Here is a 72,089-nt window from a genome sequence, read left to right as displayed (position 1 = left end):
AATCAATATATAGAATTTTTAAAAAGATAACTGAAATCACTCGGACTAAATGCAAAGACAGCCTGTTACATGTATATTATAATTTGCGGAATGTGTTTTTCCCCTTTCGTTGTTAGTCTCACTCCCTCCCTTTGGGGGGATGGTGGTGGTGGTGGTGTTCATTTGTACTAATGAAGTATCACCTATAAGGTGTCAGTATATTCTGGTAGATTATTGCAATATACACCAGTGGCGGATTTAGAGGGAGCGCAGGCGGAGAAATAAATGACAAAATCTTTTAATTTTTTTAATTACTTTATTGGGAGAACTTAATATTTTCAACAAAAAAAACCTTATTTTATTAATTTCACCTTATTAAAATGATAGAAAATACATGTAGTACAAATGACTAAATAGGAGAAATATTTCAAGCCCCATAAAATTTGTAAAACCCAGGAGTTTCCGGGGGCTTCGCCCCCTGGGCCCCAACCAGGGCTTCGCCATGGACCCACTGCCTCATAAAGGGGCGCCCCGTAACCACAATTCCTGGATCCGCCCCTGTACATGTAGATATGAGGAGATACTGTCTGCATAAGTTGATTAGCTCATCAAACGCACCTCCTGCGATGTGAAAGTGAAAATAGCTGCAATCCTCGCAGGCGGAATTATGGTAAGGTTCAATTTCAGCAACTATTTGCGATAATGTGCTCCACGAAGATTTCCTTAAAGATTACAATTATTCTGAATGAACCCTGTGCTTCCTAATCCCCGTAATGTAGTTCTTGTTCATCAGTGGCGGATCGAGAGGGTTGTAGTCACTCCACTTTACTTCCATAGTTTTAAACAAAACTGGTCATTTTACCAGTTTGCGATATTCACCCATCTTTGGGGCCGGGGCGGAATAGGCACAAACTTGGGTCGCAATCCGCTCATCCTTTAAACAATTCCTGGATACGCCCTTGCCCACAGGCACCTTAAATATGGATATTACTAACCCCCCCCCCCCCCCCACCTTTTTTCATTTTTTTTTTTTTTGGTGGGAATAATTTCTCTGAAATGTATGAATTCGTAGTCTATTTCATCCCTCTTTCGATTTATGTAATCGTTTCACACTTTTTTGTAAGCTTTAGAGATTGGCCTTCTACCGGTATAGAGATTGGCCTTCTACCGGTATAATAAAATTCATTTTATTATATACCAGTAGAAGGCCAATCTCTAAATACATGTATCCATACTTCCGGTGCCCTTGCCCGTGGAGAACAATACGTAAAGTGCACTTGTAAATATATTACCATTTTGTCTGTAATGATATTTACGGGTGTATTCAATACCACCTTCTAATAAAAACACGGGGGTGGGTGGGGGGGGGGGGTGGTATCGTATAGACTCATTATTATCATTACAGACAAAATTACCGGTTCCTGTGATTAATATTGATTTATGTTCACAAAATAAAAATTAAATCAAAATCGGAACCAGGAAAGCTTAATTGATTCCCAACTACATGGAAATGGACATAAGATTTTAATAGTGATATTGTTTAGCTACAGTTCATAATGCATAAGATATAATTGCAAAAGTCTATCTGTTAGTTGGATAATATCTTGTATACAATATAAGAATTTCATAAGTTAACATCAGGGACCTATATACTAACTAGTATATAGGTCCCTGTTAACATCAACACTGTTCCAAGTATCTGATTTAAATCATTACTTCTTTTTACTGGCTAACAATTTATATTTCTATTAATTTGTCTTGAAAATGAAAAATCCATCGTACCACTGGACCTGTTCATAAAATGAAATTGATCCAACTTCGCCCCAAAATCACAGATTAAGCAGTGGCGGATCTAGACCTCACTGTGTGTGTGTGTGTGTGTGTGTGTGTGTGTGTGTGTGTGTGTGTGTGGAGGGGGGGGGCTTTTTTGGTCAAGCAGAGGAGATATGGTTTTGGTATTAAATGTTAATGAAAATTGAAACATCCATACTTCTTCATTATACTAGCCCGAATATTTAGAAGTAATTGTCAAAGTGCACAAATGATCTTACAAAGATTTGGCCTAAAAGCAAAATATGCTTGACCTGGACCATTTAAATTGGCTTTAAAAGTGTTTCAGGTGTTTCCCCCCAAAAAGTCACTAAAATGATTTTAAAAGATTTGAGATGACCTTATAGAAATTAACAAATTTTGCACTAATCAAAATTTATAATCCATAGTTTTGAAATGTTTGAGTGGAGTATGAATGGTTGGTATGAGTGATTATATATCAATTGTACATCTTACCTTTAAAAGTATATATTATGATGCACTTAATTTCTATTTGTACAAATAAATTAAAAAAAATTAAGCCTAAAAAAAAATAATTTAAAAAAATTATTATAATCCGAGTATTAATGTGCATTAAATTATACTTTGTTGTACAATATGAAAAAGGTACAAATTAAACAAATATTAGAAAGAGATTACATATCTTAATGGTAGTATAAGTTAACCACATTCACTAACTGCAAAATTGTAGCTCTCTGAGAAAATATTGGGACAGATCTGTACCAATTAATATTTTCTCAGAGAGCTACAGTTCTGCAGCTATGCATTCACATGATTATGAATTTCACAATATTTCATATGAATTTAAACGTAAAAATTAAAATGTATCCTTTGCCTTTGTATTGGGTGATGTATATTGCAACATAATTTTCAATGTTCATGCTGAGAATTGCTTTGCCATTATTTTCCAAATATCACCATATAAGCCTACAATATTACATATTATGTATCAAATGAATTATTTATAATATTGACTGAACTAGCATAATATGTTGATCATGATATGAAATGCTTATAAAAGTATTAGATGGCAAATTACAACCTCACAAAGTCATTCACCCAGTAATTGTAGATAAGGAACAATGAGAAACAAAGCCAGGGGCTTGCTGAGCTGTAAAGAACATCCCATGTGTATTATACACAAAGGGATTAGTTGGGGTAAAAGTCACAAGACAAAACCTGGGTACAGATATAAAAAAAATGAACAAAATGACCATGCAAGGACAAAGTCAATATTAGAAGTTTATTAAAGCATAATAACAAAATGTCACAGGACATAATACTGATTTTTATATAAATTCAGGGGGGAAATCTGTTCCTTTTGTAAAGTTTACAAAAATCCATGTGTAAAATATATGTTATATTTTTTATGAGATTGTTTTTCAATTTTAAACTATAGATTTTGATAATTATTATTAAATGCTTATTCCTTTTATCATATCTATTGCAAAATATGAATTAAAATAGGATTTTCTTTTACTGATATAGAATACTAATAGGCTTTGTAATCATTGGGTTTACAAATTGCTACACAAGATCTGACATTTTTCACATAGCTTCTGCGTGCATGCATGTCATTTGATTCCATATCAACATATCAATTAATAAGCAAGATTCAAAATGTGAAATTACTTTGGAAAAAAAAAAAACAAAAAAAAAAAACACAACAAAAAACTTGATGACTGATAATCTATAATATGCATGATAGTTCAAATTTTCTTATGAATATATATGTATATCAAATGATATGTCAGAACAATCAATTTGCTATTATTGTACGTACATGTATATGCTTTCATAATTTTGCTGTTGTGTGATAATGAAATATTGTCAAATTAAAAAAAAATGTGAAATTACAATTTAGTGTCCTTAGGTTTGTAATCAAGAATGAAGGAGTAAATGATAACCCAGTGGTGGATCCAGAGGGGGTGGTGGTTTAGGAAATTTTGCTAAAATAAAGTAAAAATAACACATTTTGAGGGTGGACCCCCCCCCCCCTCCCTTGATAATCCGAAATTAATGGTAAAATTCCCCTCTCTCAAAAATTCCTGGATCCATCCCTGTAAGCATTAGACAATCATTAATTTGTCATTCCATTATTCATAATTTCTTCATTGGACACATGGAGGCCAACTCTCACATGTGTGTATATAGACATAATTCCAATTATTTTGAAAATAAAGAGGTCAAAGTACCAAATTGAATTCAATATAAAATATATAAAGAATATCTTATCATGGATATAAAGATTAAAACATTTCAATCATGTTAATTAATAGATTTTTAGGTCAATTGATTCTCTCAATTGATTCTATTGCTAGTGGTCAGCTTCTGTTGTGACAGTAAACAAAACATCAAGCTTGTAAATATCATGATTCCTAAAGTAGAAATTCTGACTCCAGGAGGAACGAAACTTGATATATAGTGTTTATGTGTAAAACATTTAAATTTAGATAACATCTTCCTTAATGCTATTGATGCTTTTAGGTAAAGAAGGAACAGGTAATTGTAAATTTCATGACCTCGATCAGTGATAATAATAATAAAATTTATATACATGCAGCCTTATAACAGTTTATTACTCTAAGGTGCTTTACACAATCTGATTAAAATAAGATCTTTGATCCGCTCCGTTATTGTTATGTCGTTTCAATAAGATCTTTGATCCGCTCCGTTATTGTTATGGAGCGGATCAAAGATCTTATTTATAACAATAACGGAGCGGAACAAAGATCTTATTTTAATCAGATTGTGCTTTACAAGGGCAAGAAGAGGAATGCAACAATAAAATAGAATTAAATGACATTATGACAACTTATACATGTATCTGTAAATTAAATTATCAAAATAAAACACTATGATTAAGATCAATAGCTAAAAGTTGGTTGGTTTTTGGGGTGGTTTTTTTTTTGGTATTTGATAATTAAAAACACAGTTTATATATACATGTTAGAATCTAAAGGTTTTGATACTAGCTTTAAAATAGATGGAACCAAAATGGTCATAGTAATCACAATATATATGTCTTTATGATTTAAAAGAATCCTTCTTTAATTTTGTTGACACTAGAATATTATAAATGATGGATGCATTGTCAAGAAAAACAGAAAGAGATGTACAAAAATTGTGACGTTTGCAACTCCAGGGTTCTGATTCAAGGTCAGATCCAAATAGTGTTAAAAGTGTATATCAAGTTTATAATTGTAAAATGTTTCATCAGTATAGACGCTTTTGGGGGAATGAATTACACCTTATATTATACTTCTACTGAATATTAGAATTTAGCATATAAATGCATGCCTAGAGCAAGAAAAGTTACTGTATTATATAGATTTCATTCATATTGAGGTTAGTAATACTTTTAACTAAATAACTCAGGTGACTGGTAAGGTCAGTGTCTTGTTGATATTTTTGATGTGTGTATGCATGTACGTGTATGTGTGCGTGTGTGTGTGAAATACAAAAATAATCCATAAAGATTTGTTTCAGAGTTTTGAGTAGTGATCAGTTTTAGCAATCATCAACAGCTAGGGTATGAATCTGTACACTCATCTTTGTTAATTTCTAAAAAGACTTAAATTGCATTTCAAAAGTAGTCAAGTGTTATGTGAAGGAGATATGAGGAATATATGTTCCTGCTAAATGTGTGTGATCATACATTTGGGGTGTCAATGGATGGAAAATCATCTGAAGATCGAAGTTTTGAAGAAATTGAAATACTTTTTTGAATATTAATCAATCTTATTTTCATTCTAAAATCATGTACTCAAAGGAATTTTCTTTCAATTACATATGTAAGTGCATTGAATTGAATTATTTTTCTATTTCTGACTTGCATTTAAAACAGTTATGTTTGTCATTTTGTTTCTCAAAGTAGAAAATATTTTCATGTAGATTTTTCTTCCAAGATTATTATTCCTTAGGTTTCAATTTAGAACATTCAAGTAAAAGAAAATAACTCTAAAAAAGGAGGTCTCCATGTGAATTGAGAGAAAGAAATGGAAATTATAAATTCTGTGGTGACATTAAATTTCATTTCATAATTTTGCCAGCTATAATAAGGTATGATATGAGATTCAGGGTGGTACATTTATGTGCATACATGTACCTTGTATCTCCAATTGAAAATTGATTGCTTTAAATCAATTTCAACATTATGAATATCCTACAAAAGTAAAACATAATGATTTAAAGTTAAAAAAAACCCACATTGTTTCACTCCTGAAACCTTGACCTCACATGGATATATATTGGTATTTAGTGTTGGTAGGTTTTGGTTCTTTTTGGGTGGATTTTGGATAATGTAGTGAATTTCAGTTAGTTGTAGCACAGTAACATGGAGTGAGCTTGCTTGCTTCCTGATATCTAGTCAATCACTTTTTAAGACATACATATTTTTCAAACTCGCATTGCACATATTTGTTTACATTTTTGGTAGGAGTGTTTTATATGCTCACTATATATGTCATCTTCATATATAGATGTGTAATTGTTTGCAAAAAGAGGAGACATCTAAATTCCTAATAAAAATGATAATTACATTTAAATCATAATTATGCACTTCATATACTTTTTACATGCAAAATCATTTCATATAATTATATGGTTTTTGTACTTTCTGTCCATATCTGTAAGTCTGTCTGTCACAAAGTCTTAAATTGTGCATTAAAATGCTTCTCCTCCTGTATGGATTATCTGATAAACTTGAAACTTTGTACAATGCTTCATTGCCATTTGCAGATGTGCACATTGTTGGGAGAGGATTTATTGTTATCCTAAAAGTTATAGTGGTTCGATCCAAGAGGGATGCGGGTGTAAAATAGCTTGTGACCATTTCTCCTAGTTGCAAACATATTGGAGAGTCTTGAATTTTTTTTTTTACAATACTTCATTATCATTTAATGATGTCTAGATTTCTCTGACCCAGGTATCTAATATTTTCCTAAAATCTACAGTGGATCAAAAACAAGTATTTTAAGTGTTGTTTTTTTTTTTACCCTTTATTGAATAATCTTTGTAAAATTGCATGTGCAAAAGTAAAGATGCATTGAAAATTCAATTACAAAATTAAACATTTCACTGGTTTGTTAAGGTACTCACTACACTAAAGCTTTATGACACTATGTTACAAGATGACGATTTAAATGTTTTGGGAAAGTATTTGTATTGATCGATTTATTCGTCTATAACACCATAGCTAAGTGGTTAATTAATAAAGCATTGGGCAAGAGAGAGAGAGAGAGAGAGAGAGAGAGAGAGAGAGAGAGAGAGCATTGGGCTGGTGAACTACAGATCTTGAGCTCAAATCCACCAGTCTTTTGTTCATGTGTTGAAATAATATTTTTGAAAATCATGTTTTTATCCAAATTTGCATTTTTTGCTGTTTTTGGCATACACACTTATTGTATATCATCAGATCTTTTTTTAAAATATTAAATCAATTTGTACTGATTTGAGAAACTATTTCCCGGTGTAGTGAGCCACCTTAAATGTAAACATAAAAAGACTCCAGTCTTTGTTTACATGACACAGAATGAAGGCTAAAATTTTATTCCTGCATCCAGAAGGTTAAAATTTTGGCTGTGAACACAGATTCAGTTATACTTTTCATGTTTAACATTTAAAAAAATGAAAACAAAATTTAAAAAAATAAAACAAAAACGTAAACGTCCTGCTTGAGAATTTTTCACTTGTATGGAGACGTCACCATTGCCAGTGAAGGGCTGCAACATTTAGGTCTATGCTCGGTGCTTATGCCCCTTTGAGCAGGGGTGGATTAATATTGTGTCACACATTTAGGTAATGTCATATAACTGTAAACAATGTCTCTAGAGGATTTGGGTGTTGCTCAACCGGAAATTTAATAAATTAATGCATAAGATTGGGTCATACTTCTTTTTGGACTAGAACATCCAGGACTGAACTTTCTTAGGGTCGAGATGTCTGTTAACCGTTTATTCGTATTTACCTGTCAAAGTCTTTTTGACGCTTAAGGTATAGGAGAAAGTACTTTGACTTCAGAATGAATGTGATTGTCAGAGGGAGAATGATGGACCGAAGCATGCATTTTGTAAAATGATTCTTGTGTTGTTAAATCTTCGAGAATCTTGTTGGAGATGTCTGATTCGGTTCACGAAACAACTTAGCATCATCTAGCAGTAGCAGATTTCACCGTAAGCACTTAATTAACACTAATTTTAATATATTGTAAACAAATTGTAACTGTAAGCTAGGCTATTCCAAAATTCCACAACATATCAGAGGAACCGGTAATTTAGCCTATACATAATGATAAGAGTAGGGGTATATACCACACACCCCTAATAAAAGCACTGGGATTACTGAATCAGAATGACAATTGGGGTGGGGACGATAAAAGCAGAATTTTCGAATTATTTTGAAGCGAAGTTTTGAGTAAGAAATGGTGCCATTCCTTTGGGGTTATTTTTTTCATTGGGGATGGTACCATAGGGCCTACTATTATTATTACAGACAAAAATACCGGTTCCTGTGAATATTCACACCTGACGACCTGTAAAGGGTTGTAAATAGTGAATGTGAACAGCTGCATGTAAATAAGTTAGTGTTCTAACTGCATAATTTAATACCGTTCAATTTTATTCTAATATTTTTGTGATAGGGTTATATGTATACAATTAAAATTGCATGGGAAAGAGTTTAGTAATGCAGAGCTCTAATATAATTTAATTTCTCATGTTGTTTAGACATTTATCCATTAACACATGTATAGGCCAATCCGAAAACATGAGTTATCTTTCCTTGATCCGGGACGTAGTGCGCTTGCGTAACAGTAGTTTAAGACTTCCGGGTAGTATATTCGCGAAGCGTCATTATCAACAGTGCAGAAGGCCGCAAAGATATTGCCGTATAATTTTACAGTAATCACGCCAACAAATATTTTAACATTAATAAAAAAATCCCAATGCATAGGTTTACTTCATACACGTGAAAATAACCAACTTTGCATGTAAAAATAATAGAAAATTAATGTTGTAAGTAGAGGAGGACCCCCCCCCCCCTCCCCCGATAGAATGTTCTATCGTTAAAGTGAAGGGCCTTTCCCGAGACGCAGTTAGATTATTCTAACTACCCCCCCCCCCCATTTTCCAAGATTGTACGTGTTTTATGACTGAAATTAGTATATATCATACATTGCATACATTTCCTCAGAATCTTTAGCCCGTGTTTTAATACAGTCAAATTTATAATAAAACATCAGAAGTTACTTGTTCAATATCAATGTAGTACATTCAGCGATAAAAGTTCTGCCACGATGTACGTCTAGGTATGTCGGACTGACACCTCTGGATTCTGAAAATGTCCATCTCTTCGATTGGCGAGTAAAATTTATCCCAGCCTGTACTTGTAAGTGAGAGGCCACTGACAGATTTCCAGCTGTCTGCCCACAAATTTTATACAGTTACAAATACAAGTATAACCATAAAGAAATTCGTCGTCACAAACCTTCTACACATGCAATGTTTTGAAAATAAAATAACTTATAATTAAACGCCCTGAGTGTGTACCTGTCAATACTGCCATTTTGGGTAAAATATTTGGAGTTTTACTCAAATTATTCAGTAAATTTGTGGCGAAAAGGGGGGTCTAAATCTGTCATTGCAATTTCTGTTATGACACGATACGTGCCTATACATAATCAAGTACATTTCAAGGGGACTAAAACGAATAAAAGAGGGAAGATACAGAGACGTCAAAAGCATTCTATTGGGGGGTTAAACTTATCTTTCCCCAGAGAGTACATTTGAGAATATGGCACACACACCCCCCTCCCGGGATCACACAGATCTATGAAAAATAATTTATATCAATCAAGCAATATTGAACAAAATTAATTTTAAAAAAAATAATAAAAAACCTATTTTTCTGCATTTTAAACATATCAGTTGATATTAACAATTCCAGCTTATGCTGCTGTGTACAAATGATTTGCACACAGAATGAACACGTCCATGTACTTTGGAGAAAGTTACCCAAACATTGCAGTCTGGTTTATTTTTGAAAGAGTCGATTGGTAGTGGTGGAATAATTTTAGCCCTGATAAAACAATGAGAGCGTTGATTTCCTAATTTAATTGATTTTTTTTACTATCTTGGAAAGGGGGGGGGGGGGTGTTATGCAAGATCTTTGCACGTGTCGATCCTTGTAAAAACCCGAGCTTTGAGTTGATGAGATGCCATCATCTCTTGAGAATCAGAAGTTCTGTTCTGATTTCATACAAAATAATTATGTCAGTCTTTATTGGAGACATAAGTAAACAAATGAATGTCTGCGTGATTTCCAATTTAATTTTTAAACCAACCCCCGAAAAATCACACCCGACTCGATCAAGAAATTCGTTTTTGTTTCCATTAACATTTTCTTACTCTCTCGTACAAATGATTTCAACTGTTTTCGAGTTTGAACAGCACCCATACTAATATAACTTATAATATATGCGAAGTATGAGTGTGTTACTACCCGGAAGTTATCATATTCACACTAAATGTAAGAATACAAAGAGAGATAACTCACGTTTTCGGAAAGGCCTATAGGTCTACATAATTTAGGAGTGTAATTACTAGATATAAAGTTAATGTCATTCCTTAGCTTGCAAGTACATTCTTAAGAATCATGACAAACAACACTCTTTAAGATACAATTTTCTGCTTTATTACTATATTCATGGGATAAAAGTCCCCATCCTGTGTTTTATTTGGGATATTTATTCCCATTCATGCTCAAATAGGATATTCACTGCCATTTCATGTTCATTATGGGACATTTTCTCCTATGGGACATTGTATCCCATTTTGAATTTAAAAATGGGAGTTAAAATCCTATGGGAGAAATTATATTTTTTCTCCCATGGGATTTTTGGTGGGAGTGAAAATCCCCCAAGTGGGATTAAAAATCCCTCCAAAATCCCATGGGATTTTTTGATTTCAGGTGAAATATCTTAAAAACTACAATAGTTACAAGTGTAAATGTTGGTGCATGTCTTGTGGACATAAAATCCCTTTTTTTTTTGTAAAGGGTTTATTTGTATCCTTAATAAAAGGGTTGGCGAAACTCCGGACTTTTGTCGTGTCCAGAGTTAAATGTCGCACTGTTTGAGGCAAATTTTAAGGGTTTTGGGGAAAAAATTAAGTTTTCCCAATAACGTAATTCAAGAAATCAAAAGATTTTGTCATTTATTTCTCCGGGAGTGGAAGAAATGAATGCTGCTTTTATCGTTTAGTACATTTTTCTAAACAAGATACCACGATTTAACTTAAATTTGATAATTTTAGAGGGGCAGCCACGGTTGCGCCCCTGTTTAATTCGCCACTAGACATCCGTTTTAAGGTCATCTCGGGAGAACACGTGACATTCAAACCTGATGCGAAGTGTTTGACGAAGGTACTGTCACTACCTGTATTAACGAGTTTGTCTGTCGCGGCCGGGATTCGAATCCCGACCTTCCGCATGCAGGGCGAACGCTCTAACCTCTAGACCACCGCGGCATATTATTGAAAACTGGGCCTATCTGACCCAAACCAATCCACAAAGGAAACCTTATTTTGTGAAGACTTGTTTCTTGCCTAATCCTTTGTACAACTCGTAAGTTTGTTTGTACAGACACCAAGTATAAAAAATTATGAACTACATGCTAGCTTATTGTTAATATGATGATAATATTTTGGTCTATTGGAACTGGAGATGACTTAAAACCAATTTGCTCTATTTTTATGCCCCCGAGATCGAAGATCAGGGGGCATATTGTTTTTGTCCTGTCTGTCATTCTGTAAATCTGTAATTCTGTCATTCTGTCTGAAACTTTAACCTTGCTAATAACTTTTGAACAGTAAGTGATAAAGCTTTGATATTTCACATGAGTATTCTTTGTGACAAGACCTCTCCATGGGTACCAACATATTTGACCCCGTGACCTTGGAGTTTGACATACTTTTTGAAAACTTTAACCTTGCTAATAACTTTTGAACAATAAGTGATAGAGCTTTGATATTTCACATGAGTATTCCTTGTGACAAGACCTTTCCGTGGGTACCAATAGTTTTGACCATGTGACATTGACCTTGGAGTATGACCTACTTTTTGAAAACTTTAACCTTGCTAATAACTTTTGAACAGTAAGTGATATAGCTTTGATATTTAACATGAGTGTTCCATGTGAGACCTTTCCATGGGTACCAACATTTTTGACCCTGTGACCTTGACCTTGGAGTTTGGCCTACTTTTTGAAAACTTTAGCCTTGCTAATAACTTTTGAACAATAAGTGATAGAGCTTTGATATTTCACATGAGTGTTCCTTGTGACAAGACCTTTCCGTTGGTATGAAACCTTTTGACCTTGACATTTAACTTACTTTTATTTTATTTTTTACATTGGTCATAGGATTTCTTTTGACAAGATCTTTCTACTGGTACCAAGATATTGCCCTTGTGACCTTGGCCATCTTTGGAATTGGCCATTATCGGGGGCATTTGTGTTTCACAAACACATCTTGTTTATTACATTTTAAAAAACGTATTAAATTAATGCTGAGAAGTAAAACCAGCTTTCATTACGATAGGTGACTGTAATTTTAGCAATTTCGGATATTTGAGCAGTTATTTATGAAATATTATCAAGTCTGACCATGCATGTGTACACATTGAATTGTTAAAATAAATTTATCAAAGTAAATGTTTTCGCTGATAAATTTTGCTTACGCTGTAAATTGCGGCGAGTCGATGACGCACATTTTTTACCATTCTAATTCAGCGAAATATGTTATAACAGCTCTGACAGCATGCATCTTTACGCGAATGTTCGAGATTTGCTACAACGTGTTGGAAAAAGTCTGCGATGGTAAATTGTTTACATCCTTTCTTATGTGAATGAAAGAATTTTAAGTGAGTTTATTATACATTGGGTATGCATTGATTATGTTGGTATGCTAGGATCCGCCCTCGTAGATTTCTCAATGCAAGACAGTACAGGAGTGGATCCAATAATGCGCCTTAAAGTAAGAATTACTGTTCTTTCAGGACGGTTATCTTGAGGGCTGTACACTGTATTTTGTAGTAAATATGTTCGGAGCACGTTTGGGGCAATGTATTTATTTCGCCGGAAATGTCGCGTTATCCTATGTGAGCATCGTGTTGTTTTCCTCATTTTAGATTAAGCTATTGGAATTATTCAACCACCTCCTAATGTTGCCTCTTTGTTAATACTTAATAATTATGATAAAAGGCGGTTTCATTTCACAGAGCGCAGATTTTGGATCTGACCGTCATTTACTACTATAATAAATATTCATATGTGGTGATGTTTTATTACTTCAATTTCTCAATCCCGCAGGGATCCGGGTTAGAATTATAGATCCTCAGTAGCCCCTTGCTTGTCGTAAGAGGCGACTAAATGGGGCGGTCCTTCGGATGAGACCGCAGAAACCGAGGTCCCGTGTCACAGCAGGTGTGGCACGATAAAGATCCCTCCCTGTTCAAAGGCCATACGTACCGAGCATAGGCCTAATTTTTGCAGCGCTGAACCGGCAATGGTGACGTCTCCATGTGAGTGAAATATTATCGAGAGGAACGTTAAGGTAGCTCCATCCTCATGTGACTTATCAATATTAATGGTTAAAAGTGGGAAAACTTTATCAATTTCCACTCAAAATAGTTTAATTTAATTAATAACCAAAGCTGACATCCACAGTCGATAAAATCACATCTACAGAACACGTACTTTATGAATATCAACACGAAAGTATTAACATCAGTAATGGTATCTGTAAACAATGCTATTTAACGGTTGAAAGAATTATTAACTTTAAATTAAAGGCAGAAAAGGAAGTGGAACAATTACAAGATGAAATATCTTGATCCAGATTTATATTGGTTTGGACAAAATACCAATTAGCCACACCATTCCCACCATCAAAACCAAAAACTGGGAAGAAATTACGAATACCACCAGAAAAAGCTGAGAGAAAAACATTTCAATCAAAGTTACAACTGTAAATATTCCACCATTACATATACCAACAACAATACCCAAATCTGAAAAGAATGAGTAAGCCTGTAAGATCTCTGCCATTTCCAACTGATGAGGATATTAAAGATAAGAGGGATTGTTTACATGAAGGAGAAGTTGAAGTAAGTTTAAATTTGGAAAGGTATTCTCTGTGGGGTATTGCCATATTGGTATTTTAATGATGTTTCTAATTTACATGTTAATAAGATTGCATGTTGATATCAATGATTGGGACTGTTCTGTTCTGTCATCTACATCTATATGTTATACATGTAAGCAATGATGTACATGCATGTTGGCACATACGATGTACATGTTATAAAATTAATGAGTTTAACTAATTCAGTTATCCCTAGATCAGTTGTAAATATTTAAATAGTTTTTCAAAATAAACATTGTTATCAGAATGCAATTGTTTTCTTTTTTCATATTATAAAATTGACCGTATGTTTTCTTCTCAGATGCAAATTGCACAGTGACTGCACTAGTTTTATCACTTTTCAGTGAACATAAAATGTGTCATGCATCAGCAGGTCATTATAGTATTTGTGGTTTTAAAATTTTCATCAATTATGTTGAATGAATTTGTAAAACTCGCCAATACATGTAGCAGGTACAACCTGAGTCGTCTCTATCCGTTGTACCTGATCTTCTATTAGCACTATGTATGGATTTCTCTTGCAAATCAAAATTTACTTGAAACACATCATGGATGGCTACGAATTTTGCATTTTGATAATTGGTATGATATCTTTATGTATATGAACATTTTCACAAAGGTGTCTTAATACAATCCCATTAACACACCTTTGTGAAAATGTTCATATACATAAAGCTATCATACCAATTAGGTTAATGTCTGTTTATTGTTTTAACAATGTAAGAAATATGACATCATTTTGATTGCAAAATTGTCAACTACAAGTGAAAATGCTGTAGATTATTCACAATGGACCATGGAAAACTTCTACTATTGTGATGTTGAATTCTCAAAGACATAATATGGGGATGTACAAACGTTTAAAGGGAAAGGCAACCCTAACCACATAGTTGCTTTTATGAATAAAGCATCACTTACTGATATCGTAATTGACAGTCATTAACTACAAAAATCCTTGCTTAACAATTAAATCCATATTAATCTATCATGTATTTTGAATTACCCGCCGCTAAGAGAGTGGCCATTGGAGTTTAATTTATGACGTTACACCGTCTATTCCGGTTTATTTCATCAGCAGCACTGTAAACATGACAAGTCACGAACAGTTAAGTTTGGAGCCGTATAGATTTGAGCCTGTTCTTTCGCAAGAAGAAATTGAGAAAAGAAGACGTTCAGTCGAGTCGCAGACCAGGCAGACGGTACACGTTCGTCATACAAATGTCTCGAACCTCAACTTGACATTACGCAAATAATGGATCCACAGTTTACGTTGTCTTTTCTTTTCAAATGACTTGGTTAAATCGGGAATTTCGAAAAATAACCTTTTTTCACAGTATAATTAACTGCTTGCCAGGAAGGCATCAACCTATTTATTCGTAAGATCTACCACATGCACATATTTGATGATCTCGCAGTTGCTTGGGTTCACCCCCCCCCCTTCCTTCCGAATAAGCTACATGAGTTGATTTAATTAATTGTTTGTTGAAAATATTTCTAATGCATGTCAACAACGTCTTGCATACCCATAAAGTCCAAAATAATTCAAAAACGCCCTTTTAAAAAATACCCTAGGCCATTGGTTATTATAAGTTCTGTTATTATAACCAGTGAGGGTTTGTTTTTTAAAAGGACCTTGTTTTACTTTATGGGTATGCAAGACGTTGTTGACATGTATTAGAAATATTTTTAAGGAAAAAATAATTAAATCAACTCATGTAGCTTATTCGAGGGGGGGGGGGGGGGGGGGGGGGGGGGGGCTGAACCCAAGCACCTGTGGATGATCTTAGAATCTCATCAAAACCGGAACAGACGGTGTGACGTCAAAATTATTGATTTTTGCGGTCTTGAATACAAAAGAGTTACACATCATGGCAGCCTCTATAGATCGCAGGAATTTCAATTTTTGACGTTTTGAAATTAGTACTGAAGTATATCTAGGCCGTATATCAACAGAATTGTATGACAAATCTTTATCATATGAGTAATCCTATCATTTATCATGTAAAAATCTTTTGGGTTGTCTTTCCCTTTAACTATAGGAATATCTACGGGCTGAACCTATTCTAAATTCTATATAAGGATAGGAGAGGTAGGGTTACAAAATTCGATGTAGTTTCGGATTTAACCTTATTTGGTATTTTTTCCTATTCATTATTTTAAACATTACTTGACTAATGGTTGATTGATTGATTGTATCTTGCTCGAGAATTTTTCACTCGTATGGAGACGTCACCAAGACTGGTGAAGGGCTTCAAATTTAGGCCTATGCTCGGCGCTTACGGCCATTGAGCAGTGGGGTTTCTTTACCGTGCCACATCTACTGTTACACGGGACATCTGTTTTTAAGGTCATCTCCGAGGACCCGTGACATTCACACCTGATGCCGAGCGTTTGGTGATGGAACTGTCACTACCTATTTGAACGACTTAGGTCTGTCGCGGCCGGGATTCGAACCCCAGCCTTCCGCATGCGGGGCAAACGTTCTAACCTTTGACAAATGGTAAAAAGGAAATAAGATGCGAAGTATTAGGAGCAAATTTATTTGTTGTCAGAAAATGTATGTCTGATATTGTGTGAGACACGCCATATTTTGGGTAGATTTGGGACAGGGACAAATCATATCTGTATTTTGAATTTCTTATTGATGTAGAATCTTTAATTATGTAAAATGAAATTATGTAGGTGTATACAAACAATATTTCTGGTATCAATAAAAATTTGATATGGGTCTTTAGGACCCCCCCCCCCCTCATTATATTATGTAAAGTCTTTTATCAGTGTATGCACTTTTGAGGGCAGTGAAGTTTTTAAGAACACACCTTGCTTTATACTCTTGTTGAACATTAGAATTTATCTCGGATATTCAGAACAGGAATCTTTCTTTCTTCAAGATTTCATAGCCCCTAGGAGTAGTGATACTTTTTCACTAGTACTCGGGTGACCGATAAGGTCTGTGGGCCTCTTGTTTTCTTTCATTCCCGTTAGGCGACTAAATGAGGCGGTCCTTCGGATGAGACCGCAGAAACCGAGGTTCCGTGTCACAGCAGGTGTGGCTACAGCCCAGTGGCTAGGTACTTCGTTACTAGCTTGAAAATTCGGATGTATATATTTAATTGCTGTTTTGAAATTTAGAAATTCATTTCAAAATTAAGGATTATCTCCCTCACGCATAGCTCTTATCCTTCGACGTATTTGACTCCACTTTTTTGGCACACTGTTTTTCCCTATAATAGCTCTAAAACTTCATCGTTATTTCGGATTTCAAACATTTCGGTTGAGCATCACTGAAGAGACATTATTTGTCGAAATGCGCATCTGGTGCATCAAAATTTGTACCGTATAAGTTTTACACGATAAAGACCACTCCCTGCTCAAAGGTCGTAAGCGCCGAGGATAGGCCTTTTTTGCAGCCCTTTACCGGCAATGCTGACGTCTCCATATGTAAATTTCGAGCGAGACGTTAAACAATATACAATCAATCAATTTTCCTTTCAAGGTCAATTTGAAGCCGCAATCTTTAGACCAAGTCATCAAAAACAGAGCCATATAAATTCGTTCTTTAAATCATGTTTTCACTTAATACTGAGGTCTAAGTTATATATATATATATATATATAGAGAGAGAGAGAGAGAGAGATAGAGAGAGAGAGAGAGAGAGAGAGAGAGATTATATTTTCTCAATTAAATTTGCAAATGAATTTCATGACCCGTGTATATTGCTTCAAATTAAGTTGTGCGCTTAATCAGCAAAACTTCATTTTCCAGTAATATTTCAAAAACTTATTGAAATATCTTGCTTAACAAACGAACTAATTTGTAACAAATATATAATGAATCCCATCTCAAATACAATGTTGTACTTCAGTTCCTGTACATTATCTTAGTAAAGGTGTAAATCTAGCGATTGATATTTTGAAGAAAAAAATCGGGGAAAATCAATTAAAAGCTTAATGAGTAGCCATAAGGTATAAATTCGATCCAAGCTTTTTCTAATTAGTAAAAATGAAAAACAAAATAATTATCTAATCTATATATTAACAAAGCGTATAATATAAAACGAAAAACAGCCTAAATTGCTCTTATTTCAGAATGAGAGAAGACGTGCTGAAAGATCACAAAACAATATGAAGAGGAACAGAGGAAGTAAGGAACCTTGAGCACTGCCACAACAAGTAAGTCATTCTTTTTCATATCGTGTCGTTTTCAACGTTTGCTATACCCAATAGAAATACAAATGTACAATTGGAAAATGTTATTGCGGGGTTTGAATTCTTACATGTAGATATCAAAAATCGAAATTAGGCTAGGAAAATGATTATGTTGGAGTTAGCAACGTGTCGCGACAGGTGTTGGCATGCTAAAGAACTCTCACTGCTACGGCCCTGAGCGCTAAGGATAGGTCTAAATTCGTGGTACTGCACCTAAAATGTACAGCTGGTGACGGCTCCATATGAGTGAAAATTTTTAGACGGGACGTAAACAGTCAATCAATCAGCTTGCGACGCCAAAGTACTTTAAAAGGGGTGGCGAAGAATTATTTGACTCATCCCGTTTAGATTCGGGTTAGAATACATTGTAGGTCATTTACGACAAGCAATGTGTACTGAGGACTTATTCTAATCCGAATTTCCACGGGAATTTATTTGAATGAAAAACGTACAATATTTCCAAGTTTGTGTTTTACTTATCGGGCAAGTATTTCAGGTCCGGATCCAAAATCCTTCAAAGAAATTTTAGTTTGCAAAACACACGAGAAGATTATGTTGAAATATCATTGCATGCTGACAATTACAGAGCAGTGCTGAGGCTGATTGGTAAGAAGAGATTGCCAAGAAATATTCCAATAATGAGAAAACAAGAGCTTCTAGACACAGAAAACTATCTTTAAAAATAACCTCATTTGATTGACTACACCTCAAGAAACCTATCTTGAACCAATCGTCAGATTCCCTCTAAAATAACAACATTTCTTGTCCATCATCAAATCTACTGTGTATTTGCTTTCATCCTACATGTTCCCGGTGACGATCTAAGTAAACCAAAAATATCAGATATTTATACCCCCCGCAAACGAAGTTGGGGGGGGGGGGGTATACTGGAATCACTCTGTCCGTCCGTTTGTCCGTAGACGCAATTTGTTCGAAGTTTATTTCTAATACCGCTGGACATATTTCATTCAAACTTTATGCACATCTTCTATATATTATGTAGTTGTGCATCTCCTATTTTCATTGAAATATTTTAACAGTTATAGAAGTTACGCACATTGTCTTTTCATTTTGGGGGTTGCGCACTTTGTCCAGAGTTTAATTCTAATACCGTTGAACAGATTTGATTCAAACTTTATTCTCATCTTATATATATAATGTAGTTGTGCATCTTCTATTTTCATTGAAATATTTTAACAGTTATGGAAGTTACGGACATTTTCTGGTTTGGTTGTACTTGTAGTAATAGACACAATTTGTCCAGAATTTATTTCTAATGACAAACTAAAGTTGGCATAACATAATGATCTTTAACAAAGTGAATATAAACTAAAGACTAGAAGAGTTGACCAGGGATTTGCAATCATACAGCCTAAAATGTGCCAAATAGTATTCATTGTTTATATTAAGCATATTTTTAATATTCCATGTACTGCTGTACTGTAGAATATACATTTCTGCATTCACGTTGATTGCCCTGTAGATAATGTGAAAATATCCAATGTGCTTGCATTAAATATTTCCCATCATTTTATATGACCCGCGGGGGTATTAGTCCCATTAGGACAGTTCTAGTTAAGTTTAACAGAATGTTAATAGATTAGGTTTAATATTGCTTTCGCATACTGGTTCGTAATAAAGCGTATGTAAGTGGTTTGTAATAGTGTGTGTAAGTGGTGTGTAATACATTATCTGTAAGTGGTTTGTAATAAAGCGTGTGTAAGTGGTTTGTAATAAATTATCTGTAAGTGGTTTGTAATAAAGCGTGTGTAAGTGGTTTGTAATAGCGTGTGTAAGTGGCTTGTAATAAATTATCCGTAAGTGGTTTGTAATAAATTGTGTGCAATTGGTTTGTAATAGCGCATGTAAGTGGTTTGTAATAAAGTGTGTGTAAGTGGTTTGTAATAGCGTGTGTAAGTGGTTTGTAATAAAACGCGTGTAAGTGGTTTGTAATAGCGTGTGTAAGTGGTTTGTAATAAAACACATGTAAGTGGTTTAATTGTTAGGCTATACTTGGATTTTATATACTTTACAGATTGTAAAATGAAGTTGTTTGATTTGATTTCGAGCCTCGTGTACAGCCACACAGTGATCGTTGTGATTCACGCTGGTCGTAAGTATACACAAAAAGTTTACCACCTTAGCCCAAAAGACATCTTTCTTGATCAACGCTTACGTGTGATCTCTTTCTTTATAAGTCTGTTCAAAGAACAACCACATTCGGAGCCAGGGAAAATGTGAACACAATACACCGGTATAAGATCTCAATCATGCGCAGAAGAGTTGCACTGTAAATACAATGAAGGTGGTTATCATATGAGGTAGATATATGTCTCTTTGGTGCAGAAAGAATACAAAAAGCTACAATTCTGTATCCAGGCCAAAGTAAGACTGTTGAGTTCTTGATAGAAGTATACAGGACAATTCTTTCTAAATCTGTAAAAATAATCACAAGAGAACTTTTTTTTCAAAGTACTGTAATAATCCCGTGATTAAGGATTTCTATTTATAAGCGAGTAGAAAACCCTCTGGAGTTATTGATATGTATAACATATCAATAAATAATTAATTGTACTGTTTTCATAATTACCCGAAAATGAAAATCTCGTAAAAATCTTTTAAATAGAATATACTGATATAATAAAGTTCAAATAGGTCCTATAACTTCTGGAATATTACTAAAATACCAAAGTATTGTTTTTAACTATGGTTTCAAACATTTTTTCAATGAAATTTTTAATTTCTACTGATTCTTGCGTTTTATCTCTCCGCATCTGGTATCTGTTTAATAGACCGTTCTTGGCACACTGATTTTGACTATGGATAACTCCGTTTACCTGATCAAGATATAGGGTTCATGGCGGGTGTGAACGGTCGACAGGGGATGCTTACTCCTCTTAGGCACCTGATCCCACCTCTGGTATATCCAGGAGTCCATGTTTGCCCAACTCTTTAATTTGTAATGCTTATAGGAGTTATAAGATTTATCACTAATCGTTATTTTCGCCTTTGACAGTTTCTTTGTTGTTGTTGGGTTGTTGTTTTTTATTCAAAGTGTAAATAACAATCTATACAATTCGTTTCTTTTTTGTAATATTGTCATAGAAAATAATCTAAAATTGATAAACAAAAATGAAATAATATGTCCTTTAAAGGGAAAATCGTCACATGGAAAAATATCAATCTCTATCATTGCCATAGCATCCCCTATCTTGCGATGACAATTCCCATTATTGCTAGTTTGTTGGTAAAGGAACGTGAAAGTAAAAAAAAAAAAAGGGAATACTGATCCATGTGTTTGCACGCTACCTATTGCTGCATACTGCACCGATCTCTATCAGTGTTAAATGAAAATTCGTGAAAAGGAATCGTCGTATGCATTGAGGGTAAATGAACGGTGTATCAGCCGAGATTTTTCCAGTGCATGGCTGTGACCACAAACGTCCGACAAGACATCCGGTATTGTCTAAATAGCCAAAATTAATGACCTTGCATGGTACATTATAAATTTTCAAATGGATGTATTTAAGGAGGAAACAGCTACATGACATTAGTGAAATAATTCTTTTAATGTACTGGGTATCCTACTGACTGCCATAACAGCCTGCACATAAAAATTTGTCGTTATTTCAAAATTCCTAAAATCAGAAGCTTTCGGTTTTAACTTGAAGCAACGTAATGCAATGTTATCTCTATGCTGTCTTCTGTTTATTCAAAGAATAAACTGATTGATCAACAAATCAATAAGATACAATTAAATGCATTGAAGTGGTAAAATTTTTCGTTTGTACGGAATGTTACGAGCTTTGTATTGTACGTTTTGATGTTACGCAATGACACGCCCATTTGCACAAAACTATAGGTAAACAACATTCGGACACACCCCTTGTATCACCCAAGACCACGTGAAATTTTATGAACATTCAAGTCATGTATCTCACTGGCGTAATTCCAGTAATGCAGGGGTGGGGGTCTCAAGTCCCATTTAATGTGTAGGTAAGCGTATCGTTTCTCCACCCCCTATCCATTTTGGTCTAAACAGTAAGTAAGGGATGTTAAATATGAAACAGTTCTTTGCATGTTCAAAAACTCCCTAGCAAGCAAATTAACATGAGAACATTTTTGTCAGACGAAAAGAACACGACAATATTAAGTTCATGGACGAGAGTGGTTTTAAACTTTCAAATCTTCATCGTGCCTATGGACATTCAGAGCGGTGCAAACCATGTATTGAGACTGGGAAATATGTGGCAGATAGAAATTTAACTTTGAATTTACTTATAAGTTTAAACTGCATGTAGTAATATAATTTTCTCTCTCTCTCTCTCTCTCTCTCTCTCTCTCTCTCTCTCTCTCTCTCTCTCTCATTTTATAAAGAGTTTGCTTATGCAAGTCTTTAATCCTTTTCCTACTTTAATATATTTGTATTATACATGGTTTCTTAAAACATTTGTACAAAATACATGTATAGAATTAAATTCCTGAAAAATTATTTATGAAGCCACCAATATGTGATTGATACTGACAGGGATAATCAATTTTCATTAAGTTAGTTTTGCTGTTTTACGGGTAAAGCGTATTAAATTTTATATACACATGCATCTATGGCAATCTACCATTGTATTGAATGTATGGTTCAATAAATGTAAAATGAGAAGCTTTTGAAATATGTGACAAGTCGGTTATCTTCTATCTTCTAGCATCCTCGTAAAATTCACATTATCAAAGAGATGGGCGGTCCTTCGCACTCGTTACAGAAGACCGCCCATCTATTCGATAATGTGAATATTACTCGAATGCTAGAAGATAACCATTACATATCAATTGGAAAAATGGTTGCGTCATTACCAGCGCTCCAAGCGTTTCATACGATAGAAAAATGTTACCACTTCAATGTGTTTGATTGTATGAAAATTCGACGGAAAGAAAGCGAATTCCGAGGAGAAACAATCATGGTCCACAAGGTCTTTATTTCCGCCATTATCATCCCTTTTTCACGACTGTCTGATAGCTTTGTTGATACATGTATTTATACGAAGGTGAAGATAACGATTGTTGTGTTTGCTGTTTTCTGCCACACTCAACAATTTTCCATATAAGAGGGGGTACAACAAAATAACTTTTGTGTAATCTATCCTAAAAAGTCAATAAAATATTAGCGGGCGACGATTTAGGACGGACGACGATTTGGGGTGTATTATAGTACACCCCAAATCGTCGCCCCTAATGCTAGTGCAGTATTGTCCCAAATCGTCGCTGGGGCGACGGTTTTGGGGCCCGGCGACGATTTGGGGTGTAACAGCGCCCAGTTTTTATTGGTGGAAGAGAGAACCCAGATACCATGTAATTGCGAAGAGACCACCAACCTTCCGAAAGTAAATCAATCTCATTACTCCTATAAGGAGAGCATCTACTTTGCTCTCTCAACACATTTTCGTTTTGAAACATTAAATAATTCATAGATGTAAAATTTCAATAATTCCCTTATACTCTGAGCTGAATTGAAATACATTTCATATCATCATCTGCGTTGAATTTCATTATTATAAAAAGGTATTTGAAAATATATGGTAACTTTGTTTTCCTAGAAACCAGAAACCCTGTAGTCGGTTTAGGGTCACCATTGGAGGTAAAGTTTTCATACGAAAAAATATCTTATCACCGTCAAGTAAATAATGTAAATCAAGTTACCTTTTTGTTCCCATTTATTTCCATCGGAGTGAGTATTTACATTTTTCAAGTGATCACAACCATGAATCTGACAGTTCTCAATGTAATTATTATTATCATTTAAAACAAGCGAAAATTAAGAATACTTTGGATGAACGATTGTTGAAGTTGATTTGCAAAACTTTGTAGCTCTATGATGCGGTGTTCCCTGTGGGGATCCGGGTTAGAATAGGTACTCAATACCCCCTAGCTTGTCGTAAGAGGCTTATAAATGGGGCGGTCTTTCGGATGATACCGCAAAAACCGAGGCCCCGTGTCACAGCAGGTGTGACACGATAAAGATCCCTCCCTGCTCAATGGCCATAAGCGCCGATCATAAGCATAAATTTTGCAGCCCTCACCGGCAGTGGTGACATCTCCATATTAGTGAAATATTTTCTAGAGGGACGTTAAACAATATTCAGTCAATCAATCTATGATACTGTGTATCAACTGCATTGAAATTGTTGAGAGAATATTATATATCAACACACGCCATTAAATTATAAGCCAAAATTACACTTTCTAGGCTATTACACATGTTTGATGCAACAATTTTGTGATAATGTCTCTTAGTTTTTAATTGTGCATTTCTACTTTGTAGTTAACTGCAATTTTGGCGAGGACCCATGTGACTGGATTTTATTTGATGGTCGATCTTTATCTCCGTCCTTTAAATTGGGCAAACAGATCTGTGGTTTTCATGGCGATATTACCCAATGCCAAAGAGACGATCAAGAATCGTTTCTCTATGAGGACGGTTGGATGATTGGAAACCTTATCAGCATAGTTAACCAGTCTGTCGAATATGCTCGTGGTTTCGATCGAGTGTTAAATGCCGATCAACTGAAACATGTATTATGGAAAGGTATATATGTAATATCTGTTGTGCGTCTTCTCAGAAACCTTTGATACAGAGATGTTTTAGAAAAATCCACTAAATTTCGTAGATACACGTAGCACATATGGGGAAAGAGAAACAAAAGAAAATTAATGTGAGCTACCTAGATTCAACATATCATGTAATCAAAAATTTATATATAGCGAAATAGTTTTATTGTTTGTTTGAGAATTGTTCACTCATATTGAGAAGTCACCTTTGTAAGTGAAGTACCACAAATTCAGATGAAAAAGTTTAAGGTAGCGGATTAAAGGACACATCTCATGTTTTCAAAGTATACAACATTACATGCATTTCGTCTTCTTTATGCTTATAGTAATTAATTCTAATAGTTCGTTCGCCGAAATTTTGCGATAATTAACCACAATACAGACTTAAATCTAAGCCCAGATTTCAAAAAGTCTAGTTAATTAGGTAGGTAGTCACGTGGTACAGTGACGTCACATGCGCCCTTCGGATTGTGAAAGTACTGCGAGATATTATTAAAAACTCAACTTTTAGGGGCCTAATTTATTTACCATGGGCAACATTTAAATTGATGTTGACAAATTGTCCGAGTTGTATATGTGTTCACCACCAGTACACACATTTAACGATGTAAATACCCAAATATAGCGTGTAAAGCGTGTATGAACTCGGCAATATTGTGAGTAAATAATGTTTATATGGGTCGCTGTCTACAAACTGTTTGGTGATGTTATTCCTTTATACATCTGTAATTGGCGTTGTTTTTCTAAAATAAACAGTGCCATCATTATTTAATTTTGGATTAGACAAATTATGATACGTTATATTTTTGACAACTAGGCCCTATGCCAAGCTATTGTCACGAGTGCATTTCAGAAAGAAAGAAAAAGACAACACACACAGATCAATAAAAATATTCAAATTTAAAGTGGTAATCACATTATTTTATTTTGATAAAGCTATCTTATTACTATTTTTGAATTGTGATCTGCACGTCTTTAGGAAGTACGAAGTGGGAGCACGGCGTTATAGCCTACTGACACACTCAAAATGCTACGAGTTCAATAAGGAAATAATTTTATAATTCAATTTAAAGTTAGGAAATACAATATTCTATTATTTGTATAACTAAAAGTTCAATTATTTTGTATCTTTAATTATGGTTTGTTTGTTGTTGTTTTTTTTGTTGGTAAATCTACCAGTTGGTAGAAGTTACATTGTATCGTCGATATATGTTGTTACAAGGTGAAGGTCAGTTGATCCGAGTGTGTATTAAATTTGAAGAGCTAAACAGAATGTATGCTATAGGCCTACCGGTGCTTATAGTTTCGATATATCCATTTTCTCGCAGTTTATCAGGGTCTCTGTCCAAGCAGTTTTTGGAAAGGTGACTGTGTGTGTTCTTGTTCCAACAAAAAATTATCCACGTCTTTTTTCTCGTACCTTCCTTCGAAAAATTAAAAAATACTCAGTCTAAATCCTTCCTACCGACAACTAGTACACCCGAGCACGGTACAAAACATTTTAATGCATTATTATTTACAAGCCGTTAACGTGATAATTGGTTTTTTGTCGATTAAATCTAATCTGTTTAGGAAATGGCTAATAGATGTTTTCAAACCCGAGGGCGTATATGACATCACACATACACTGTAATGGTGCGTAAACTAGCGAAAGAAAATATGTATATCGCAAGATTTGAATTTCATCGCTTTCAAACTCGAAAACTACGCAAAATATTTCATTTAAAACACATTTAAAGTAGTTTTAGGCATAAAAAGAGTTAATTTTGCTGAAAAAATGAAAAGTTTAGAAACATGCGTTGTGTCCTTTAAGTTCTGAGGGAGTATGTTTAATGAACCATCTTCATGGGAGACATTGCAATACTCAAACACAATCTCCAAATGATTAACGACATATCGACTGTATACATGAAACTACCACAAACATCGGAATAAATAAATTGTTGAGACGTATAAATTCAAGAATCCAATGTACATAAACGAAACTCGTGGACGACAGCAAAGTTTGCTTTTTTGAGTTTGTGAACGTGCAGATCTTTCATGTACAATATTATACAAAACACAACCTTCTTGAAAAATGATATGCACAACCACGTCCGTTACAATTACGACTACGAGACTTGCTGCAAATGTTACGAGCGACCCAGTCATTGACCAGCTGGGGACAATTTGGGAACCATTTATTAAATAATTACACCGGGCTTGACACAATAATGGCATTTAATGAGGAATGATGATATAATGTCCACTTTTAACCCATGTGAGGTCAACATGTTTTTAGTATTACACAGTGTTTCAGTACAGCAAAGAAATGAAGCTTTTTAATAACATATACAACGGAACCCTTAAGGATTTCTATCGTACAAATCATTTTGTCGATTGACAAATACATTTGATATCAATGCATATTAAATATACTTGGAAAAATAGATTCTGGTGTTGATTTAATTCAATTTTTGTGTTTCGAATTCGAATTTTACAATGATCATATTTCAATTAGCATCATACAATCATTGACATTTGTAAGATCAATAGGATCCCTTAACTGACAAGTACACTATTCATATTTTTGAAAAGCAAACACAATCAAGATACCTGCTTCCATGATCAATGTGTTTCACGACAAGGATATTAATGCAATGCAGTAGAAATTACTTGTGGTCTATGAATATCATTTATTGGTTATTAATTGAATATCAGCAATTATTTGATATCTGAGTCGCTCCAGCGTCGCCTTAGTCTTCCTCTGGCTCTCCAGTCAGAGTATCTGGTGTTATATGCCTGAAGAGCTGGTTGGTTGGGAGGCATCCCTATGAGGTGTCCGAACCACTTGATCCTCTTGTGCTCGATGTATCGTAGGACTGGTATTGCTCCTACCTTGTCTCTTATAACTTCATTTCTGATCTTGTCTCGTCTTGTCTTGTTCACCGCTCTTCTTAGACATTTCATTCACAGGTGATCACCAGCTTCCTCTTTCTATGCGAGCAAATCTATGGTGTTTTTCCCCGCACAGATTGTGTTCATTTAACGGATTTGATTGGGTAATGATTTACATATTTTAAATACGGCCAAAGTTGCATTAAAGCAATTCTATCTAACAAGTTTAAAATCAGTACATTTCTTTTTTGATGTACAGTTGCACTAATATTAATATGGTGAATTTTACCTGTCTTTTGACATGTAAAGTCAATTATAGTATAATAAAAATCTCAAGCAATGTTCAAGTAATGTTTGTTTTTTTTTTGTTTTTTTTTTTTTGTTTTTTTTTTTTTTAAGATGTGTTTGTGAATTTCACTTTATTTTCACACAATTTGAATTTGCACCTTTTAGCCAATCCTTTCGTGATATGTCAATTAATTAGTTATTAAATGGGTGCCTAAAGGTGCATCAATTTTATGAAGTCTTGTATGCACATTTTGCGTTTAAGAAATTTTGCGGTGTTTAATACGCAACTTCCGAGATATCAGCTCTTCTGTGATGGAGGTACGTTTAGTGTTCTGTTGAAGGCTTGGGTGGGTACAAGATCTATACATGTATTATAGACTAGCTATGTAAATAAGGATAAAAGTTATGAAAGCGTAAATTATGTTAATACCAGCCGTTAATATATATTAAACTGACCATATCAAGAATAATATTTGTTTGAATTAGGCCATTAAATTAGATATGAAATCTACTTTTTATTTCCTCTTCTGCACGAGTGATATTTAATCAAAGAAAGATGGTGATTATCGATTTTTGTTTGAGCTATTTCACTAATAAATACTCATAAACTTACAAAAATTGTGTGTCCCAGTAATTTGGGTGGTTGCATGATGTCTGATAATCATCCTTTCAGCAATATATGAAGACAACGATAAACATTTGTACCCACCGCGTGCGCACGAAAATAAATTTTGCGTCTCACTGCGTAAGAGTTCAACAAAGGGAAATAACTATTGGGCAACTCGGAAATTGCGTATTAAATATGTGCGTATATATCAAGGTGCAAAATTGCCGTCTTGACTTTTGGCGGATTGAACACCCGACTTGGTGAAATGTTCCACTTGGCATAAATTGTGTAGAATTCTGTCTCCGGGAGTAGATATCTGTAGGTTTGTCATATCGAAATAGTATTTCTATTACTGTTTCCGATAAATTTATTCTACCATATTATAGTGATCGGTGCATACAGCGCTAAGTATATGCAGCCTTACATTCATTGCGATCGACGCATACAGTTATTATTTACCTATCTGCATGTAATAAATGGTCACAAGAAGCACACAAATCCTAATGTAAGTTTTGTTTTTATAGAAGTTGTGGAAGTCAAGTTTCAAAATAAAACAATTGCATTAGATTTTTGCTTCTCATTACCATTTATTACATGTACTTACAAGATTCCAATTGAAAGGTCCCGAATGAATACATGTAATATCATCTGATTACTTACTTACTGCCCGTTACGTCATTGGCGTGTGGGTCAGCAACGGGGATTCTCCATTCCTGTCAGTCTTTCGCCGTTTTCTGGAGGGTATTCCAACTTTATTTTAGTTGCTTCACTTCAATATCCACTGTCCTCCGCTAGGTGACTTCCTCTCTTTCGTTTTCTCTCTGGTTTCCATCCAGAAGGGCTGTCTTGGTGATGCTGTCCGGCTCCCTTCTGAGGACATGCCAAATTCATCTCCGGGTCGTTTTGTAATGATTATGGTTATATCCTCTTGCTGGCATCTGTTGAGAAGGTCATCATCTGATTACATAGGAAATAAATTCATTACCCTGGTCCAATTTAGAGTAGGCCTCTACCAGAATTGTAAATTTCATAATCCCCGAGGTTGAGGCTCTGACTCTAGGGTAAGGCTAACCTTGGCATAAATATGTAAATATTTGAATAACACCCCCTTTAATGCTATTACAACAGATTGAAATTACATGATTAAAACAGCAAATATCAACTATATGAAGTATGATCGTAATTTATTCTCCATTTTCAGGATTTATGGAAACGGATACGACTGTAGTATTCACTCATAATTTGTATTGGTTTGATCAGCGGTACCCACATTACCGAGAGCACTGGAGCACCTCCTACATGATATCGAATGAATTATTCTTTAGCTACCAGCTTAGTTGCCTGCGTTATAGGTATATCCTTACAGGGTCAACATCACTGGTAGTGTCTTATCTGGAAAACTTCAACGATGTTTACGACGATGTTCCAATTAAAGCCCACACAACGGAAGGGAAAAGAGAACAAGTGACAATCTCGTCCGTAAAGTTACCTCTTCTGGGAAAATTCAAAGTTAGTATAGTAAAACTTGATAGGAGTATACAGCTCCGTCAATAACGAAGTTTTCCAAGGCACTGAACTTCCGCGGTGATCTGTAAATATTGTAATTACCTGATTTAGCTGGTGTATACATGGAGCTTACATGTTGTGTATATCTGACTTCTAGATGGCTTGTACCTTACATCATTACAAGCTTACACGAGACAGAAATCAAGTTAAATACCGTTATCATTTAAATTCTGTAATCATTATACTACATAAATCATGTAGAATTCTCGATTCTGATTCGCCGAGAAATACTGCATGCCGAAAAAAAATCATGATTCTTTTTGCGGGTAGGTAAAGGAAAAAATTATTCGACAACCAATATTATTAGCCGAGTTGCTACGAAGTTGAACTCGGCTATTGGTTTAGTGAAGCGGGCGGGCGTCAACAATTGGTTTCCGGATAACTCGAAAAGTTTACAATCTAATCAAATGAAACTTAGATATATTGTTGGGTACCAGGTAAGGAAGACCCCTATTAATTTTGGAGAAAAATGGTTAAAAGTCAAGGTCACAGTGACCAAAAATAGATTGAAAATTTCAGAAAAATTTGGTTTCCGGATGATAACTCAGAAAGTTTAAATCCGAATCAAATGATACTTAACGATATTGTTATGTATCAGGTAAGGAAAAACCCTAATGATTTTGGAGAAAATAGATCAAAGGTCAAGGTCACAGTGAACGAAAATAGAATGAAAATTTCAGAAAAATATGGTTTCCGGATAATAACTCAAAAAGTTTAAATCCGAATCAAGTGATGCGTCAAGATATTGTTATGTATCAGGTAAGGAAGACCTATATTGATTTTGGAGAAAATAGGTCAAAGGTCAAGGTCACAGTGACCGGAAATAGATTGAAAACTTCAGACAAATATTTTTATGGACAGTAACTCTAAAAGTTTAAAACTGAATCAAATGAAGACCCCCTTTTTATGTTGGAGAAAAAGGTCAAGGTCACAGTCCTAAAAAAAGATTGAAAATTTTAGAAATAACTGGATCTGCATGATATCTCTAAAAGTTTAGATCCGAATATTCACATTTATAACTATGCCACATCATTCCTGACTTTACAATGTATCCCAAGCAACTCGGCTCATGCACCCCTGGGTGCATATATTGATTTTATAGTTTTAAAATCACCTTTGATGAGGTTCGCACCTTGTTTTATAAACCTCAGGGAAGTACGATATTTGCTAAATCGCTCCATTCACTATCCCAATATATTAAATAGGGTACAAATCAATAACTGATTGATATTTCATTTACTTTTTTCATGATGATTAAACTATTATGGACTCAACAGGAAGACATTACAGATTATCTTGTCGGAGTAGGGTAAACACACTCGGGCGTAAGCATCCTCGGGGGATAACCGGAGTCAGGTCTGATAAATTGTGATGTTTCCCTGCTAAACAGTCCAGTTTAGTGTGACATATAAAATACATGAATTTACAAGTTGATATGTTTTAGTATCATTCAGATAAAACAACTCTTAAGTTATTTTATTATGACCGTATTTAACCGCTGAATAAAAGAAGTACCATTGTTAAAATGCTGGTTTTTATTTTCCACACCGAGCCCAGAAAATATGTAACTGTATGATTATTGTCAGATAAAAGTTGCAATCTTGCATATGTAACAATATCACTCTATGATTTCTCTACCACCTCTTCAAAAATCTTTTTCATTTTGCCTTTTACAGATCATTTTCCGCGTAATGTTCAATAGAACAGTATTCAGTACTGCGGCCATCGATTCAATATTGGTTATCGATAAAATGTGCAGTGGTAAGTCATTCTTAAACATTGTTATCAAGATATATACTTTTCTGAGAATCGTAATAGAGACAGAGTCACACAGTCTGTATTTACATGTAAATCTTTAGGTACCATTTTTTAAAGATTAATATGCATTGCAGATTCCTGCCCATCTAATGAGTTCATGTGCTCAAGTGAGGAATGTGTTAGTTCCGGACTACTTTGTGACGGAAGTCCTGACTGTATGGACGGCTCGGATGAACGTTTCTGTTGTAAGTATTGATTTTATATTTGATAGCTTTCATTTTAATCTTTTGTTTGACTATGTACACAGTAGGATATTAAAGACAGCAACTTATTATGTTTTATTAAAACAAAACTGCAGATGAAATTGTAATATTGTCTTAGGATTTTGTTTCAGTATCTAATAATATCTATGGAATATGATGTAATTTGTGTATCGCAATAATGCAAATGGACGCAGGATAATACTGAATCCAAAATCAAAATCAATTAAATTTTTTAGACTACTCGATCCTTCGCGAAATTAGGAGAATGGAGGGTTGATTGATTGAATATTGTTTAACGTCCCGCTCGAGAATATTTCACCCATATGGAGACGTCACCACTGCCGGTAAAGGGCTGCAAAATTTAGGCCTATGCTCGACGCTTATGGCCATTGAGCAGGGGAGATCTTTATCGTGCCACACCTGCTGTGACACGGGACCTCGGTTTTTGCGGTCTCATCCGAAGGACCGCCCCCATTTAGTCGCCTCTTACGGCAAGCAAGGGGGTACTAAGGACCTATTCTAACGAGAATGGAGAGGGCGAAAGTGCTATGGTTATGGAGCCGAAGATCGATACTAATTTCGCAACTTCACACTCTCGCCATCGCAAGGTTGCACTCTCCCTTCGTCCCATTGCTTTTCCTTATGAAGAAATTTAGATATGCGCATGCACAAGATGGATAATTTGATCATCTGGGCTATACGTATATTCAAATCAGAATATATTCTGTCAACATGAGCAACATTCTCCTCTAATCAGTCTTGTATCCCATCATATTCAAGTCTGCACCCGGAATGTCTGACAAATATACATCTAGTATTGCAGCTATACTTTTTAATTACAACCCTGCAGCACTTAGATATAGACGATTCTATACAAAATCATCCTATAAGTTCGCCCTCTTTCATCAAATCCAGCTGGACAAGTCATTATTGGTGATGTCAATATAGTTGAAGAGGACCTTATGTCACATTTTTTAATGTTCCGAAATTCAGAGGGCTCCGGTCTTTCAATTTGCTAACAAACTTCATCTCTAAGTGATGAATTCTGTTGAGGATTGTGCTAGATGATGAGCTAAATATCAAGACCAAAACTTGACAACGTGTCAGAATGGGTAAACAGTATTTAAGCGGAAAGTTAAAATCTCACTTACAAATATGTGAACTGCTTTGAAGGAGAAACGTCAGACGTATTGTACCACAACAAATGCGAGAAGTGGTGTAAACGAAATGTGATTCTAACAAAAATACAAAGAACGTTTGGAAAATTTGAAATCACAAAGCTTTTCTCAAATCAACAACACCAAAACGTATGATTTTTCAACACTTAACACGACCGTTTCTCACGATGAATTAAAGACGAGGCTTTTGACGTCATAGATAGCTGGTTTTGCAATATCTGTGATCAGTCAATCTAAAAATTACTTTGATCCATAAATTAGATTGATCACTGTTCGTTATCTTCACCTTTGTTAAACACCGCTCTGATTTTACATATTAATGTTGCCCACTGATTACTCCGTTTACATGACCGAAATATAGGACCGGTCACCAGGGGATGCTTACTCCACCGTTACCTCTGTTGTGTCCAGGTGTCTGCCCAAGTCTTAGTTTTGTATTCTTTATAGGATTTATGATATTGATCATTGTTCGTTATATTCACCTTTAAACACTTTATACTACGAGGGCGAGTCATTAAGTAACCAGCCCAACTTATTTCCAGATGAGATCCACCTCTTCTATTTCGATGTAATTGCCCTCTAGTGTGATGCACTTAGACCAACAACGTTCAAGTGTCATCAGCCCAGAACTGAAAAAGGCAGGGTCCTTTCCACTGACCCACTTCTCAACTACCGTCGCTACTTCTTCGTTAGACTGGAAATGACGTCCACGGATATCCTTTTTCAAGTTTGGTAATAGGAAGAAGTGGCTAGGGGCTAGTTCAGGCGAATAGGCAGGATGTTGTATTAATTCATACCCTTTTCGCTCTACGGCATGCATTTCAACTTTGCAAGTGTGGACTAGCGCTGTGTCCTGTTGCAGCAAAACACCTTTAGAGAGTTTACCTCGGCGTTTTTCACGGGTGGCGGTTCTCAGCTGGTCTAGCAAGTATGCATAGTACACTCCAGTTATTGCACTTCTCTTGGGTAAACGTCCATAATTATAACGCCTTTTGCGTCCCAAAATACCATGACCTTGCCAGCAGATGGTTGCGTCTTGAACTTCGTTAGTGTCGGGGATTCAGGCCCTACCCACTAACGACCCTGAGCTTTATTCTCTGGCTCATGATAATGAACCCAAGTCTGATCTACAGTCACCAGACGCAAACGGAAATCATCTTTTGACCTAAAACGCTTCAACAAGGTGCTGCATACTGATGCTCTGGGGCCCGTTTTACAAAAAGTCGTAAATCTTAAGTCCTAAGTCATAAATTTGAAGAACTTACGACAGATCGTAGGACAGTTTTACAAAACGTATCGTAATCGTATATCGTAAATTCTTTTGTCGCAAGTCGTATATGGAACTCTTCAGCGCATGAAGTTGATACCCCGCGAAACCCGACGCTTTGACGCGCAGACACTGGGGAGGAAAGAAAATTGGAGCAAATTAACTTTGAATTATATATTTGCATTGCTAATTAAGCGAAGTAAATTTATTCAATTCAATCTATTGATTTACCAAACATGTTGGCATACAATCTTAATTTATACATTAATTAATAAACTACTAATTCATACTATCAGTGAAACGACTACCTAAATTGGGATGGGATAGACAGGGAATCCACATATTTTGAAGAAAATATCGCCAAAATAAATCAAAGGGGTGAAGGGGGGGGGGGGGGTAGTTAGGCACCTGACTGTAGCCAAAACCTGTTGATTGAATGTTAACCATTTGAAGCTGATCAATACATGTACATATAAACAATTCTTAATTACTGCATAGTATGTTATAAGCAAGCATTTTGTTTTTACATACATTGTATATACAAATGCACATGCATTTATATTCGAGTTACAAGACTAAGGTGGGAGGGGGGGGGGTCAGATGGCTAATTATAAGTTAGTCGTGCTAATGCATGCATATTATATGAATAATTAGACTTATTATTTGATCTCAAATTATATATATTCCTAATTATCTCAATATTTATTACAGATTTCCAATATCAAGGAAATTAAGTTGATTTTTTAAAAGTTAGATTTTAAATAAGAGTTATTCTTGTGTATTATAATATACATGATATACTAGGCGATATAAAATCATAATTTTACAGGTACGTGGCTGTATCAAGTGGTCTAATATAGGACGGAAAGGTGAATCTTTGCAGTTCGTTTATGGTTATATAACAAGCAATATGATGGATGATGGTACTTGTTAGAGGGGGGGGGGGGCTTCAATCACACGTTAAAAGAAATGCAACACCATCTATTTTTTTCATAAATACTAATAACTGGTATAATGGGGGGGTGTAGTTATTAATTTTAAATTAATTAATTCACTCAAAATTTCCTTTCCATTTGAAATACATTACAAACATACTAATAAGCCTAACTGATAATTTAATGAATGGGGGCGGACGTGGAAAAGGGTTAGGGATTAATTTTTAATTCACTCACAATTTTTTCCCAATACAGTGTCTTTCTCATACATACTGATATTTGCTATAAATCTACCATGATATTGGATAACACCGTGCATATAAATGATGTACTAGTACATGTAAGTGCATACATGTATAATATAGGCGTACATAACTAGGCCTACGTGTGGATGGGTGTGTCGAAATAAGATCTGATATGACATGCATATTCTTTTTAAAAATGCTTGAAGTAGTCAACATCATCATGATCATTGGAAAAAGTATGGTCTATGCGGGAATATACAAACATTGTAAAAATCATTACAATGGGTCCTATGGCACACACTTGCTACATCTGTTTGATCCGCGCACTGACGGAAATATACGAGTACGTAACCACATTTTGTGTGACACAGTCATCAGAGGAAGTGACGCATTCTAGTAAACAAAGGAGGCAGGACAGGGCTTTGTGTGCAGACAATAATGAATCATGGTATGTACTTGAATAATAGCTGGTACAGCCTTGCTTAGGTTTGTAGGATGCTCTACGTCTCCCCGCACTAAATCTGTTAACTCGTAGAAATACTGCCTGGGCAAACGATACCTCTCGACTACCTCAACATCACTGAGGTAGTCCAACGGATTATTTCTGTCGCGAAACACCCGCAACGCACGTTTTTTACATTAAACATTAGAAATGCAGCCATGTTGAATTATTTTAATAACCATAGTAACAAAGATTTTATGGAGCACTTACGACAAAACTTGGGACTTAGGGTCGCACCCGGGCGGTCGTAGACTTGAGGCCGAATTTCATCGTAACTCGTAAATCCTAAATCTTTGTAAAACGGTCTCACATCGTAAGTTATGTCTTACGACTAATTTTAAGACTTACGACCTTTTGTAAAACGGGCCCCTGGTTGCCATATGCTCATCGCTAAGGGAATTGGGGGACCCAACGGGCTGTTAGCTTGTGCATACCTAAACGATCATGTAGGATTGTTGAAACGCTACCATAACCATGTGAAATGCCTAATACCTACGCTATTTCATCCACCTGAATTCACCTATCAGAGTATACCAGATCCCGAACTTTCTTACACACTTCTTCGTCGGTGGCATCCAGTGGGCATCCATACTTGGCCTCATCTTCTAATGACGTTCTACCACATTTAAATTCCCCTACCCAGAATTTAACCTGATCATAAGATGGTGCAGAAGACCCATTAAACATCGGCTAACTTACCATGTATTTCCTTGCCTGTTTTACCTTTTAAATACAAGTACCGAATTATAGCACGGTATGAAAAGTATGTCTTTACATCACTTGCTATGTTTGACATTCAATATCTTATTAAAGAATGACTTGATACGCGTGCAATATTGTACCCGGGTATAAAACATGTATTGAAACAAGGCATGGAAATCGTGACCGTCTTGGTCAATCGGAAATGGAATGGGTTGGTTACCTCTTGACGCGCCCTCGTACGATTAGGCAGAGGAATATCCCTTTTGTTTTTCAGATGTTATATCAGCTGTCTTTTCGTCAGCACTTGCTAGTTCATGCGACAACTTAAGCTGTGTTGGGAAGATTTTCATACAATTTATACATAATGCTTGAATTCGGCAGAGAAACCCTCTAGTCGGTTTTCAGATGTATAGGCTTTGTCGATACGGAGTTATGAGACTTAAAATATTTAATACTGATAAGATTATAGGTTTGCAATAACTTGAGAAGATTTTCATAGAAATTAATGGTAATACTCGGAATAGAAAGAGGATTACTCCTATCGATTTTCAAATTTATCGGTTTTGTCGTTATGGGACTCAGAATGTTTTTAATTATCAATTACAACACTGTAATGAATGACAGCATTCTCTATATTTCAAGTCTTCATATTATTTTCAAGCCTTGAGAAAAATAAGGGTGGGTTTGCTAACCATGCCTATTCAACTACCCGATCAGATATTTAGTTCAGTTGTAGATGGATAATATTTATTGCGGGGTCGTTTCTGGCTTTTCAGTTTTCTCGTTAGATATGTTGATGGGGGGGGGGGGGGGGGGGGGGGGGTTGATATTGGATTCCATAAATTAAGGTTGGGGGAACGACTGTGCCAGGGAATTTTATTATTGACGAGAGAGATGCCTGAAAAGGCATGGAGGATGGAAAAGCTATAGTTCAAAGGATGGCTACAATGTGGGATTGAGTTGGAAAGCGTTCACTTATGTCAAAGTTTATTTTAGCTTGAACGCAAGACTGATTGTCATGCATAAAACATAGTGTTGTTTATGTAAAACCTTATACGGTACCAGGTTTGATGCACCAGATGTGCATTTCGACAAATGCTCAAGCTGGAATTTTGGAAATTCGAAATAACAATAAACTTTTAAGAGTTAAAAGGAAACCTAGAGTGCCGTTATGTTTTATAATGTTAAGGAGTAAAGACTTGTATTTTCCTCGCTACGTTAGCAATTGCGATAAAATGTTTTATTAACGGTAAAATGTTTATATACATGTAGCATGTATTGGTAAAGAATTGACCAATAGAAATCGAGTTTTATGCGTAGTAAAGAACTAGTTTTGTAGGGTTGGTTACATGCACTTCACAATATACATATACTTTGTAATCTTTATTAGAACTATTTGTAAGTTATCTGGTCCGTCCCAAGGATTTTGTATCCAGCGGGTGCAGGCAGCTTTTAGAATATTCAATATATATGTTTTCCCCTGACCGGCCTTGATGCTTTCATAATATTTGGTGCAACAGGTTTTGCAAATATATTGCTTTTTGCGTACACTGTTATATCATAAGAATACTTAATAATTAAGGTGTCCGACTCGCAGGTACGGCTGACTCTAATGCATAAAGCACTGTGTTATTTTTGTTTGGAGTAAATACTTCATGTTGACTTCATTCATAAAACGTCTTAATAAGCATTATTTTCTATGTCTACATCATCATTATCACCATTCTTATTTACTACACCTTCAAAGAATATTCATTATTATCCCAATAATTAATTATTAAGGACCCAGTTAATTACTGCAAATGTACTTTGAATTGTTATTTTACGCAAAATATTTTCAACCGCCCATAGGTATTTTACATCTTCTACTTCTGGTAAGCTCCTTCATATACCTAACTTTCTAGTAAATGTCATTTCCAGCACCCCGAGATATGTCCCTTTCCCCTATACGTTTGTAGTAACATTAATTTATCTTTCATTATCACTTGATTTCAGCCATGTTCAGAAACGCGCATACATTATTAGTGATTTCTCGAGAGTTTGCCAAGACATTTGTATGGTATTACAACATAGTAGACTGACAAAAAGACATTCTCTGTCTTTTTGTGTAACTTTGCATTTATTAGTAATAACTATTTCGTTTCCAATAATTCTTCAAGCAATATTCGAATTCACTGTCTGTCGTTCTTTTTGGAATATATTCAAGAAGTACTCATATTTTGTATTCGAAATCTATAATTTCGTCAATCCATTAAAGTCTTGTCATATTTATTTCTTCTTTCTGTAGATGATGCTAATGAAAATCCAATTTGTTATGTCTCGAGCAACGAACAGGAAACAAGCAATGATACCATATCAACGGTTATTGGTAACACTACAAACTCTAGCGAAGCATTGCAGAGTTTTGACAAGGAACATTCTTCCATTAACGCGTCATGTGGGGTGGAGTGCATAGAGAATAACCCAGGAACCGTAGGCAAAATTAACGGGACAAATTCAACTGATTTCGAAGATTGTACTGGAGAAGAAATGACAACACAAGAGTGTGACACTGAAATAACAAGTAACTCCCTGTGTACACCATTTTGTCCTTCAGCATGCAAGTGTTTTGGTAGAAGCCTGAATTGCGTGAACACGAAATGTACTGATATGTCACAGGTGATCATACTTCAGAATGTAAGCTGCAGTACTCTTAATGTCGATCTCTTTGACAATCGACACATTTTCTCGCTTTACATTTTAGATTCCATTATAGAAACCTTGTGTGTATGTCCCATGAGTAGACGTATCAGGTTCAACCACCTAAAGATACAAAATTCAATTGTTGATTATATACTCATCAACGCATTGGAGGATAACTTATTGTCTTTGCGTGAAGTACAGTTAGAGAATTGTACTATTTTAAACGTAATTGGGAATGGTGAAAGTGGTATACCTCGATTTGATATGAATAAAGGAACTGGGGTTCAATTTCATATAAAGAACTTGACAATGACCTTCCCCACAGAAACTCTTACAATATCGGCAGACTTTTCAGGTGACAGCACTACAATAAGTGGGGCATTCAGAAGTATGATGAATTTCAGTCACTGCAGACTGAATTATGCACCAGTTTTTCAGTCGCGTATTGTCGATCTAAGCCACAACTTCCTTACTCGGTACATACACCATGGTGAAGAAGTGCAGGTTTTGTACCTTCAGCACAATCTTCTATCTGCTATGGTTGAATCAGGGATTCCAATATTAAATTCATATGTCAAATTAAAGGTTCTCAACATATCAGACAACCGTATTACAGAATTAAAACATGGCGATTTATTTTCTAGAGAGCTCCTTTATCTTAATCTAAGACGAAACCTGATATACACCATTGACCAGGACGCTTTTTCGTCAACAAAGAAACTTGTTTTCCTTGATTTGTCAGGTAACAGACTTTCGCGAATTTCTTCTGGGACATTTCTTCCACTAGAATCCTTACAGGAACTGTATATTCAGGAGAACGATTTCCAAGTTTATGATGGAATGTTTAATGGATTGAAAAGTTTGCAATTGTTGCAAGTGGAGTACTTTTCTATTTGTTGTGCCAACCCACGTACAGCTAATGAGCTACAGTGCATTGCACCAGTCGATGGAATATCTTCCTGTGAAAATCTTATCAATGTCCCAGTTTTAAGTGTTACTATTTGGTACATAGCTCTATTGGCAACCTTCGGAAATTTTCTTGTATTGTTATACAATGTTTACAATTTCAAGAATATGTCCTCCAAAAAGTATACGATTTTCACCATAAATCTGAGCCTAGCAGACTTTTTAATGGGAGTCTACTTGTACATTGTAGCTATAACAAATTTGATATACACAGGGAGATATGGGCTATCCGATTACACGTGGAGACACAGTGCTGCGTGTACTGTGACGGGAATCATCGCTACACTGTCGAGTGAGGCGTCAGCTCTTACCGTATTTCTTATCACTCTTGATAGATTCATTGCAGTAAAATACCCTTTCTCTAATCTAAAATTTAGCATAAAAACTGCTTCCATCTTATCTGTTCTAGCCTGGGTGATTTCTCTTCTTCTATCTTTGATTCCATTATTACCACTCCCAATTTTCAAAGATTTTTATGCCCAGTCTGGAATCTGCATTTCTCTTCCACTCTCTGTCAAAAGACGGACAGGATGGGAATATTCAATGATAATATTTGTAGGCTTCAATTTCTTCCTTTTCCTCGGGATATTGGTTGGGCAAATCAGTATGTTTGTAGAAGTTATGCGCTCCGGGGCAAGTGTTAGATCCAGCAAATCAAAAGAAAGGGAGAAAAATTTGGCTGCAACAGTGTTTGCGATAGTACTGACGGACATCTGCTGTTGGATCCCAGTTGGAACAATAGGTAAGGGGATTGGAATGTAAACAAGCTAGGGAAATGTTGTGATTTCAAGAGCATTCCATACTAATGGAGGAAAAAAACTGTGAAAACCAAAATACCAAATTGGCCGGGTTGCACAACGTGCAAAAGGCTTATAGAATGTTGAATAGCGGGCGGGCGTCCCTGTAATAGGGTATCTTCTTTGTGTAATCAACTCCTTTCGCACCTCTAACATGACATTACTCAAAATTTGTAAAGTTAAAGTTGTGGATACATTGAACATACATTGAAGATGTGCATCTGCCTTATGAAAATGATTGGACGTGTTGAATATTATTTTATTTTTTTGCAAAATTTACTTGTAGTTGAACTTAGTAATTTTTAAGCATGTCTTTAGTGGACGGTATCTATTTTGTGTAATCAACTCCTCTTACAACATTTATTTCACATCCTACAGACCTTGTACAGCTGTTCTGGAAGCATTGAAGATGTACATGTGTCATTTTGTAGTTGAACTTTGTCATTTTAAACATGGTATCTACTATGTGTAACCAACTCCTCTCACAGCATTTACTTAACATTTTTCAGGCCTTAAACATTATAGATGCTATAAAACATTGAAGATATACATGTTGACATTTTAAAAGTGCTTCCATTTTTGGACAAAAATGTACATTTGATATATATCTTTTTTATGTTTTGTACTGCTGTCTCTATGATAGATAACATATTTCAAAGCAACCCGGTCATTTCTTGTCTTGAATCGATTTTTTAAATCAATTGTTAAACGTCTTTTCGAGGTTTTTGCACATGTCAGTAACTGTAGGTAAAATATATAATAATACTTTATATAAAGAAAGTAACCCGGTTAGTGCAAGCACTATTCTTCCCAAAGACCTTTTGTCAATTACAACATATAAAACCGTCACCTTCCCATATTTGTGTACCAATATTCCCTTATCACATGCATGAAAAGAACACCTTACTTTTACAGTTTTCCTAGGGTCTTATCTTGATCTAATGCATTTCCAATCGAATCCCATCAGTCATCAATATTTTGTTGATTTTTAGCTCTTCTGAGCCGAAGGCTCAAAGAGTTAATCATATGGCCATATGTCTGGTGTGCGGTGTGCGTCAACTTTTTGGAAAAAGGGCTATATCTCAAGAACCCCTTGGCCAATTTTTGTCAAATTTGTCACATGGTATCCTTGGCCCAAGAGCTTTTATTTGTACTAAAACTAGGGTTGTGACCCTTTAACAAGGGGAGATAATTAGGAAAATGCAAACAAAAGTAGTGGTTGCTAAAAAATCTTCTTCTCAAGAACCACCGGACAAATTATCACCAAACTTATGCATAAGGATGAGGATAGGTTGTAGATAAAAGATTGTTGAAGGCATCATCCTTTGGCAAAGGGTGTGATCTCAAGGTCACTTCAAAGTTGATCTTAAATTTTGTTTTGTGAAAACTGATATTTTGCTTAGTATAAGGACTAGGATCATCACATTTTGTCAGTTGATGCATCTTAGGACCTAATATCATGTTGTCTGAAAAGTAGGTCATGGTGACCTACTTTTTGAATTTCGGAGGTAATTATTATTAAACGGATTTTGATGCATATCTTGGACACTTTTGAACCTATGATCATCAAAAGTTGTCAGTTGGTGGATCATGGGACCTTGAACTGCGTCATGTAAAAAGTATGTCACCATGACCTACTTTCTGAATTTTATGGCTAATCATTTATGAATACATTTTAGGTTGTTATTTCAGATACCGAGAGGTTTAGAATAATCAAACCTTGTAAGTTGATGCGTCTAGAAGCCTCAAAACATTTTTTTTTTAAAGTACGTCACCGTGACCTACTTTTTGAATTTTGCAGACATTCAAATTTCACAATTTCAATTTTAGATGTATATTTTGGACACTATAAAAGCTAGGATCATCAAACTTTGTCAGTTGATGCATCTTGAGTCTTCATAGTTTGTTGACCAAAAAGTAGGTCACTGTGATCTACTTTTGGAATTTGACGGCTATATTTTAATATTTCAGATACTATTTGACTTAAAATTATCAAACTTTGTTAGTTGATGCATGTTGAGTTTTCAGAGTGTGTTGACCAAAAAGTAGGTCATTGTGACCTACTTTTGGAATTTGACGTTTATATCTAAATATTTCAGATACTATTTGACTTCAATTATCAAACTTTGTCAGTTGATGCATCTTGAGTCTTTGGAGTGTGTCGACCGAAAAGTAGGTCACTGTGGCCTTCTTTTGGAATTTGACGGCTATATTTGAATACTATTTGACTTGTCAGTTAATGTATCTTGAGTCCTCAGTGTGTCGACCAAACGTAGGTTACCGTGACCTACTTTTGGACAGTTACATTTAAATTTTCAGGTACTATTTGACTTAACATTATCAAACTTTAATTGATGAATCTTGGTTAGTGAGAATTTTTGCCTGTTCTACAATGTATCAGAAGAGCGATTCTAAGCCCATGGGCCTCTTGTTTTAACTTCTCTAGAATCGTGTATTTTAACAAAATTTCCACAGACCGTTCTTGGGTAAATGGAATACACGTTTGTTCATCATGCAGTAGCTGGAAAAACATAAGCAAAGTTAACTAATGCTGGAGCATTTCTGCAATCGAATAAAATCTACCGAAAACTCATCTGATGTGCGAAATGTAGACTAAGTATTATTACAGTCTTGAAAAGTACAGAGACATTATTTTTCTTCTCCTCAAATGTCCGGGAAGAATATCAAAATTTCATATCTGGAGATAGATTTGAAAAAAAATCTTTTAAAAAATTCTTTACAGTAAATTGAGACATTTGCAATTTTTTTAAAATTATACTATATAGTCTATCATGTCCAAATAATCTCAATTTTATTTTGGACAGGGGATGCTTACTCCTCCTAGGCACCTGATCCCACCCCTGGTATGTCCAGGGGTCCGTGTTTGCCCAGCTATCTATTTTGTATTGCTTATAGGAGTTATGAAATTGATCACTGTTCGTTATCTTCGCCTTTCGTTCAACTGGTCCCTCAGAGTGGGAAGGGGGGCAGATTAAGCGAGTAAAATTAAAATCGAACATAGAATTATATATTAGGAAAAATAACCTAAACAAATAGAATTAATATCTTCTCGTACGATCATGGGTAGAATTATCAAAACAAATTAGAAATATGTAACACGGTAGATTCAAGTTTGTTAAAATTAACATATTTATGGTGCTGCCGTTTTGGCGAGGGCAGCCAATGTATACTTTTATGTATAAATTTAAATTTTAAAAGAAATGAATGTGAAAATCTTTGAAAGTGTTTCCTTAGCAACATGACTATCTACAATTATAATCTATCATAGATTGCCAGATTCTTACATGTGTAGTCAATGAAAGTATAATAGTGACTACGTGTATGTTTATTATGAATTATGCTGTCAAGGTAGGTAGATCGCATCTACATTTGAAAAAAAAGTGAATTCTAATTTACATCCTCTTGCTTTTCTTCTAGGAATGTTGACTTTTTTTGGTATAGCCGTTCCCCCGGATGTGTACGCCTGGATTATTGTGGTGGTTTTACCCATCAACTCGGCCCTCAATCCACTGCTCTACACCTTAACTGCAGTTATCAAACGAAAGGTACGACATTTAAAGGGACTGGTTACCGTTTTTCGAAAGAAATGTTTTTCTTTTTTTATGTTAGAAATTAAAAATATAGCTCATTTGATGTTGACAACCAAAATTTGGACCGTCTGAATACAAGGATAAGAGCAATATTTAGCTTTGATTCTACATGTATGTTATGTAAACAAAGACTCAAGTCTTTTTATGTAAACAAACAAACCAGTTAAACGTTAATTTTGTAATTTAAAGCATCTTCATTTAGTACAATCACAAATTTTAACTTTTAAATGATACGTTTTACCTAAAGTATACCTGAGATGTGATATATATAATAAACTTGGATCAATATTCATTTATTTTGAAAACTCCGTAAACAATAACATACTTCAATCTTTGTTTTCGAAACAAATAATAAACTCTCTATCAAGAGCTTCTGACATGATGAATAACCTTAATTTTTTTGTGAAACTTACTAAACATATTAGACTGTAGATTTTGATCATTTAAAGTGAAAAACAAAATTTGGAGGAAAATCCTGAATCAGTCCCTTTAAAGAGAAATCGGTTTGTTTGTTTGTTTGTTTTGGGGTTGTTGTTTTTTTTCGAGTGAGACATTTTGATAAACATACTTTTCACTGTAATATTTTCCTTTAAAAATCATGTTAGAACTTCCCTTTATTTGTCTTCTTTATACCCTTGGTAAATTTGACTGCTGCGTCTTCGCTACTGTGAAATGGAAATTGTCTAGTTCCTCGTCCTCTTTACACCATCTGGTGTCTCCTTGGGCTCCGCAGACAGTATATTCTACATATTTACTAAAAATTGCAAAGTGAAAATGTTTTGACTGTTGTTAGACGTAACAACTCAAATCACTGCAGCATTATAACTGGACTGGGGATACCTTGGTTTGGGAGTAATACATCAATATGATTGAGAAATGAAGGGAGGCGGTTTTCTGACGCGCGTGTAATTTTTTTCATATACTTCCTTAACGTAGTCAATATGTACGGATTGTGTCGCGTGCTGAAATGGATTGGTTCACAGAGGAAAATGTGATTTGTAATATGAATAGTAATAAATAAACACCTGTAAACCATAGAGTTCGGATCTTCCATATTATTGTTCATTACCATCACAAAGTAAAAAGTCTTGCTAAATGTCATCACAGATGATCTTTACATTACACTTTCCTGATAAACATCAGTGTCCATTAAAACTATCAGCATTACATGCAGTAGAAAGTCGTTGTTTGCAACGCAATCATATGTAATGTATCATATTTTATGAAATTGCAAGAATTGATATATCTCCATTTCAGAAAAAGCAGGAGGCTGAGATATATTCGCAGCTGAAACAACAATTGGCATACTGGAAGGTAAGAAATCAGAACTTTTTGTAACAATATATACAGCAAAATATGGTGAGGATGTAATATATGTTTCTTCAAACAATGAATCAAATGATCGGTTTAAAGCTATATGGGGGGAAATAACATGTTAGATATTGGGAAAAATGAAAAACGTGCTCGTTTCCACCTGCCAATTTGAAAATAAAATCGTATTATAGAATATGAACATTACATATCTCAAAATCCAATGACCGGTCGCGGTAGCTCATTGGTAGAGCATTCGCATCTTAGCTGGGAGGTCGCGAGTTTGAATACAAGTGAAAACGTATCACTACTCCCAAGGGCTATGAAATCTAGAAAAAAAAATTCCTGTTCTGAATATCTAAGCTACATTCTAATGTTCACAGCAACAATATAAAACAAGATGTGTTATGAAAACTCCACTGTCCTCAAAAGTGCATACACTGATGAAAGGTTTTACATAATGTAATAGGTGTGTTAACGTTAAAACATCAAAAGATATGACTAATTTGGACCCTAAAGTCAAAACCCTGGGTTGTGAAATTCATCATCTTTTGTACATCCTTTTCTGTTAATCCCAAGTGTGCATTTAGAATTTATACAATATCAGCAAACTTAAACATACATACTATATACTAAATCTGGACCCACCCTGGGGTCAGAACCCCTATTCTGGGGATCATGAAATTTAAAATTTTAGTAAAAGACGATCTGCTCTTTCTAAATATCCATTTAGTTTTAATTTAATATCATTAACACTAAAGAAGATGTTATTTAAATGTCTTACACATAGACACTATATAGAAAGTTTTTCTCCACCCTTGGGTCAGAACCCCTGCCCCGGAGATCATGTACAATTTTGGTAGAGGTCTTCCTGCTCTACATCACTATGCATTTAGTTTTTCTTACACATGTGCAGTTCTTGAGAAGAAGAGTCTTGAAAATTGGTCAATTTTGGGCAGTATTTGCCCCGCCCTAAAGGCCCCAGGGGTGCAGGAATCCTGAAATTTACAATTTTGTCCCCCCTTGTTCCAAATGTGTCCATACCAAATTAGAAAAGAATTTGAATGATACTTATCAAAAGGAAGTTAAAAATGTATATTGTTTACCATTTTGGCCCCACCCTGATACCAAAACCTCTACCTCTGGGATCATCAAATCTACAATTATGGTAAAGGACTACCTGTTCTTTCTAAATATCTGTTTAGTTTAAATTTAGTATCAATAGCACTAAAGAAGATGTTATTTAAGTGTTTACACATAAACACTATATACAAAGTTTGGCCCCGCCTGTGGCCAGAACCCCTATCCCGGGGATCATGAAAGTTACACAAATATTAAGCTCTAAAGGCCATTTACAAGTAGCACTGAGGATTCCCTGTCATTGCAACGTCTGCCGTGACGCGGGATCTCGATTTTCAAAGTATCAAACATAAGACCTGCGATTTACACTCTTATTTTCCCAGCGTTGGGCAAAGGAGCAATTGTCGTTCATTTTATCGACATTGGCTTTTACATTTGTATATTGCGCCCAGACTTCACTCCAACGAAGCGATCTAAAATATATATTTGCGTAACAAACTGTACGCATTTGCATTATACAATGTTACTTGTATGAAGAACAAACTGATCAAAGTTAAGATAACTTCAGGCTCGCATAATTATTTGATACAAGTATAGAAAGTATATTTTTCCATACCCAATAGATTATCAAATAAAATGCTTAGGTTTTCAGACTTTTTAAGATGCAAGACATACATGAACAGGATCATATATCAACGTCAGAAAATTGCTATTTTCCTTAAACAGCATTAACAAACCTTTTTCTTTCTTTTTTTAAAAAAACCCTGGTTAAGAATTTCATGAAACTGTTTCTTTGCAAATATATTCAAAATTTCTGTAAAAAGTAAATGAAATCTTCGGCATAATTGACTTTTTAAAGAAATCAATGAAAACAAAGTTATTGCCCTTGGATTCAGTATTTTGAAATGTATCATTAATTATTCATATCTACATATATTTATATTGCAAATCTCATTTTCCTCCATTACATGTAACCAACCAATTTCAGCACGCGACACAATCCGTCCATATTGACTATGAACGGATTATGAACTAGTTTAAAGCACGCGACTGAGAGATCTTAATGATTTGAAAAAATACAACATGCATTATGTGTTACAAAGATCTCGCAAAGTCACACCCTGGATTAAGATTGTAAACTTACGTGGATTATCATCCCAATCCTGTGGTCTCCTAGCTCCAAAATACAGTGCACCGTTCAATGTTGATAAAAGGCAGGGTAAAGTGTGACGTCATGTCTATGTTTTGACGTACATGTACGTCACAATAGGCTATGACATAGGTGGATCTTAGGAGTTCGTTTTATGCAACAAAATATTTCCTGACTTATACACGATGTAAACAAATGGTGATTTAGTAGATTAATATAAATATAAGAAATGAACAGCTCAACAAAAGTGCTGTTTATTTCTTAAGTAATTTAGACTTTTGAAATATCTTATGTTGAACAAGATTTTTAAAAATAACTATTGGAAATGACTATAACAAAATTTATGTTCTCGTCATACATTAAAATCATTGAGTTTGCAAAGTATTATGACGTCACATGAGGGTAGAATTACTTTAAATATAATTTTTACTGCATAAAATGACACTTCATTATCCAGTACATGTATATTTCTTTTTTCTTCTAGTCGAAATATATGCGTGCAGATCCATCTAGTGCCACAGTGTGCGAATCGTGAGACGTATTCCAGTGGGATACAGTTATTGAATCGTGAGACGTATTCCAGTGGGATGCAGTTATTGCACTGAAGCGGGAGTAAGGGCACACACGTTACGTTGTGATCACGAATGTACAAAACTATCCACGTACAAAAGTTATTTAAATTATTTGTTATCGTTTGTTGTGATTGAATTGGATTTATGTGTTATTCAATGATTTTTGTTAGGACTTTGTTCACTACATGTTTTACTTTGGCATATTGCCTTTTCATACTTTTCGTGGTTCTCTGGTTTTCGAATTTTTTCAAGCACAATTGCATTTATCCTGGTAGATCGCTTTGTTTGTTATCGAGTGTTCAATTATTAAAGTCAAGTTTCAATTTAAATTATGTAATTTTCAATAAAAGACATTTTCCTCATAAAAAGGTGAAGATAACAAAATTTAAGAGTTGGGCAAACACGGACTCCTGGATATACCAGAAGGGTCAGGTGCCTAGGAGGAGTAAACATCTTCTGTTGACCGATCACACCCGCGTTCTTATTTATTTCCTTATATATAGTTGTATTACGCACCACATAAAATAATCAACATTCTCTTTCCTTCAGTTTGAATGTAAACTTAAAAGTCCAAAAACTTTTAGGGAATTAGAAAATAGAATTAAAGTACATTGTACATGTATGATTGGTTTTTATTCTTCGTACAAGTACTCTGAAGTTGATACTGAAAAGATCCTCATTGATAAGATGTCTATGTACTTTAGTCCTTGGTGACCAGGTCTTCCAACAGTATGATGGAATTCCCCTGGAACAAATTGTGCTTTATCATTTACTACATTTTCGTTAACAAATTCATTTTCTTTTTCACATTATGGAATGTGTTCATGTGCATCATGTCATGTTCGATCTCGTTTACTTTGTCTTTCAAATCGTCCAATGCCCATAGAAACGTTTGTCCATATCAGGGTTTCCATTGTTTGGTCACGATATCCAAGTTATCCACCACATTTCTCTCTAACACCACTAACTTCTCTATTACCCATGTAATTGGCACATATACAATAGAAGTTAGAACAATTCCTTACAGATGCACAAAATATCAACTGTGTTTTAAAATTTAAATTTGAATTTCTTTACTGTTGACTGTATGTATAAAACAGTAATAATTCAATATATTATCAAGTCAACAAGTTAAACATATTGTGTTTGATTAAATATTTTTTAATTAACAGAGACTCAGTGACCGCAGCACTCTAATCATTAATGGGCGAAGACATCTGTCGGTTCATTTCTAAACTAAATACATGTACATATTTGTATCTTATTATTTACATCAATAACGAGATAACAAAAGCTACAGAATACCAGACTCTCTTTCTTTAAAATAGCCCAAAACCACCCCCATGTTCGTTAGCCAAGGGTTTACGATCCGCTCCGCTTCTCTACAACCCTTGGCTACGTTGGCACGATTTTCGGGACAACAATTTCCTGCATATGATTGGATGCAGGACAAGTCCCCTGCAGAGAGCGTGCAAGACGAAGGAATGTGTAAACAATTAGTTATTGTCTTCAGAACGCTTCCATTTAATCAGATGTTCGTAGTTTCCATACAACATGGTGGTGCATAGACTGTGCAATGAGGCTTTGCCTACGATTTTTTTTTATTGATTTTAAATGATTTACATATAAAACAGTGTAACTCACTGATTACAGCTAGTTTTTTTTATTTTGCCACAACACAAAGTGTAGCTGAAAAACGCATTTTCATTGGTTGAACATGATGTATCCAAACAGCTTGTTTTCTCCATCCGTTAGAGGACGCCACTAAAAGCTACGAAAATCGTTCTGATGCAGCAAAGGTTTGTAGAGAAGCGGAGCGGATCGTAAACCCTTGGCTAGCTGGAAGAACGCAGAAGACCACACTATATCTGACTCTGCTCGAAAACAAAATCAAGGCGAGAGTGGAACAGGGGCGAGTAATTTTGCCAAATAGTGACCCTTATTGTGACCCAGTACAAAAAATAAAACACTTTGGATACTCTACAACTTACACCTGATGAGATCGAAAACCTGGATATCTCGGACACTACAATTGATACTACATATTGTACCATATCGAAGGATTCCGAAATATTCGCTACAGAGGCAAAGGTAAAACCTATTCAAGAAAATTTGTGTAGACCTCTACTCAGCGGCAGCCGATCATCATATTCTAATCTACAGAGTAGTAGACTCTCCCGGGAAAATTAACGAAAGCTACTGGGATGATGGAGCAGGGAGGCGCCTTATGACCTATATGAAATCAATAAGAATAAAAAATCTGGGTGTGGTTATAACGCGCTGGTATGACCCAAATCATATTGGCCCGGACCGCTTCCGAATCATGGACCACCACGTATGTGAGATTGTCAATAGAGTATTTCAGGAGTGACTGTTGCGGATATATTGGTGTGCTTTACTCGTAGGTTATATTTAGAAATGCGCATTTGATACACTTACTATTACTGATTATTATTATTAATGTAGTGCCACCCTCTTGTGACTTATCAATATTAATGGTTGAAAGTGGAAAAACTATTAATTTCCACACAATATAGTTTAATTTGATTAATACCGAAGAAAATGAGTATGTTTTCACCTTTTTTTAAATGTCGGACATACAAAATACATGTACATAAGTATAGGTCAATATCAGAAAATTTCGTACAACAGAATGCTAAAAATAGACAACCTGTTAAAATGACAAAAGTTTCATGTTAACAGGTTCGAAAAACTGCTAATTTATAAATATATATAAATCAATAATGGATATTGGGGAAATCATGATGTAATAGACATACACGTACAGTAGAGGAAATACCAGCAAAGGAGTAATGTCTTTGACAGCATTTATTTCATAAATAATTCATTATCTATGGAATATGTAAATTATTTTATCAAGTGAATAAAATTCCTTTGAAAGATATATTTCTATCATGCGCAAAATTTAATTTCATAAAGATTTTTTTTTTTGAAAAACCGATGACATCACATGGGTACTATTGCACATACCTTTTAATTGTAGAATTGTACCATAAAATTTTCCCACTAGGTTTTACAGTGTATATAATAGGCCTATATAGCTTTTTCGCAATCGTCCTATCCTATTAATTGTATTTGCATTTTCCTGAATTTATAATTACATCAGCTGGATCTGACAATTTCCTTCAATAATGCAATTTCCGGTATACAAAACGACAAATGGATGTGTAGACAATGCATTTTTTCCGACTAAATTAACGAATTACCCGGCTGTATAATGAATCAACGTCCTCAACTCCTACGTGTATACATTCTTCTCTCTCTCTCTCTCTCTCTCTCTCTCTCTCTCTCTCTCTCTCTCTCTCTCTCTTAACGTTTCAAATCTGTCAATGAGGATCATGGATATTGTTAGTCTGGGTTTAGTTAAATCTATCATAATAAACACAGACACATGGTAGAAATCAAAAAATATCTTCGTGAACTTTCAAGGATTAAATGACATAAGAAACGAAAAGATATTTTCCAATACCATCACCAACAGCATGGCAACATACTATATTTGATAGACACACATTTTACAGTGGAAATGGAACAAGAAATTAGAAATGAATGGCGCTACGAAGCTCGTTTCAATTTTTATACTTCAAACTCAAGAGGAGTTGCCATTCTATTTAATGATAACTTTTGAGTACCAAATGCATGGACAGTTTATTTCAGAAAACACTGGTACTACATTTGCACTTAGTTTTTCAACAGAAAATAAGCCCAATTTGTATATCATATGAACCCAATGAGGATTCTCATGATATCATTAATCCTATAAATAATTTTATTTATCATAATGATATTCTTTGAGAGTTTAGCGATATCAATCATACTTGGAGAAAACCTAATCCTATGAAAGAATTCGCTTATATTTCTTCCTTATATCTGCTTCCCTCTTAAAGGAAATAAAAAGCAGTAATATTGTGATAAGTTATTTGTATCACTTAAATTGAATAATTTCAAACATGGGAAGGTTTAATAACTCATTCTTAAAAGATTCGGAGTGCAGTGAAAACAACAATATTCAGTTCCTGTCTATGAAAAAGTCAGGTTTAGAAATTCCTGAAGCAGACAGACGGTTTATAATTAATTAACAACTCTTTTAGAAAGCCAGTTGATGGAAAACAACTTCATATGATTGACTGATTAAATATTGTTTAACGTCCCTCTGGAGAATATTTCACTCATATGGAGACGTCACCACTGCCGGTGGAGGGCCGCAAAATTTAGGCCTATGCTCGGCGCTTAGGGCCATTGAGCAGGGAAGGATCTTTATCGTGCCATACCTACTGTGACACGGGACCTCGGTTTTCGCAGTCTCATTCGAAGGACCGCCCCCATTAAGTCGCCTCTTACGACAAGCAAGGGGTACTGAGGACCTATGCTAACCCGGATCTTCACTGGACAAAGACACTATCAATTCAAACATGAACTGAGATGGTCACTACAGTAGGAGTGACAGGCTAATTCAACGTTTGATCAAAGACTTAAGAGGCGTCTAGAGTCCGTCATTCGTGTGGCAGTAGATCACTAGAGGCTTAAAACATGTATTAGTTTGAAGTTTACAACATGTGAAACTGATTCAAAGGTATACACCTGTAATTTGCGTCAATTGAAAATAAAGAGGGAATTTTTAGAAATTTGTTTATCAGGTAAAGTTAAGAACTCGTTGCAAATTATACAACTGAAGTCGAACGGTGACAAATTACAATTACTTTCTTGCAAGAAAGTAATGCCTATATCAGATTTTCTTAATACATGTATTAATCTCTTGTAAGAAAGGTCCTGAAAGAAAAGACAGAGAGGGGTTCCACTAGAGACTTGAATTAGAAAAAGGTGATCCTAGACAACCCCCCCCCCCCCCTAACATTGCCACCATCATCCCCACAATTAAAAAATAAAAAAAACTAACTCCCATTCAAAGAGTATCATGACCACATATAAAAAATATATATTACAGTGATTACACAATAGAGTGGTTTAGCAAATGTACTTGTATATGTGTCGGGGGATTCCCCCAGAATTGTGTGCATTACGTCACAAGTTTTACTAATGACATATTTTCTACAAGTATCCACATCCGTGTTAACTAATCAGTTTACCGCACGTTTTTCCTTTGTTCTTGCAGATATTTATTTCATATTTGGTACATTGCTTTGCAATAACAAGTTACATATCTACTAACAGGTTATGGCAGACGATGGGCTAAGTATGAAAAAGAAGAACTTGATACATTGTCAGAATGGGTTAAAAGCATAACAGGAATTTAAGAAATGAAACTTATAATTCTTTGTTTGATGCATGTATCAAACGAAACATTGGACGGAAAAATTCATCAATGCGCGTAGCGCATTGATGAAAAAGTTTTCCGTCCAATGTTTCGTTTGATACATGCATCAAACAAAGAATTATAAGTTTTATTTCTTATCATTTAATTATGTTTTTAAGATAGAAAAACAAATAGTTTCTCCCATCAAAAAGCTTGAATTAACGCTTCTGAAATGACGCGTAGGAATACATATAGGCAAGAATGAAAACAAAAACAAAACGGCATGGCTGTGCGTTCAGGTCAGGAACAGTTACTGTGCATATTTAAATGGATTATACGCGAAATTAAAGGTGCAATGGTTAAAAGCTGAATTAAATATAAAGGAAGATAACAAGTGGTGACTGGATTTATGCTGCATCGTGTTGGAGGAGACGTTGAACACTGATTGTGTCGTTGGAACGGTGGAATGCAATTCGGCTCCATTTCAAAATCGAGGAAAACGTTCAAAACGCACTCGTTGACTGAGCCCCATATAACGCAGTTCAATTTCATTGATATTCACCAGATCAGAAGCCGCCACTTGCTCTGTCATGTTATCGATCTCGTAAAGCAGACGATTCATACCGGGAACTCGTGTAATCTGTCTACTGCTACCAGTAAGTAGTCTACGTCATCAAATTGACTATTCTGCCACGTCATCGCCTATGTATGTTGTTTCTTTAAATTAATTTGTATTTTATTCATATCTTTAGTTGTGTTAATTTTTGATAGCAATGAAAAACAAAAATCAAACAAATGCATGTCGTTATATACATGTATAATGCTTGTGTGGAAAATCCCGTTCTATAAATAGCGCTAAAATTAGAACGGGCAAGACGCATTCCAGAGAAAAGTAGTCCCGCGTGCTTAGTGCAGATGAATTCCGAACGAAATTTTGACAGAGAAGTCAATCGAATTTTTCCAACCAATCAGCATCGTTTATAAGTCATCACTTTAAAAGTTATTAAATGATATTAAAATTCCGCATCCTTCTGTGCTTAGTAAACCAGAAGTGATAAAAGAATTAGATAGGTTACATAAGGAATATATTTTGGTTCCAGCTGACAAAGCTAGTAACAGCATTGTCGTTGTTTGTAAGTCTCATTATCACAACTGTATTTTTAACGAACTCGGCATTAATTCCACTTTTGGTCATCGTACTTATACTCCAACTAACCTTTCAAAAGATGAAATTCTTCAAAACCGAGCTTCAGTTTTAGACACATTTAATATCCCAGTCAATTGGTCGAATTAATATGAGTTACCGTACCTATACTGGATTCCTAAACTACATAAAAACCCTTACAATGATACATTGCTGGATCCAGTAATTGCTCTACCAAGCCCCTATCTTTGCTCCTCACGAAAATATTAACAGCTGTGAAGGAGAAACTTCAAACTTACTGTGCGACTACATATGCCAGAAGTGGTGTTAATCAAATGTGGATTCTAAAAAATTCTAAAGAACTTTTAGTAAACTTGAAATTTCCCAAATCAATAACATTAAAACCTATGACTTTTCAACACTATACACGACCATTCCTCACGATAAATTAAAGACTAGACTTTTTAAATATTCATATCTAGTGATCAGTCATTCATAAACTTACTTTGTTAAACACCACTCTTATTCCACGCACAAGTACTCTGAAGTTGAAATAAAAAATATGCTAGAGCTCCTCATTGACAATATCTTCGTGGTCTTTGATGATCAGGTCTTCCAACAGTCTGTTGGAATTCCCATGGGCACGAATTGTGTTCCTTTGTTAACTGACCTGTTTCTATATTCATATGAAGCAAAATTTATTCAAAAACTTCTACCTGAGAAGAAAAAATATCTCATTGTGGCCTTGAATTCGATATATCGATGATGTTTTGTCTATTAACAATAATAACTTTCATTCATATGTCGATTTGATATATCCCTGTGAGCTCGAAATAAAGGACACCACAGGGTCGTCCACTTCTGCTTCATACTCAGATATTTTATTGAAAGTAGACATTAACGGCAAACCGACACCTCAACTGTATGACAAATGGGATGATTTCAGCTTCTCCATCGTCAACTTCCCATATTTATGTAGCAATATTCCATTATCACCTGCATATGGTGTTTATATATCTCAACTGATTCGATATGCAAGAGCTTGTTCTGCGTATAGTCAGTTTTTAAATCGAGGTAAGCTACTAACAAATAAGTTGATGGTACAGGGCTTTCAACCGTCTCGATTGAAGTCAGCATTTCGCAAATCCTATGGTCGTTATAACGATCTAGTTCGTCAATACAATCTATCAATGAGTCAAATGCTGTCTGAAGTGTTTCATACCGATTGTTAAGCCGTTCTTAGCACTCTGATTTTGACTACAAATAACTCCGTTTACCTGATCAGGATATAGGACTCACGGCGGGTGTGATCGGTCGACAGGGGATGCTTACTCCTCCTAGGCACCTGATCCCACCTCTGGTGTGTCCAGGGGTCCGTGTTTGCTCAAATATCTGTTTTGTATTGCTTGTAGGATTATGAGATTGATCACTGTTCGTTATCTTAACCGTTCATCAAGTTTGATTTTGGTTTTGGTCCGTTGAATTTTCACTAAGTTATGGCCCTTGGGCTCAGAAAAATCGCTTGAATTACATGTATCAGTTTTCCACACTTTTTGCTCTGTTTTTGCAGATATCCATTTGATATTAGGTACATTGTTTTGACATAACAAGTTACAGATCAAGTTCGAATTTCGTCTCGGTCCGTTGATTTTTATTTTCCCGTCGAAGACGGGACCCCGTATTATGGTATGGCGTCGGCCATCCGTTTGTCCGAACCTTGTGGGCAGGATACAGACCGACCCGTAAGCTCCAGGTTTTACAACTTGGTACAATTGATCACCATGATGAGAGGAAGCTGTCTTTTGTTTTTCAAAGTCAGAGCACAAAAGTCAAGGGCGTAGTATCATTTAGTAGGAAAACCTACTAGAAAACCCTTGTGGACAGGATACAAACCGAACCGTAAGCTCCAGGATATTGCAATTTGGTATATTGATCAACATGATGTGAGGAATATTCCTATTGTTTATCACGGTCGACGTCAAAGGTCAAGTTCATTGTGTTACTTAGTAGGAAAACCTTGTAGGCATGATACAAACCGAACCGTAAGCTCCAGGATATTACAACTTGGTATATTTGATCACCATGATGAGATAATGATGCCTATTGTTTTTCAAGGTCAGAAGTCAAATGTCAAGGTCGTAGTATTACTTAGTAGAAAACTTTGTAGGCAGGATACAAACCGAACCGTAAGCTCCGTAAGCTCCAGGATATTGCAACTTTGTACCTTTGATCACCATGATAAGAGGAAGATGCCTATTGTTTTTCAAGGTTATAGGTCAAAGTCGCAGTATCTCTTAGTTGGAAAACCTTGAAGGCAGGATACAAACCGAATTGTAAACTCCAGGATATTGAAACTTAGTACATTTGATCACTATGAATGGAGGAAGATGCCTATTATTTTTCAAGATCAAAGGTCAAAATCACAGTATCACTTAGTAGGAAAACATTGTAGGCAGTATACAAACCGAACTTTGTACACATACACTTTATGCCAAGTGGAGGATGGCTATTGGTTTTTAAGGTCAAAGGACAAGGTCGTAGTGACAGGATGCAGACCGATTCATTGGGGCAAGGACCATTAAACTTGGTAGACATACATCTTATGCCAAGTGAAAATATTACATAGAGAGTAAATGATTTGTCTTGTGCAAAAAAGTATGTCACACCCTGATGAATACTGATACTAGTTGAATGCAAGTTCTACAAATCATGGTGTAAGAAAAACGCCCTATTTTAGCTTTTCACGGGCGTCTGATGTACCGTTGGCGGTACTCTTGTTCACTAAGTTGTGGTCCTTGGACTTAGAAAAATCGCATGAATTATCAGTTTTCCGGACTTTCTCTCTCTGTTGTTGCAGATATTCATTTGATATTTTGAACTTTAACACATTACAGATCAAGTTCGAATTCCGTCTCGGTCCGTTGATTTTTCACTAAGTAGTAGCCCTTGGACTTAAATAAAATAGCGTCAGATTCCAGACTGGGGTTTTTGTTGTGCTTGTACATTTGATATTTGGTACATTGCTTTGCCATAACATGTTACAGATCAAGTTTGAATTTCGTGATTTCTTGCTGAATATTGTCCTGGGACTTCGCAAAATAGTGTGAATTATCAGTTTTTCGGACTTTTTATTTTTGGTTTTGCTTGCAGATTTTCATTTGATGATTGGTACAATTTTAGTTTGCTTCTACAAATTTGATAAGAACTAGTGGAGTCACATCCACACCAGGTCAAAGTTTTACATTCAAGTTTCTTATTTCTGTAGATAAGAGTACTACAATCATCACAACTTCTAGTATAATAATACAACAATGTAGCTAAATTATTCATGATCACCTACATGTCACAGTTTATTGACTTGGTTAAAGACCTAAACCTAATCATAAATTTGTCTTTTTCCTGGTTTAACCTTTGTACTAAATATACCAATGGCGCTCATAATTGATTCAATATCTTCCTCTTCAACTTCCCCCTCCTCTATCCTTGAAAACAATTCTGCAACTACCGTCCTCTTTTTTTTCTTTTAGGTACTGGTACATGTAGATGTTTCTGGAAAAAAGAAAACAAAAAACATCCCGTCATTTCTTTTTGTAGTATCTTTTTTTGCAGTCGGGTTTCATTGATGATAACAATCCTGATCTTTCTACCATTTACATTGAAAAGCTTTGGTTCAGTTGATCAACCCAAAATGTTTGTGATTTTTGCATCAACACTTCTTTGGAAACGCCATTTCTAAAACAATCATTTAATTTAACAAATTACAAATTTCGTCAATGGATTTCGGAAAATTACTTTTACTTTTAGTACTAGAGGGTCGCCGTACAAAGATTTTGATGACGTTATGAAATGTAACGGTACTTTTTACTGATCAATGATCATTATGATCAAAGGAGCGCTCTTAATTCAACACAACAAAAGCGAAACTTGACGTCTAAGTGGAAATTTTATAAAAATTAAGAACTTTCTTTGTGTTATAAGGAATAAGTATGAATGGGTTTACATTCACTTACCGCTTAATCTGTGCTGCTCATCAACTCCAGCTGAAATGCTACGATGGAAGTCGGGAGAGTTGCCTTTTATAGTCTGCAACAATGTCAGGGAAGAAGAAGCCAAGATAGTTATCCGTCAAACGCGCCATCCCATTGTTTTTCAATAATGTTAGCGCGAAATAAAACGACCACCATTTGGTCAGTATATGGTAAAGTGTCCAGGGGTCGTTGTTTGCCCAACTCTCTATTTTGTATTGCTTATAAGAGTTATGAGATTGATCACTGTTCGTTATCTTCACGTTTCATATAGGCATTTGACCACCATATGGGACCTTAAGTACCAAATAGGGTGTGTGCCAAACCTGTTAAAGGGTGGTACTATGTATGGGGTTAATGGATAAACTGTATCTCCGTACACACAGTAAGGCTCATTGTTGAGTGTAGTCATGTTCCGACACATATCATTTTCCACACCACTTTCTCTCAACATACCAATCCAATTTTATTTACTGTATATTACATCAATAATTATAACATAACTAATGTACGCAATTATTCAAAAATTGTTCTTAAATTCATTTGAAATAAAGATATCGTTCATTTAATCCATGTGCGCAACAACTTAAAAACGCAATGAAAAAAGATGCAATATTATTCAATTGGGATTTCACGCGTAGGGTGTCATCTAGTACCTTATATATATATATATATATATATATATATATATATATATATATATATATATATATATATATATATTTAAAAACTTCATTTCAGCAATATTTCAAGTTATTGATTATTGTGCAAGTCATTCGTCATATGAAAGGCGAAGATAACGATCAACCTCATAACTCCTATAAGCAATATAAAATAGAGAGTTGGGCAAACACGAACCACTAGGTATACCAGAGGTGGGATCAGGTGCCTAGGATGAATATGCATCCCCTATTGACCAGTTACATCCGCCATGAGCCCTAAATCTTGATCAGTAGTTTATTGGTTTGGTGTACATGTAGTTCGGAGAGCATTCATCAGTTTTACTGATATTCTTGTTTTGTTTTTGGAAACACCTATGTTAAACAAGCGACACCGACAAATTACGCTCTAACTAATTTACTTTTACATGTACTACATATTGTCTCCTAGCAGTAACTGATTTGTATTACAAAGTGAACAAATTAGGTAGACTATTCTAATAAAATAACATGCCCGAGGTAATTTCATATTTCATTTTGTGTATGTATATATGTATTGGAAAAAAGGTAAAAACAATCTTATTGCATTTGTAAGAGTAAAAAAACTGCATTAGTAACGACAAGTGATAAAAAAGCGAGGCGTCGATCCAATATACATTTCAATTTCTAGAATATATTGTTTAACGTCCCACTCGAGAATTTTTCACTCATGGATTTAATTTGTAGAAAGATATGAAAACAGTATGTTAATATATGTCTCTTTCCAATTCTTATTGCCAATTCAAATATTCAATCATCTTTCTAGCCACGGAACAATATAAAAAGAGCAAACAAGAAAGAATTGTTGTTATTCCAGAAGAAATGAGATGCTGTAAGATCAGTACAAAACAATATGAAGAGGAATAGAGGAAGTAAATAACCTTGAGCACTGCCACAAGTAAGTCATTCTTTCTTGTTTCAACGTGTGTGGTGTTTAATAGAAAGGTAATTGGAAAGGAATATAATCAGTAATTTAAACTTACAAACTAACACGATGTCGTTTTATATAGCTTCATTTAAGAAGTTACCAGTCGTGGTAACTCAGTGGTAGGGTTTTTGTGCGTTTGAGGCCCGTTTGTGCGATGGTCAAGTCAAACATAACACTTAAACACAGGACGCATGTAGCTCCTTCGCTAAACTCTCGGCATTTAGAAGAAAGAATTCCGGGTCTTTCAGATATGGCTTATACCGGAGGTCCTGTATCGCTGTAGGCGTTGACACGTTAAAGAACTTTTACTGCTACGGCCCAAGGCGATAAGCATAGGTCTAAATTGGTGGTACTTGACCTGTAGCATTTGACGTCACAATATGAGAGGAAATTTTCGAAGGGAAATAAAAAAAAAAAAAAAAACGTCCGGGAATACACGGGTTTAAAGGGACATGGACACGATTTGAGTGGAAATTTTTCAAATTTTATTTTTAATGTTTTGAATGCTTAACTAAGGTATTACTAATGATCAGCGAAAAATTGAATGTCAGTAGTCAAGGTACATGGGAGATACAAAGCTCACAATTCTTTGTTATATAAACAAGGGTCGTGCCATGTTTTTGTTTACATAAGTTAAATAAACTAGTAAAAGTTTTGTTTAAAGCAGATTTTTTTTCAATTTATAAGTGAATTCTTAACACAATTAAATATGTTCTAGTGTTGCCTCTCCTTTGTTTTAAACACGCTATTTTCTATTAAATAGTCAAATGTAAACAAAAACATGACATGAGCCTTGTTTACATAACAAGGAGTTGCGAGTGCTGTATCTCACTTACAACTCAACATCTGATATTCAAATTTTGGTTGACCATTAGAAATACTTTAGTTAAGCATTGTAAACAATAAAAATGGAAAAATAAATTGTTCAGCTTAAATCGTGTTCATACCCCTTTAAGATGAAAAAGTGATTATAACGAACAGTGATAAATTTCATAATTCCCATAAAGAATACATAACTAAGAATAGGGTAAACAAGGGCACCTGGACGCACCAGAAGTGGGATCAGGTGCCTAGGATAAATAAGCATCCCCCGTTGACCGGTCACACCCGCCGTAAGCCCTATACATGTATCTTGATTAGGTGAACGGAGTAATCCGTAGTCAAAATTTGTATGTATTGAAAATGCAGTAAGTCGATTTGCACACAGCGCAATGTCTTTAGTGTATGGAGGTAACTCTTTATTGTAGATGTAGCATTATGCTTGTGTTGTTTACGCATGTTTTAAGTTCTTTAATGATATTTCATATGTATACTGTAAACGTTCATCCTGTATTTTTGACATAGAACGTCCCAAATATGCCGATTTATCCACAGCTTCGAAATACACCCTCATTTTAGTATTTCTCAAACAACAGAACTTTTTTTCAAAGAAGATCTTGATTGACAAACACAACAAATTGTGATTTTCATGTATTTATACGTGGTGCATGTACTAAAGTCGAGTAACACGTGCACAGATTGAATAATTATCGTCCTCGGATCATTGTTTGCCACCTCGAGATATACTTGTAGCCCCATTTGATTGTGTTTGTGTACAGGAAATTTACGATTTGCTTTAAGTTTCAAACTGTAAATTTCAAACATTCAAACATATATACGACCAAAAATAGAAATCCCTATTAAAGTTGATATAACAATGTGAATTTCTCCGGAAAAATTTTCTCCCCTTTCGGTCTTTTCTTTTGTTACTGTATTTCTGTTAAAAATAGACGAAGAAACAAACTTTTTATTTCGAATATTTAGTTTCAAGATCTTTTGTCAGAATTCACTTAACAGAAAAGGGCAATACAAGTCTACACAAACTTGAGCAACAACAGCTCAGTGTTTACAATTCTATGACTAGTATGTACATGTAGTATTCAAGTGACTTTTCGATAATTCAATATTAATGAAAAAGCAATGCAACGTGGTTGTTGAAACACTGCAGATCTTCGTAAAATGCTATCTAATTTAAATTTACCAATGAAACTTTGAATCTTTTCCAGCAGATCTTGATACACGTATATCCATAAAAAAAAAACCCACACACACTAAAAATAACATATTCTAACCTTTTGTTGTTTCTGTTAATAATCGAACCAGCAAATAAATCATGCCTTCGTTGGTGAAAGTAAAATTGTATACCTGTATTTGTTAATGTGTCTATCAGTTATTTATTATTTTTTTAATAGCGAAGTATATTTTTCATTATTTATTCTTTTCAGGTTGTAAAATGGAACTCTCATATTTGCTTCTGGTTTTCCCGTACGCCTTTACATTGATTGTTGAGACTCACGCTGTTCGTAAGTTACATGATTCATTTCTCTTGTGTACTTTTGAACGTGTTGCAAAATTTAGCATCCGGATAATTAGCGTTCCGGCTGGAACCTTAAAATCATGATTTGGGTTCCGGGTTTCACTGTAATTCTGGTTCAATAAATGTTTTTCATTCTAGCTGCAAGCGCAGGTGAACGTTTTTGTTCACCTTTTGTCTGTCATCTGTCTAGCTGTCCGTAAATGTTTCACATTTTAATCTTCTCTAGAACCGCTGGGCTAATTACGAACGAAGTTTGGTACAAATCATCCATGATAAAGGGGATGGAAGTTAGTTCAAATAAAAGGCTATGTCCATTTCAAAGTGGATATAATCAAGAAAAGGCAAAAATAGGGTGGGGTCACACAACTGAGAAAGAAAAGTTGAAATTTACATGACAAGTTCCTGACAGTGAAGATTTAAGTTTGTTCAAATCATCACCTCGGAGGTTAGAATGGGGTAACAATACGGAATAAATGTTTTTAAATGTAGATATTTAGGAAAAACCTTTTACAATCTTCTCAAGAACCACTAGGCTAGAAAAGTTTAAATTTACATGAAAGCTTATTCCCATCTTCACAAGTCAAGGGTGATTCGTTACTTAGCACTAACCCTTGACATCAGTCATTATTTAAAACATGGTCTCGAGACGGAGCTTATGATTAGTTTGCAGCTATAGCATGGAGCCAATCAGACAACTTTTATAATCGATCGAAAACGAAACTAAACGCGCATGGCGTAGCATCAGCAACATGTTGTAGAATCTATGATCGTCGATTGATTTTCGGAAAGAAGGTGTTGCACGTCTCATGTTAATTTCCCTAAAGGTGTTGCATGAAAGATCGAGAAAAAAAATAAGTTATTCAAATATATGATAAAACCAATTGGAACGTGTCTTGATTCAATAATTTTTGAAAATAAGTTTAAAAGACGTGTATTGACAAAATTAGCCAAAATATTTCGAATTTGAATCAAGCAATAAGCGAATTATATGATTTTTAAAATGGAGGGGTATCCCCGAATTTCAGAAAAACTGCCTCCATGAAACAAAATAAATTGAGCATGAACATATTCTTCGAGTTTTCCTCTAAAAAACTGTCGCTTTAAAATTTTGTTTCACGAGGGCAGTTTTTGTAAATTTCAAATAATCGAAATACATCACTGGTATTATTTTCAACTTCATATGTACTTTAATTTTCCTTAGTAATGTATGGTCTACTGCGTGGTTCAGTAGATAAGGTCGTCGACTCTTATATGTAAAAATGTTTTCTATTTTAAAACTACCGGGTTCGACTCCCTCACGAACACATTTTTTTTTTCATATTACGTTTTCCATTTGGTTTTTGGTTTCTTAATTTAAACACGCTTTTAGTTTTTATAAATTTTTCATGTCAAATCTCTGTTTATTACCATGTGCCGAGTTTGAAATGAGCTTCCAACCTGGACACTGTTTAGTTTGTGAATAGGACTCGCAACAAACACGCCGAATACAGCATGCAATACTTGTATTTTAATTATCAAGGCTGCTAACAAGAACTTGTATGTTTTTCTGAATGAAAGTTGTTGACGAAGGCATGGTGCCTTTTACGAAAAACTGTTGTGAACTTCGCAAAGCTTTGGAAGAAAAGCTTTAAGGCCAAACAAGATAAATAACCATTAAACAGTTTGACCGACCGACCGACCGACCGACAGGTGTAAAACAATATGCCCCCTCTTTTTCAAAGGGGGGCATAAAAATATACATTGCTGGATCCAGTAATTGCTCTACCAAGCCCCTATCTTTGCTCCTCACGAAAATATTAACAGCTGTGAAGGAGAAACTTCAAACTTACTGTGCGACTACATATGCCAGAAGTGGTGTTAATCAAATGTGGATTCTAAAAAATTCTAAAGAACTTTTAGTAAACTTGAAATCGCAGAATTTTTCCCAAATCAATAACATTAAAACCTATGACTTTTCAACACTATACACGACCATTCCTCACGATAAATTAAAGACTAGACTTTGTGACATCATAGACAGTTGCTTCTTCAACAAAAATGGAAAACGGAAATATTCATATCTAGTGATCAGTCATTCAGAGACTTACTTTGTTAAACACCACTCTGATTTCACGCACAAGTACTCTTAAGTTGAAATAAGAGATATGCTAGAGCTCCTCATTGACAATATATTCGTGGTCTTTGATGATCAGGTCTTCCAACAGTCTGTTGGAATTTCCATGGACACGAATTGTGCTCCTTTGTTAGCTGACCTGTTTCTATATTCATATGAAGCAGAATTTATTCAAAACTTCTCCTTGAGAAGAAAAAATCTCTCGCTGTGGCCTTCAATTCGACATTTCGATATATCGATGATGTTTTGTCTATTAACAATAATAACTTTCATTCATATGTCGATTTGATATATCCCTGTGAGCTCGAAATAAAGGAGACCACAGAGTCATCTACTTCTGCTTCATACTTAGATATTTTATTGAAAGTAGACATTAACGGCAAACTGACAACTCAACTGTATGACAAACGAGATAATTTCAGCTTCTCCATCGTTAACTTCCCATATTTATGTAGCAATATTCCATTATCACCTGCATATGGTGTTTATATATCTCAACTGATTCGATATGCAAGAGCTTGTTCTGTGTATAGTCAGTTTTTAAATCGAGGTAAGCTACTGACAAACAAGTTGGTGGTACAGGAGTTTCAACAGTCTCGATTGAAGTCAGCATTTCGCAAATTCTATGGTCGTTATAACGATCTAGTTCATCAATACAACCTATCATTGGGTCAAATGCTGTCTGACTTGTTTCATACCGATTGTTAAGCCGTTCTTGGCACACTGATTTTGACTACGGATAACTCCGTTTACCTGAACAGGATATAGGGCCCACGGCGGGTGTGACCGGTCGACAGGGGATGCTTACTCCTCCTAGGCACCTGATCCCACCTCTGGTGTGTCCAGGGGTCCGTGTTTGCCCAACTATCTTATTTTGTATTGCTTGTAAATCGAGGCTTTAGTGGGCTTTAGCTACCCTCGGGAACTAACAGGCCACCAGCAGAGGCCTCGACCCAGGGGTCGTAATGTAAAACTTCTACGGTACCAATTTTGATGCACGAGATGCGCATTTCGACAAATAATGTCTCTTCAGTGATGTTCAAGCCGAAATATTGGAAATCCGAAATAACATTAATTTTTAAGAATTAAAAAGAAAAACAGAGTGCCAAAGACTGGAGTCAAATTCGTCTAAGTATCAGAGCTATGTATATAAGGAAAATCTTTAAATGAACCACGTGGCCAGAAAAGGTGACTGTGTAGATTCAAGTTTGTTCAAAGCATGCCCCTTGGGGTTAACGTAGTGCCACAATTGGGGATCAAAGTTTTACATGCGGACATATCAGAAAAATCTTCTCTGAGCCACAAAAGGTAAAATATACATGAAAGCTTCTTGGCATAGAGTAAATTGAAGTTTGTGCAAATCATGATCCCCGGGGGTAGGGTGGGACCACAATTTAAATGCGAATATACAGGAAATATCTTTACAAATTTTCTCAAGAACCACTGGCTTGGTGCAGATTCAAGTTTTGTTGAAATCATGCCCCCGAGGGTACGTCGGGACCACAGAAATGGTTTTACAGTGCACACCAATGTTAATCTTTGAAGAGTCCACAAAACGAGTACAGAGACAAGATAGGAGGTCCTTTGAATTATCATTTCCCGCCATCAGTTTGGGGCTTTAGGGTTCCACCTGGGGCATCCCATGGGTGGGATCACTTTAGGATATGTACATACTCTTTAGTACTTTTCACCACAGTAAATTGGAAGGAGTATCAAGATGCATCCACAACATAAATTTCAAGATTTTGATGAAAATCAGAATCGTAATGGTCATTCAAAGAATTCAACATTCTAAAGACGATGTCACGTAAGTGCATGGGCGTTTTCTATTACAACAATCTATAGATATTTGTACTATAGACTTATACAGTGAATATTACCTAATTCCCTTTGTCTCTGACCGAATTTCAGACATTTTTTGTATTTTCTAATTAAATTGAAACACGCGTGTAGAATGGTGGTTGTGACCATGCTAATCAGATGAAGGTCTCAATATTTATCCACGATATAAAACAATTTCATTGAAAAGCAAAAACGTTAGGCTGATTAAAAAAATTAGTGCAGCAAAAGACCAATCTCCGAGCATGCATGTTCAGACAAAATGACATTCATTCCACACATCTACATATGCTATATTTGGCCTGCAACTCAACATTTATATATATCTACGACGTTTTATCTATTAATTTTCATTCATATGTCGATTAGATATATCCCAATGAACTCGAATAAAAGACACCACAAAGTCTTCCATATCTGATTCGTACTTAGATATTTTATTGAACATAGATAGATAGTTAACGGCAAACTATCAACTCAACTAGATGATAAATTGGATGATTTCAGCTTCTCCATCATCAACTTCCATATTTATGTAGCAATATTCCATTATCGCCAGTACATGGTGTTTATGTCTCTCATCTGATTCGTTACACAAGAGCTTGTTCCGCGCATGATCAGTATTTAAATCGAGGGAGGCTACTGACAAACAAGTTGATGTTACGGGGTTTTCGACAGTCTCGTTTATAGTCAGCATATATATGCACACACGAATCATCTTTTGGAGGTTCAATGTTTTAAAGACCATGACGTTAGTTTTTCATTAAAATCTTTTGAAGTTGATGTTTTGGATGTATCTTGGTACTCCTTACAATATGCTATGGTCAAATATTACTGGCTAGCACATGCATGCATGCATGTGTGCTGAATTGTGATTGAACGATTACCATAACTTTCTTATGTGAGATGCAAACAATATGATATTCGTAAATATATGATGCAAACGTCACGTGTGTGTGGATGCACCTGCATTGGTTTCCTTTCATTTGTTTTGGCATTACAATGGTCATAGCGTTTTAATTAAAGCTGCATGACCCGATGTTCATGTGTTATATTTGTACATAATTACTTTAAAGCAGATTAATTACTTTACAAAGTTATCAACTTTCCCTTAATTACATGCTTGAAAACATCTGCATGTAAAAGAAAACAGTGAGAATATTATTTAGAAAGTAAATATAGTGTGGTACATATATAAATCATCCGGAAACTCCCGAGCCTTTCACCCAAAGCACGGTGTATTCGGTGAAAGACCCAAGGTGTTCCGGATAACGCATAAATTATACAGTGTTAGACGTCTATAAATATCTCCACGCGCGTCAGAGGAATCCCAACATGATGTATTAACTCAGCCACAACTGTCTCGTTTTAAGGCTGAAAGAGCATAAAACAACGAATTACTAAGAGGTATCTGATATTTTTATTTCTATTGAACTTATGGTACGGTACTGTTGTAACAAAATACGCAGCTTTACACAGATACGACCACCGATGATCTGAAAGTTTGAACTGGTCACGTGACTGTCACTTGAAATGGCAGAGTGACGCGGTTGTTTGTAAACACCTATTTAGAATTAAATAATTTTGGTTAAAACAGGTGAAATAATGTATGACATGTCATACAGCCTCATAACTACATACGTGCGATGATTTAATAGCGTTTTTACGAGATGGAATAAAAATGTTGTAATTCGGACCATACAGCTTTAAAGACAGAAATGAAATTAATTTTTTGATGTAGGTTTACAATATGAATGTCTAAAGAATGATGTGTACCATAGATGCTAAATCGAATGTGCGTGCGCCTGAGTACGCGTGCATTGTATTTTTTTAAAAAAAAAACTTTTTTCATAAAATATTGATCAATAACATTTTCATATTTCAATGCAATGTTTTCAAACGTTATGTGGCAGATGTAATTTTAGACTTTCTAGTTACTAACATCTAATCAGCGTCGTCAAAATCACTTACACCCACGCGCAAACACGTGCGTTCAATTTTGATACATGCTGAATTTCTATTAGCAACACACAATAAATGACGTAATAGACCAAAATATACAAACTTTATTGGCTGGGACAAAATCAAAACAACCATTTATTAATGACTAGGTTTGCAAATGAGCAAAGTAATTGATATGTTACGTATTTCAACAGACATGCTGACCGAGCAACAGACCTATACGGACAGACAAATGGACGAAGCAAACAAACTAAAAATCAATCATTAGATTAATGATACCTGTACATGTAATAAAAAGCAATAGTAATAATAATGATAATTAATTCTTAATATTGTAGTTAACTGCAATTTTGACGATGATGCATGTGATTGGACGTTAGTTGAAGATGGCTTTTTCAGTCCTTTGTTCAAAGCAGAGAATCAAATCTGTGGTTTTCATGGCGACGTTACTCAGTGTCAGCGTAAGCTTATATTTTATCACGACACAACCTGGATGGTTATGAAAAGGATCAACATCAGTGACCACGTTCTGGAAACCTCTCAGCGTCTCTTTAAGTATGACTTTAACGTAAGTCAACTGCAGCATACAATATCGAAAGGTAACTTAAATCATTTTTAAATTTCTTAAACATGTAAACATATTTTGATGCATGTATAGAGTAAGAAAATATGCTATCTTAATGATATAAACATATTCTTGATTATCCATGCAGATGATCTACGAAAGCTTTTTTGCTTCAAATAAAGAAATGTGTTATGGGCCCCGCTTTGTGTCATTATTTGCTTAAGATCCAAAACTCTTTCAAAGTAGGTCAAGAAGGCTCATACTTGATCTGTATATATCTGATAAATATAAGTTCATGCATTAAAAGTTACAGGGATACAAAAAAAAAAAAAACTCCGGAAAATTGTCAAAGAATGGATGCACAGACATGCTGGTCACTATAGGCAGGGCCCTAATAAATCTTATGTCGTAGATGACAAATTGTTAATACGAAATAATTTATGAATTCATTGAAATGGATGTGGCTTGTGTGTTTGCTTGCGTCCATTCGAGAATATTTCACTCATTGTCAGACATCACCAACGAACGGTAGCTAATATGCCGCTACTATGTACCATAGTTTGGCGTGCTTTCTTTTGTACATAACCAACAATATTATATGGGGAAACTTGGAGGCGCAGCCGAGGGAAATAGTTGCTGTCGAGGGGGACAATAAACTTGCTATTCTCCGAATAGTTAGTAAATAGGTGTTTTATTATACCGAAGTAGACTTTACTTGTGTCAGACATACCTAAGTGAAGTAAACTAACATTCGGCATTAGCCTAAATGGAATCGACTGAGGTGATCCGAGCGGTAAACTAATTAGAGTTATCGGACTTTGACGTCACAGAAAAAAAAACCGCGGGAAAATATAGCTTCCGGTAAATAGTTTCGAGACTATTTTCCTAGGGTGAGATAGTTCAGAAACTATTTCACGGCTAGTGTTTTCCAGAAGAAATAGCAAATTTATTCACCTAACATTTATATAGCAAAAACATTCTGGTATAATGAAAAACTCTAAACACTTTGTAGAAATGTTTTGACCGTGTTACCGGTCTTCTTAATTCAGTTGTGTTTATCTCTCATAGCAACGTAACGCAAGACTACATACAAATGTACACGAAAGTACTATGACTTCACAGGAAGTATTATAAAATTGAAATGCAACGTCAAAGTTGATATTGCGCGAAAAACATTTGAGGAGGTAAGAGTCTAATAATAAAATGAACAATTCTCACCCGACCTCGTGGACACATCCTAAAATATGACTATGCGTACAATTAAATATTTGGTAAGTAATGAAACAGAATTTTAGAAATGTTTGTTCACAGAGCAGTCAACTGCTGGCCTAAGTGAATACAAACAAGAAATATTACAGTAAGTAGTTAATCGTAACAAGACATTAATTATTAAGACAAAAATGTTCCCTTTTGTTTATTCCGTGTGGTACATAAGTATTAAATTTTTTCTTCCATAAATTTTCTCTAAAGCGACGATAAATGTCATCTTTGTAAAGTTTTTCAATTTCTATTATAGAATAATCGTCAATACTATGAGAATCCGTATAGAAATGAATAGCAACAAGGTCATCAGTTTCTCGTCTAATAAATGACAAATTCAAAACATGCCTTTGGTATAAAGTTACCCCAGTTTCTCCCACAGATACAATTTTGTTGCATTTTTTGCAAAACACTCCATAAACTATATTGCTGGATTTACAATTATATAATTGTTGATATGATATTTGTTATAGAATTTCAAGTTGAGAACATGACAATATCATTCCATCCATACAAATTTTGTTATAGATGTAGTTTATATTTAGTGATATATTTTTTTACGTCGTATGTTTAAGATAATATACATTTTTATCTTTCTATTTTTAGGACTTGAAGAAATCGACATGACTCTTGTATTCGCTCACAACGTGTACTGGTTTCTTAGATCTAGACTTAGCAACGTCACATATAGTGCTTGGAGCACCTCCTACATAATATCAGATGAAATATCCTTCAGTTACCAACCCAGCT

General features: G+C 35.1%; 2 protein-coding genes across 2 annotated transcripts; both read left to right on the top strand.

Moving 5' to 3' along the window:
• The first annotated feature begins 24,542 nt into the window (after nucleotides 1–24,542).
• Nucleotides 24,543–32,028, top strand: LOC130051441 (uncharacterized). Its single transcript, XM_056153372.1, has 4 exons — nucleotides 24,543–24,794; nucleotides 29,791–30,098; nucleotides 31,832–31,916; nucleotides 32,015–32,028. The coding sequence occupies exons 1-4, from the start codon at nucleotides 24,692–24,694 to the stop codon at nucleotides 32,026–32,028; spliced, it is 510 nt and encodes a 169-aa protein (XP_056009347.1). The 5' UTR covers nucleotides 24,543–24,691.
• Nucleotides 32,029–32,052: 24 nt separating this feature from the next.
• LOC125681994 (G-protein coupled receptor GRL101-like) lies at nucleotides 32,053–49,690 on the top strand. The gene is made up of 5 exons (XM_048922359.2): nucleotides 32,053–32,158; nucleotides 39,293–41,395; nucleotides 44,889–45,016; nucleotides 46,319–46,375; nucleotides 49,087–49,690. Exons 1-5 carry the CDS (start codon nucleotides 32,071–32,073, stop codon nucleotides 49,135–49,137), a joined length of 2,427 nt encoding a protein of 808 aa, XP_048778316.2. The 5' UTR covers nucleotides 32,053–32,070; the 3' UTR covers nucleotides 49,138–49,690.
• Nucleotides 49,691–72,089: the final 22,399 nt, after the last annotated feature.

Source organism: Ostrea edulis, chromosome 2 (assembly GCF_947568905.1).
Source record: "Ostrea edulis chromosome 2, xbOstEdul1.1, whole genome shotgun sequence".
Classification (NCBI taxonomy): domain Eukaryota; kingdom Metazoa; phylum Mollusca; class Bivalvia; order Ostreida; family Ostreidae; genus Ostrea; species Ostrea edulis.
Note: the sequence above shows the minus strand (reverse complement) of the source record. Positions and strands in the feature narration are given on the sequence as shown.

Bases quoted from the DNA above. Each gene is read 5' to 3' on its own strand.
- LOC130051441 (XM_056153372.1), top strand. From the start codon at position 24,692: ATGATTGGAAACCTTATCAGCATAGTTAACCAGTCTGTCGAATATGCT. The intron at 24,795-29,790 runs GTATATATGTAA...CTCCATTTTCAG, and splicing joins GAAACATGTATTATGGAAAG to GATTTATGGAAACGGATACG. The intron at 30,099-31,831 runs GTTAGTATAGTA...TGCCTTTTACAG, and splicing joins CTCTTCTGGGAAAATTCAAA to ATCATTTTCCGCGTAATGTT.
- LOC125681994 (XM_048922359.2), top strand. From the start codon at position 32,071: ATGTGCTCAAGTGAGGAATGTGTTAGTTCCGGACTACTTTGTGACGGA. The intron at 45,017-46,318 runs GTACGACATTTA...TCTCCATTTCAG, and splicing joins CTGCAGTTATCAAACGAAAG to AAAAAGCAGGAGGCTGAGAT. The intron at 46,376-49,086 runs GTAAGAAATCAG...TTTTTCTTCTAG, and splicing joins AACAATTGGCATACTGGAAG to TCGAAATATATGCGTGCAGA.